This window comes from Melanotaenia boesemani, chromosome 21 (genome assembly GCF_017639745.1).
Source record: "Melanotaenia boesemani isolate fMelBoe1 chromosome 21, fMelBoe1.pri, whole genome shotgun sequence".
Taxonomy (NCBI): domain Eukaryota; kingdom Metazoa; phylum Chordata; class Actinopteri; order Atheriniformes; family Melanotaeniidae; genus Melanotaenia; species Melanotaenia boesemani.
The window spans coordinates 10,888,263-10,959,770 of NC_055702.1; the positions used below are offsets into that span (position 1 = coordinate 10,888,263).

General features: G+C 39.1%; 4 protein-coding genes across 7 annotated transcripts; 3 read left to right on the forward strand and 1 right to left on the reverse strand.

Annotated features, from left to right (window-relative positions):
* Positions 1 to 2,472: 2,472 nt before the first annotated feature.
* fam53b (family with sequence similarity 53 member B) lies at positions 2,473 to 17,308 on the forward strand. Of its 3 annotated transcripts, none has more exons than XM_041974157.1 (5): positions 2,473 to 2,550; positions 9,205 to 9,436; positions 10,146 to 10,200; positions 11,898 to 12,655; positions 16,165 to 17,308. In XM_041974157.1, exons 2-5 carry the CDS (start codon positions 9,359 to 9,361, stop codon positions 16,522 to 16,524), a joined length of 1,251 nt encoding a protein of 416 aa, XP_041830091.1. In that variant the 5' UTR covers positions 2,473 to 2,550; positions 9,205 to 9,358; the 3' UTR covers positions 16,525 to 17,308. The 3 variants fall into 3 exon arrangements, with proteins under 3 accessions (XP_041830091.1, XP_041830090.1, XP_041830092.1); XM_041974156.1 differs by having other exon boundaries at positions 2,511 to 2,675; XM_041974158.1 differs by lacking the exon at positions 2,473 to 2,550 and adding an exon at positions 8,723 to 9,062.
* Positions 17,309 to 21,656: 4,348 nt separating this feature from the next.
* LOC121632123 (phospholysine phosphohistidine inorganic pyrophosphate phosphatase) lies at positions 21,657 to 45,796 on the reverse strand. Its single transcript, XM_041973312.1, has 7 exons — positions 45,641 to 45,796; positions 45,227 to 45,414; positions 44,851 to 45,004; positions 44,689 to 44,752; positions 44,500 to 44,592; positions 41,425 to 41,516; positions 21,657 to 22,731 (listed from the first exon to the last, which is right to left on the reverse strand). Exons 1-7 carry the CDS (start codon positions 45,769 to 45,771, stop codon positions 22,635 to 22,637), a joined length of 819 nt encoding a protein of 272 aa, XP_041829246.1. The 5' UTR covers positions 45,772 to 45,796; the 3' UTR covers positions 21,657 to 22,634.
* On the forward strand, positions 45,350 to 54,111 carry oat (ornithine aminotransferase). Of its 2 annotated transcripts, none has more exons than XM_041973311.1 (10): positions 45,350 to 45,360; positions 49,029 to 49,260; positions 49,356 to 49,580; positions 49,672 to 49,767; positions 49,959 to 50,086; positions 50,302 to 50,424; positions 51,954 to 52,082; positions 52,184 to 52,297; positions 52,546 to 52,690; positions 53,021 to 54,111. In XM_041973311.1, the coding sequence occupies exons 2-10, from the start codon at positions 49,050 to 49,052 to the stop codon at positions 53,179 to 53,181; spliced, it is 1,332 nt and encodes a 443-aa protein (XP_041829245.1). In that variant the 5' UTR covers positions 45,350 to 45,360; positions 49,029 to 49,049; the 3' UTR covers positions 53,182 to 54,111. The 2 variants fall into 2 exon arrangements, with proteins under 2 accessions (XP_041829245.1, XP_041829244.1); XM_041973310.1 differs by lacking the exon at positions 45,350 to 45,360 and adding an exon at positions 46,338 to 46,451.
* LOC121632991 (ornithine aminotransferase, mitochondrial-like) lies at positions 53,862 to 55,729 on the forward strand. The gene is made up of 3 exons (XM_041974836.1): positions 53,862 to 53,879; positions 55,276 to 55,404; positions 55,505 to 55,729. Exons 1-3 carry the CDS (start codon positions 53,862 to 53,864, stop codon positions 55,682 to 55,684), a joined length of 327 nt encoding a protein of 108 aa, XP_041830770.1. The 3' UTR covers positions 55,685 to 55,729.
* The last annotated feature ends 15,779 nt before the right edge of the window (positions 55,730 to 71,508 follow it).

The following is a 71,508-nucleotide window of genomic DNA, read 5'->3' on the forward strand; positions in this document are numbered from 1 at the left end:
AAACTAATGGTGTCACTTTCCAAGCCACAGTTTTTAAAAACCTTGAGACTTTTAACTTTTTATGCATTTAAAAAGAAAATATTTTATTACTTACATGACTAATTAGTTATAAATTATAGACTGCTGACCACTTAACTTGGAGCCTAGATTTTTCATCTAGCAGTGTTTAATTAGTAGATTTAAATTATTAGCTATTAGTTTATTCGATTGTTATCTTCTAAACATTGACACTGTGAGCTCAGAGGCCCAATTTTTTCCAGATAACTCACCCATGCCATCACCGTGAGCCGTTACTGGACGAACAGCTGCTGCTCTTTTCAGATGCTGAGGAGGTCTTTACGCACGCTTTGGCAAAAATTTGGTTCTAGAGCCTCTCAGAGGGGATCTTCAAACCCAGGGCGATGTGCCAGTTCAATTAAATTGGCAATAAACATTGCAGGCAGGGATTAGTGGGTTAGATGAGAGGCAATGAAATTTAGATGGGAGTTTCATGGAGAACATATGCGCTTTTTTTATGTGCTGACTGTAGTTACAGTATCCCACTGAGTAACACTAAGGACAAATTCAGCAACAAGCACTGAAACCTCGGTTGCTAAACGCATGTACTTCTGCATTTTGACAAATGGTGTCAGTGTTTTTCCTTTAAACAGTCACTCACTCAGCCAAACAGAATTTTAAACCAGTTGAGTAAGTATTGAGAATTTACTCGCTGCCACACTGACAGATTCAGATGGCAAAGACAGAACTTTTTTAAACTCTTGCTGAATCATTTTCTGAACTAATTTTGTGCTGCTGGTTGAACAGAGATGGATATTTGTCTACGATATTTTGTATTTGTTTAGAAATATGACTCAGAACAAACTTCTATAGCTGATGTAACAGGAAATGTTGTTAGTGATAGAGAGGATTAACTGTTCATTAAAGTCGAGAAGAGATGGCTCCTGTAACAGGAGTCCTTCAGCCATCTGTCTGCAGCCAGTGAACCACAGATGGCATGCAGCATACTGCAAGGGCTCTCTGGAAGATCACTTGCTACTTACTGTCAACCATATGAAAGCTACATTTGCATTCACAAAGTCAAACACTGAATACAGATAAATCAAGACCTATATTCCTCATATATGTGTAATCTATTATGCTTTAGGTTATTTTTTTAAAGGTTTTTGTTGTTAAATGATTGGTGGATACTGCCCCCTGTGGATTTGACAGTCATAACACACCCTGCCAAACTTTTTGAGCCACAAAACTCCCACTCCCTGTTACAATTCAAGCTGCTTTGATCCTCAAGAATCATCTGTGGCTTTCCAGAGGAAAAAAAACAAAAAAAACAAAAACAAACTGGAAATGCAAAGTTTGCTATATAAACTATTTTCCTCTGCTATCCATCTTTTTTTTTTTCTAACCCCCCCACATTGTAGCCTACATAGTCTAGGAGACAAATCCTGGGTGCCTTTAAACACAAAAGGCAGACAGTCTAAAACCGAAGAGGACAGTCTGACAGTCTGAGGCAGATTAGAAGCACACAACAGATGTTACTCCATGATTAACAATAGTGTCTGCCAGGGGTGAGCCTCAAGCTCCCCACCCTTGTGAGGCCCACTGTGGCAACTTCTGTCCACACAAAATATATTAACTAACTGTGTATGATGTTATCAGACATAGGACTTTTTGTATTACAGATTCCAATGGGACTTATCCAATAAAGTCCAGTTGCTTTCTGGTTTAATAGACCCAGAATTGCTGTGTAAGCACTCTTATATAGGCTCACAATGTTAACAATGCTTAAACATACAGAAAGCTAAGCAAACACACAGTTATTACTGTATACACTGGCTGTACTGAAAGAACATCCCTACTTTGGATGGTTGAGGGGTACAAATTACACTCGTTTTGTGGGTGAGTCAGCTATGCATATTATCACAGTATTTTTGTGTATATATGAACAACTAATCCTACGTGGTAAAATAATACCATTGTAAATGCTAATGCAAATTATTAGAAAGACTTTAATTCCTGGTTGAACATCTGTTTGTAATGTATGCATTTATTTAGAAGTAGCTTGAGTCATACAAGAGCTCATTTTGTGAAGGAGAATAGCTATGTCTAAATGACACACATATCTATTTTACAAAGCCACACACATTCATTATATGTTGTCATATATCACTCACTACTGTGTATTGTGAAAGTAGCTTGTCTATATGCTCAGCTCAAAACTGTGATTACTTTTCATTACTTCAGGGTGGATTCGACCACTTGTCACAAGCATGGGGGTGGAGTCTTTTACAAATTCTAACAAAAATGTAAATATTTTCCACTTTTTTCCACTTTAAGACTCAATTAAACGTCTATTATATTTTAAATAAGCCAAATAAAACAAAAAGTTGACGTTTAAAGAAAGATTTTTAGGTATAAATGACTCATTGTGAGCCCTTCTCCCCTGTCAAAAGTGGTATTGCTCGTGTATGTTGTCACAGGCTTATTAGCGTGTAGTCTTGCTGGACCCAGCAGTGCACTGGGGCAATGTTGTAGTCTGGAGGAGTGCTTGAAGTGAGTTGCTCGCCTTGCTTCCTGTCTTGTTTTGCATTTCAGCTACAACAATACTCATTATGCTCATCCTAAACTAACCAGCTACCCGCTGTCGTTGTTGATCCTAGGTGGTCACCGTGATGCCCGTGAGTGGTACTTTTTGGTCAAATAAGTTTCTGTTTTAGGTCAGTTCATTGTAGCATCTGTTATCTCTACTTCAGGAAGAGTTAAGACATATGTTTATTTTGGTTTTAAAAGTGTGTGTCGCACTTAAAGGGTATTTTTTATGATGACAAAGTCGATTAGAAGTGGCCAGTTGTAAACTAGTCTTCTCAGCTCATGTTCAGCATAGCTTCAGTTAGTTAGCTTAGCAACTTTTCCCCATGTGAACTGTGTCCCTTTTGTTTTGTCTGGCTTAATACTCATGTAAGTGCCTCTTGAACTGATTTCTGTCAACCCCTTCGTCATGTTATACTGTCTGTTTTAGGTCATTCAGTTTGCTACGAAGCACAATGTGATCAAATGTTGAAGAGAAGTTATTAGAAAAAAAGTTTTTCCACTTTTGATCGTGTGCTTGGCTTGCTGTGGAATTTACAATAAGTATAAATTAAATTAGATTAATCGCCCAAGTGTTGGATTAAATGCACTTCATTTGAATTGGCAGACTATAAAGGGCAGATACTCTGATCTCAATCTGGCTTCCTCTCATGTAAGGCATGCATGGCAGAATCTTAAGTGGCACATAAGTAAGCCCATTTAATTAGTTTTTAAGGCCAAATTAATTGTGGTAGTGTCATGTTTTTGACATTTTGTTACAGTCTGTGCTATTGCATTGGAATGTCTTCTTATCTCCATCAAGCCAACCTTCCATCTATCCATTTTCTATACCCACTTATTTCAATTCTTGTCAGGGGGTGCTGGATCCTGGCCCAGCTGCTATCAGGCAAGAAGCAGAGTGCACCCTGGACAGGCCGCCAGTTCACTCACAGTCTTACACATTCAGCAGTTTAAGTGCTCACTAGGATTATAAACACAATAACTTGTTAAACCTGAACTCCTCAAAGTGTCCCAAGTCTGTGATTATATCTGTGAAAGTTCATAAGTGGCTTGAACAGACATGTGGCCAAATTTTGAGACTTGCTGTTAAATGGCAGACATTTGCTGCATGTAGATCTAATATTTTATAATTAGCTGCTTATGCCCCCTTCATCAAGTTCAAAATCCTGTTTGCTCTGTGGCCTGCATGTGTAACATACTGCAAGCTGCAGTCACACTAGTTCTTTGCCAAACTCATTTCCCTTTCATGGGGGATTTTGGAAAAGGGGTTTAAGGGACTGTTTTTGCTGGTTACTTGGACAAGCTCAGTTTTCAGGGCCCTTTCTTCTGAAACTGAGAGGCATCCACCTGGAGGGCTTGAAGCTGCATATGAAAAACTGTTGCTCAAGTACAGGAGAAGCTCTCTATCGTCACTTGGAGATATTTAGATAAAATGTTGAGAACTTGTTGATTGCATTACCCACATTGCAAGATTGTTCATTCACTTGGAAGAAATGAACTCAGTTCTTATATTTTGGTGGTAATTCTATGTAATAATCTGTGAAAGAACCAGTTTCTGCATGTACAGTACAGTGCTCTCTTACCGTGTTTTTTTTATTTGACATAAATGGAGCCATATCAACTTGGTCAGACCTACACTTATTTGGTCCATTTGCATGCAGTGGTATTCCTCTGGGCTGTTGTATCTTCAGTCTTGTGCAATTAAGAGACTTTGTTAGATTTAGCATTCAAGTGGACAACATTTCTCTCCAACTTGGACAGGTTTGCTGAAAGCCTTGATTAGAGAGCTCAACAAAGCTCTTGTTCTAGACAAATGTATACAGTGCAAGTGATTATGTATGAGATAATTAAACAGCAGGCCTGCTTTAAAACGTAGGCCTCCCTGGCTGCCATGCATAGCCATGCTGAGCCTTTGTGTTTATGGTAAGTGGGCAGCTGCATGCCTGGGAGACCTTGGCTGTACCCCAGGCCCTCAACTGAGCCTGATAACTACTATTGAAGCCTTCCAGCCATGCTCATTTCTGACTATTCACTCACAGCTTAAAACACAGAGTGAGCCTCCTGCTTGACTTAGTCTAATTTCTGTGAACTTGTGGACAGCTGTGGGCTAGCCAGTACCCTGCAATGAGTTTCATAAATTTCTTTTCAGTCAGCCTCGACAGTACTTAGTACCACCTGCTCTTTGTGGGATCTAAGTAATGACACCAACAACAAAAAAAGTTTCAGGTTTCAGAAAACCTGGAGTTCTCACTGTGAAAAAGAAAAAGGCAGAACTGTTCGAATAGTTCAGATATTTAGTCTATGACATTTTGCTGAAGCTTATCCACCTTTATGACTTAAAAATAAATTAATAAGGCAATTCTTAAATTTGATATGGAACCTGCTTGCAACTCAGCAGCAACAGCTTGTAGTAACGAGAATATTAGGAACGTGGATATTTTCTCCCAGTGAATTTTTCCTCAGAACAGGATAGCCAAGCTTTTATCCAACATTCCTCTAACAAGTGGTGCAGTGATGAAGAGCAGCACAAATCCTGAGATGGCCAGATCAGAAAAATTCTAGTTTTTAAGCCTGGCCATCTCAGATGCTTAACAGATGCTGCTATTTTTGAGACGACCACAATCCTGGGATTGTTCAGAGCAGGACACAGGGCAGACTGCTATTCTTTCAGGAAGCTCAAAGGTGGATAGAAATTCAAATTAACATCTGAACTATTTTATTTTAAGCTTTTTTTTAGATGACAGCTTTTTAATGGGAAACATTAAGCAATGTGATAAATTTAAAAAAAAAAAGGATGAGATGCTAAATGTCTTATTTAGCCTATAAAGGATAGTAATCATATCATATAGTGTTGTTTCCACCAGCTGTCCAAATGCTATAACACGGATTAGTATTAGGTCTAATAGTCAGTCAGACAAAAAGCTGCCAAATCCTTATGTAATAGTGCCCTAACCCAAAGGATTACAGTCTGAGCAATGTATGGAAAAGCTGCTCAATCTGGGAAACTGCTCTTGGGGCAGTAATGGCAGGTTCAGTGTCAATTGTAATGGCTGAGGTGATGGTTTATTCTTCTGGACTTGACAACAGTTTATGTATGACTCAGAAAATGGCACTGCTGGAGCTTTTTGAGTAAGTACAGTAGGGTCTGTGCAGGTTTTCAAAAGCTGAGTTGACATTTAAGCAAGCTCTCGCTTTAACTTGACCCAATAGGTTCTGTGGTTTCCTCACTTGTTCTGTCATTTATGGTGCATGATCGCTTGATGTTTATGACAACCAGAAGTGGCAATGTTTGAAAGGCTTTCAGTGACCACAAAGGAAGCGTGAAGTCTCATCAGCTTATCCAAGACAGCATTGTTGTTGTCTTTTAGGAGGGCTGCTGGCTCTGCAGACATTGGTGCAGTCAGTCAGCAGCCTGGTTTGCATGTGATAGAATGCCACGTCTGAGGGGAAATGTCCTCCAATGTTCTTCCCCTTCTCAAAGATTAGACTTCTCATTAGTCATGGTGGCTCCTGCCTTAACTCAGATAAAGTGCTATCGGACTGCAGAACGTATAGACTCCCACTGATTCCAGATAATGACAGCATCGTTATGGAGGTGATTTGGCTTTTGACATCAGAAGGGGAGTGGCACCCCATGGGCAGAAATTCTAGCTCATACCTCATTTAGATCATAGTTGCGTCTTTGAACACAGCAGTGCATGCAGTATGAGGTGAATGGGTTGGGTGTTGGGCTTTTACATTTGCTTTCCAGGTTTGTCTGTACAAGAAAAAAGACAAGTTTTGCTTTGCCAGCAGCCCTCACCATATTTTTTTATTACTTACAAACTGACACAAGTTTGAATGGTTTTCTGAGGCTGTTGGGCTAGGATAGGCTCTTATAATTGCGTGTTCAAGTTGTGTCATTTATCCAAGGAATGTTTATAATTATGTTATAAACCTCACCCACTTAAAGCACTCATTCAGATTTATGGGGTAAAAAGCCAGTGCATGAGAAGGATGATGGAATTGTTGAAATTTTCTCCAACTGAATATAATGGGTGTTGTTTACAGTAGAAATATTAAGAATGCTAGACAACTGTCTTTTCCTCACGTTAGGGAAAGGAAGCATCATTTAGTAGCCTCTTTGTTTGAGCAAACTTAACCTTAAGAAGATTTTTTTTTTATTCCTCAGTGTCGGTGCCATCTGCATTCATCTCCAGGCCATTAAGGATAATAAATATACATCAGTTTTTTTTCCAGCCCCTTGCAGTTCCATAGTTATCTCACATTATAATCTGGCTTTACCTAGTCCAGCCTCAAGCTCTCTTCTTTTCAGCTTGCACAGGCACCGAGTTAAAGCTGCAGACGTCCCACGAACAGTGTTGGTGTCTTTGAAGAACACCCAAAAACACCCACTTGTTTAAGTTGTTTTCTTGATGTGATAAGTGCTAGTAATGGAAATCATATGCTGAATGCAAACACCACCTCCAGCATGTCTACTCCTGCAGGGTCTTGTGATGCCCCCCCCGACCCCGTTTGCAACTACACCCTCCACCCCACTACTACAACCTCTGATGTTGCCTCTTTTGTTTCCCGTGGTGTCTCATCTTCTGCACAGAACACTCTTTTGTTGCCCTGTCTCTTTCTGTTTCCCTTCTCCTCTGCCTGCAGTTGTTGTGTCATTTAAACAGACACCCGCTGACCTTGCAGGCAATCATACGACCATCTTGTGCCCACTTTGCTCTGTTCCTCTACCCTGACTTGGCCTCAAGTGTAACTGATCTAGTGGTAGTAGAAGTCTCTGTGTTGATTATTTAGATTTTCATCTGTAGCTAATCAGCAGTTTTACTGTAATGGTGGTGCAGCATTAATGTGAAGAGGGTTGTTTTGATAACCACAAGGTCAGCTATTCCCAGCCAGCCCCTGAGGAGTCAATTACACAACTCTGACTTTGCTCTATTCCTCTATGTACTCCATAGTGGAACACTTTTGAGGAAACTCACGCGCCCTTCGACATGAACAGGCAAGGATAAAACAAGGTATATAGTTCCATTTTTGGTGGCATGCTGAAAGAGGCCACATGGAAGTGAAAACACTGACATAAAACAGCACAGGTGACACCTTGACACCAGTCAGTGCTGGTACCATGTTTTCATTCACCTTAATTGTAAAAATGACTTTTCAAATTATAGACCTCATTTGAATTTCTTATTTTGTAGGTTTGTAAGTGTTAAACAAGATGTTCTTGTAGGAGCTTAGGGAGAGATTTTGTGTATCTGTGTTTGTGTTAGCTTGCTTTGTTCTGTATTAAATCATTTCTTTGCATGAGAGGCGACTCTGAAAGGTTATTCACAAAAGTTAAAGCCAATTCTATTTGCACAAAGTCTAAACCAGAAAAAAACTAAACAAAACTGTAAGCCCTGTGAGTTTGAGCAAATAGCTTATACCCAAGTACTGCTTTGAGTTTCAGGATGTTTGTTAGCTGTTTGCCAGACAGTTGGGTGGTCCAAACTGGATTATCTTTAGACTGCCATGTCTTTTTGAAGAATCCTTAATGCTTCTCAGAGGATAAATCGAGACAAAATGTAATTGCCCGTTTTTAGTATGCATACCTTTCTAGTTTGTTTTTGCAGAAAATATTTCTCCTGTAATAAATTCATGGTTCACTAAAAGCTGCAGATGCTGCTACCTTTGGATAGATCTGTTTTTGTCTCAGCTACACCTGCTAGATATAGAGAGAACATAGTGGTGTATATGTACACATTCACTGTAAAAAAAAAAGAGAAAAAACAAAGATAGGAACCATTTTAAATGTTCACACTCTTATCTTGCAACAAATTGTGACTTCATTAGTATGTTACCTTACCTGCTGTAGAGAAAACAAATAAATTCAGCCTCTCGCTAAAGAGACCTGCATCAGGAAGTATCTAGGAAAAGCCACACCTGTGTCTGATGTTGTTCTGTCCTCGCTTGGCCTATAATAACTTTGTCTTGTCATGTTTTGAAAAGGGTTGTATACATATATTTACACTATTTTCTATTTTTGCCTGAAACAATAAGTATTATCCTAATTAATCCTCCATTAATCACATCATTAACGTATACTTAAAAAAAATAATAATAAAAAGCATCCACAGCTGCTAATTCCTGTACTTCTGGTTCTTAATGAGCAACCCTCCTCTTCTGCAGGTTCTCTTATCTCATGTGTAGAAGGATCCAATGCCCAGATAGATATCTATGTTTCAGTCTAAGGTCATAAAATGTAATAATTTGTTAAGCAAAGCAGTTAAACCTGTTATTGTTACTCACTTTAACTTTAAAAGATTGATTCAGGATTTATGAAATGGTAAATGCTGTATTAACTGAATGTTGCATGCCAACATAAACGCTTAACTCAAGGTATGGCAGTGTCTAAGTGCCACTGCTAATGTGGCAAGCTACACATTTGTCTGTCGGACCTTTTGAGCCATCAGATGTTGGATGCTGCTGAATGTTGGGTATGCCTCTGCATTTAATGATGCATTTCAGAGCCTCTACTCAGGGGAAAATGTTCTCCCTTGTCATCTGCTTATATGGTCGACAGAATGTCAGATATGTACTGAATTCTAATCCTGTGCTCATCTTTGTGTGTCTGCTCAGAATCGGGCCAAGGAGTGAAACACATTCCTGGAGGAGTTGAGGGAGTCCGTCTTAAGCTTATAAGAAACCAGCCTGCTCACACCATGCCTGTCAAAATGACCTGCAGCTTAAATTGCCATTATTGGAACGGCTTGGGACATGGAAGTGTGTTGCCATGGTGATCATTTACAAGAAAACACTGGAAAAGAAGGGTGCCGATGATGTAACATCCAAACGTACGGATTTGGGCACGGTGAGAGGTTCTGTTTGTGTACCCCTGCCAAGAGGCCTCACCTGAGCTTGTCTAAAGACAGGACTGGTGCTGCTCTGAATTAGGAAACTTACTGACCACTTATTGGTCCACATCATTTATGTCTTCACATCTTTTTGCTGTTCAGTCAAATTGAATAAGATTCATTTTTACTTTTAGCTAAAGGGAATGAGTAATGCCTGACAAACTCACAGGATGTGATGTCAGAGCAATGTGGATGTTTGTGAGAATGTTTAATTTGCATTTACTGGTAATTACATTATAATAGCTCCCAACAATAAGTTTCAGTTCTCCATTTTCATTTCTCGCCCCTCAAAATGACAATGACATTTTTTTTTAGTTCCACTATGCTGACCAACTAAGTAATTTCCTAGTCTGCATCCATGCAGTAGTAATGTGTTTCCTGTCAGCAGAGTGAGAAAATTCCCCCACTAATCTGGACTGAGTGTGCTGTCTTAGTCTCGTGAAATGAAGTCATTGCACGGTCAATCGGTAGCATCACGGCGTTTCTCTCTGTTGAGTCACACTACAATAAATTATGCCCACACAAAGGCTTCCTTTTTCATAGCTTGTGTTAGTTTTGCTTTTTCATTTCTTGATATATTAAAACTGGTCAATAGAGTCTCTTATTAATTTTATTTCAGTGGCTTTTTAATGAGCTTATGGTGAATCTTCTTCTGTATTACTGCAGTTCCAGGCGCAGACCATGAGCCAAGGGGCGGCACTTTTCACTTGTGGACTCATGGGTAAGCATTTGCAGTTTGGTGTAATCAATGTTAATAAAAATGTGTGTAAAAGTGATACAGAGTGCTTTATATCTCATCCCAAATGACAAGATGGAATTATATCCTCAGAATGATTCTCTGCAGCTTGTAGAGGTCTGAAAGTGTCAGGTTTTGCTGCTGATTTGGAAGCAGCCATTATAAATGTTACACTGCAAAGGAATTACTGGCAGATTGGCTTCAAGCAGGCTTTGCTGCATGTGGTGGAAGGCTACATAGGTTCATCTGAAACATGTTTGACAGGTGGTTTTGCCTCTATAAATGTACTCAAGTGTCTGCATGTTTGCACTTTATCATTGCAGGAATCTCATAGCACTAAAGGCTGTGGACACGCTGACTCCATATTACTAATCTAGTTATGATTACCAAAGCCCATGTCGTTAACTTTCCCATGCAGTAACAGTAATGGCCTTTAGGGATTTTTCTATTATAAGATTAAATATATCATTTACTTGCAGCAACTTTGCACTGAGTGTGTATGACACGGGCAAAGTCGGAGAACACAGCAGTACCCGCAGGCCTTTTGTTCTTTGTTCTGCCCGTGTATTGTAGATGGTATTTTGGGGATTTTTATCTCCAGGGAAGAATAGACCTTCTGCATACCAGGAGTGGGCAGTTGCCTCAATGTTTAGCAACTGAGTCAGAGTTGAGTGGCCTGTTAAGTTGGCTGATCTACTCAGAAATTGAAGATTTTCTGGTGCTTTTCTGACTGGAAGCTATGGTACTGAGGCAGAGATGATGAGTGACGGCAGACAACAGAGCCACATCTGGTCAGGTGGAGAACTCTTAACAAGCTTTAATAAGAATGAGGGCTGCACCACATTAAAGAAAACATGCACTCTGCAGTGTTATAGTGAATATTGTCATTATGACAACTTGTATTATATAAGAAAATACCTAAATATGTTGTGCTTATCTCAGGTGGATTAATGAAAGCTGCACTATGTTTCTATACGGGTTGTAGAGCATGCACATAAGTTAAACTTCTGCTAAGTGGAATTGATCCTTTATTGGCTTGCCCTATTTCATGTCAAATTATCTTTGCAACACTATTAAAAGTTACCGTTGCAGTAATGGTAAGCTTAATATACATTTTGGAGCCCTAGTGATAATGCTTATGATTATTGACATTTGATGCAACATAAAGACTATGGACATTGTATTATATCTTACAGTCAGCTGTGCATGCAGACCTGTGACACCAAAGCAATGCCCAGTGAATAGGTTTTTTTTTTGGGCCAATTACACAAACCAGTGGGTGGTGTCAGTTACCAGATTGGATGTTGCTAAACTCTCACAACTGTAGAAGCTTCCACTGAAAACTTTTTTTTTGTTTCCAGTTTCTAAACTTCAAGCCAAAAATAATTCTCATATTGCTTATTGTTCCTTTGAGAGGCTTTGCTATTTGAATCAGTGAGATGATTTTTATTTTGTTGAAAATCCTTTTCAAAAAAATTTGACCCTATAGAGTTAGTAAAAATTGGTTTTAACAGCTGTGATGATCACTTCTGTTAAAAAGCTTGTATTTAGATCATTTTACTAAATTAAACAGACAGATGGATTCAAATTATATGCATTTATTACTTCATTTTATGTTATATTTTAGGTTTTAATCTTTTAATGGATTATCTTTGGAAATGAATCCGGTCTTTTTGTTGCAGAAACAAGCCGATGGCGTGAGGTGGGACACAGCTGTGCCATACAGCAGAGGCCAGTTGGGACCAGCCTGGAGAACCTGTGGTACACCGAGGTACACAGAAGTTCTGCCAACTGGGACTGGGATGTTGGCTCTACTTCAAACACAATCACCAAATTGTTGCAGGACCTCAGCCTGACTGAGACGGCATCCTCGCACTCCACGGCTCCGCCCAGCAAGCGCCAGTGTCGATCCCTGTCTTGCTCAGACGACTTTGGTGGTTGCCGCTCCACCTGGCGCCCTCAGAGCTCTCGCGTGTGGACGGCTGTGGAGAAAAGGAGGTGCCATAGCGGAGGCAGCGTCCAGCGGAGCGGCGTTGGAAATGTGCAGCTTGGCTTCCCGGCCATGCAACGCAGCTCTAGCTTCAGCCTGCCCGCCCGCTCCAACATTTTGGAGCCACCCTGCCTCACCCAGCGCATACAATGGCCTTCTGCCTTCAGCGGCTTTACACCCTCCACCTCAATGCCCCTGCCCTCCGAGCCGTCAGTCCAGCCCTTCTACCTCTCTCATGAACAAATTTGCCTCCCAGAGCCTCGAGCATCCTCGCCACACAGCTCTCCAGACTCCACTCCGGAGCTGGAGCGCCGCGGTGGACAGGGTGGTCTTGCCCGTAGTCGCTCGCAACCGTGCGTCCTAAATGACAAAAAGATTGGAGTGAAGCGCAGGAGACCAGATGACACACATAAACAGAGGCCTTCACTGGATCTGGCAAAAATGACCCAGGTCAGTGTTTTAATGTGTCAATTATCATCTGCAGAACTATTGAAAGTCAAACCAATGAAATGATTAAGTTTTTGCTTTCAAATGAGTCCAGAATGCAGAATTTTAAGGATTTAAGGATAAATTATGCATTGTGCATCTTTAAGTTGTAGTTAAGTTATATTGAATCAGAATAATGGAATTATTTGGTAGATTTTCTTCCCTGTAAGGGGTCCCTGGCTTCAAAAGGTTTGAGAACCCCTGCTCTAAACAATTACTGTCTAGGATATGGTCATTACAGCTGGAGGCTCTGCTACCTCCATCATTCTCTGTAACATTTACTTGTTACAGTCTGTTGTTGGAGCAATATTTACCTTTTTATGTTGGGTAAACAAACACTTCCAGTAAAGGTCACCCCATTGTGTCCATTCTGCCTCAGCACACCTTAGTGTTTCTGCAGGCATTGTCATGAAAAGCAATCGTTCGTGCAAACTCACAGGGCCACATTCCATTATGTGTGTGTATGTGCATTCGTAGAGACCGAAGAGAGTTAAACGATTGCAGAACTTCCAAAGATAGCCAGCGTTATGAGACAAATTTGTTTGCGTAATTTAAACTATCTGCAGAGGGCCAAGTTTTCAGCAGACAGTCGGTTTTATCTTCACATCCTGGCAGGCGTTTTCTCTCTTTGCACCACACACATGCCCTGCCTGGATCATAAACTCAAGAGCTGGACTTGGCCCCTCTGAGAAAGTCACTCAGAGTTCAGCAGTGTCTCAACAACAGCACCGCTGTGACAGGACAAGCAGACGCCACACAAGCTTCAAACAGAGTCGAGGTCAGCGTGGAGAAAAAACAGCCTTAGGCAAGGCAACCAACAATATTTTCACAGAGTAGTGTCAGGGTGCGGGGTTCGTTAGCAGTGGATCTTTCCTGCTGTTTGTGTATTGTTCTATGTCTTTCTGCCAGGAAGGATGTTTGCTGTCAGCACAGGTAGAAAGAATAAAGACTGTATTTATTCATTTTTCAAACAAAGATCTTTTTGAATCCCTTCATTATTATCCTGCAGTGTAGGGGAAAACATGATAGTTGGGGACATTTATTACTAATTAACGGTTGAATTGAATTAAGAAATCTAATAATGATGGAGTAAGCTCACTTGCCACTTGCTGGTGTTTCGTGTGTGCCACCTTTTCAGGATTCAAAGTCACCTTACAGTGCTGAGTGTGTCTCTCAAAGTGCCCTCTCACCCACGCAGCATGCCACAGTGGTGTAATTTACTTGGAGAAACTGTGATCCTCTGCGTGGTACACTGTACTGGTGTGAATGTCAGGAAGTAAAGCAGTTGTGGCAGAGGTTATAGATTGTCGCAAAGAAAGGAAGAGAGGGAAGGTTCATGTCATCTAAAGAGATATCGATTTCTGTAAATTCAGCTCAGTGGGTGGATCGCTGCCACAATTGGACCTCGTGAGCTATTGATCAGATTTTATGGATTGAGAGTCAAGGTCAGTATGGATGAGGAGTCCTTCTGCGCGGTCACGGGAATGGCAAGCAGCACCATTATGTTGTGTTAGACACACTGTCATAGGGTTTTCTCAGCCCATAATTCTTTCTCTGCAGAGCAACTCCTCTCCTGTGAGTTGGAGCTAAAGTGTGCTTTGTTTATATTGCTATAGTCCAGACTACTTATGCCCATATTAGTTTGGTCCCGTGGTCGGGTCCAAAAGTCTGGCTGCAGAGGCTGAAGTGCTAATGCTGAGGGCAGCAATGGGACACTTGCCTGGTGTTGACAAATGTCCTTGCTTGACCAGAGCCAAGAAAAACAGCAGGGTTCCCTTTGATCTACCGTTACCCAACGCTAAGACCTTTCTCACCGCTGTTTGAGACTCGGATCATAACTTCACAGTTATCACCTTCCTTTAACTTCACCAATGACCACTTTGGCCTATATAGTTAACATTTTTTATAGGACGATAAATCTTGTTTAAAATGGGAGCTAAAATCTTTAGCGAACCAACAAGGAATCAGTCAAAAGTGAAGATTTGAAGCCTGAGTCTCAATGGTATAGGCTGAATTCCTAGTTTTGCACTGTTGTTTGAGGTTTTATGGCGTTTTTGTTTTTATTTTAAAAATCTCTCCAGTCTTTTATTAGCCCATTATAACCTAAATTATTAAAAAGAGTCTCCTAATAATGACATGACAGAATAGCCATGCTTCTCTAAATACATTGGTTATAAACATATAAAGAAGATGGATACACTGATTAAAAACCTCCATTAAAAAAGGTCTGTACCCCCATGTTTATCAGCATCTTTTTAAAAATGCATATCAACTATGCATCTTAAATGCACATCAGATTTGATTCAGAGCTGTTGCATCATGGCTTAAAAATTTTAATTATATGAAAAAAAAAAAAACATCAAAATGACAAATTTTATGGATATGCACTATCCTCAACTCCTTTACTCACCTGGTTGCAGCTGCTCACCCTGGGCTCATTCATGTGTCTTTTCCCAGGGGCTACATATAATTTAGTCTTTTGACAAATTTATTGATTATTAACTATTAATTACTGTAATAAATCATTCCAACAGAAATGGCAAATATGTTCTCTAAAGCAAAGCTTTCCCACCTTCAGCGTACCTCATGGTTATAAACTGATCACAAGTGCCCAAAAGCAGTTATGATCTTGAAACTTGAGATGTGCTTTGAGTTCTTCTTTTGAACAATTTTAGAAATATAAACTCCACTTTAATATATTGATGAGTAGCAGCCACAGTTATTAAACTTGGCTGTGAGCTGCATCCCCAACAGTCCCATGCCTGTTATGTATTACATAAACTCACAAATGACGGGAGGTTTCACAGAGGTCCTATTCTCTCTGCAGCGGTGAAGCATGAGGCAGCTGTCCTGACTTCTCCACATTAGCTATACAGATTGGATAAGCCCAGTCGTAAAGCTCCTCATTCCAGCTCGCACAGCTGTCACAGGACTCGCCTAGAGCAGCATTGGCGTATGTGTATTTGCCTAAAGGAGTTTCTAGGTTTCCCAGATGTATGTGTGCATTGTGCAGGGCCAGCAAAAGGCCAGCAGTGTCAAAAGGCCAACGTGAGTGATGTTCACCCGCTGGGTATCTAGCCACTTGCTGCCTGGGTTCCTGTTGGACCTCAGATCAGAGCATTGCGGTCTCACTCTGTCTCCGGTATGAAATACAGGCTTAATGTATACGCTTGAATTCTTGTTACATATTTATATTATTGTGGTTGTGCTCAGTGTCCGACGCTGACCTCACTCACTCACCCACTGACTGTATGAGCACAGAAGAGGGATTGTTTTCATCCCATGGTTGTATGATTTTAAATATTTTTGTGTCGTAATTGGAGCTTGGGTCACAGTCCAAGATGAAGGGAATATTTTTGATTTCTTCACTAAATATGCTGTCACAACGGAGACTCTAAACTTAACATTTGACATGGTTTCCTGGAGTACATGCATTTTCTACTTCTAAACAAACTAATCTGGTCTCTCTGCAGAAACTTCGGAATTTCCACAGCCTTAGCTGCCCTGGAATCACAGGCGATGACATATGCGAGTCGAGCCAGACCCTCGCCGCTCTCAGGTGCACTTATCGCTGCGATTCCGACGACTCGTCTGCAAACGAGCACAGCTTGGAGGACGCTCAGCATCAGTCCAAAGACAGCGAGATCACCAGGAACCAGCCGTCTGGGACGACAGAGGACGCAGACTGGAACTCCACAGACCATGGTGACACAACACCAGGAACCACCAACAGAAAGGACAGTGAGCCTCTGTGGGCGGGGCTGTGTAGCACAAGGAAGGATGTGTATCAGCTGGGAGGCGAGCTCGATATCGAGCAAATCGAGAGAAACTGATTTAAGATGCGATCCTCCTGTGGAAACTCATTCTAACCAAGAGGTGTTGGAAGTTCATCAGGTGGTACAATCAATCGTACTGATAGTCTTAAGGAGGAAGCACATGAAATGCTAATGCAGCAAGCGTATCAGCACTTGTCTTTTGTTTTTTCTTGAGGAGAGACTGAACAGGAGCTTTGTGTATGAGGACTCCATCTAGTCAAAAGTGACTCACCCCACTGTGTGGTTTCTCAACTGTGTCTCAGGAGAAAAAGGAAGTCAGGGAGGACAGATTTGAGTGGAAATGCAACTTAAAAGTGTAAAAAAAAAAAAAAAAAAAGAAGAAAAAGAAATTATATATTAATGTTGGCTCAGAGCTTGGGGTCACTAACATTTCTCTTTGACCCTGATTAGCCTAATTGTGCTTTTTTTTGGAGAGAATTCACAGCAGGTTTGTATAAATTCTCTACACTAGAAAGAGTGCCTCTTAATCCGACTATTTTTAATAGCACATAGGTACATGATGGAGAGAAATGGACACTGCTTCAAGAGAAACTGTTAGTAAACCCCTTTTCAATCTTACTGAGAAACAAGCTGCACGCACACAACACCAATAAAGTATACTGAAGAGCTTAACATTTCCCTCAGTAATTCAGGCCTAACTCTGACATTTATGCCCCTGAATGTCTAAAAGAAACTATGAGATGCTACTAGGGTTAATATTCTTTCTTTTTACGATTTGTAACTACAAAGTTATGTAAACATGAGCATAATTTCTATACAAATAAACACAGTTTTAAATGTGTAACTTGTAATCACATTATTTAAGTGTTCTCACTTGTAAAATCTGAGTTGTTGTCTCTAGTCTGTGTCCTCTTGTGCATTCAGGCAGAACATAGTTAATTTTAAATGCAGTTCAATTGTTTGGTAATTTAAATAGAAGATGCAAGTGGGAGACAATGGCATTTGGTTTGACATTCTGTCTGAAAACTTATACTCTTAACTCAACAGGTAGTTTTATTATGTAATCTATTATAGGCTCATAGATTAGATCATTCAACACAAGAGGCATGTTTTAATGCAGGACTTTTCTTTACTGATGCCTATATGTAGAGAGAATAATTTCACAATTATTAACAGCGCATGCAGTAACAGCAAGGTCATTGTTGGCGATGTCTTTAATGCAACAATGCAGACTGACCCAATTAAGTTGCAGAAGAAGACAATCACAGCAGTAGTAGTGGTACTACTGATGGGCCTGTCTTTGTGTGCTGAAGCGGGGAGTGAGTAAGGGGAGGACGCCAAGCAGGGGTGGGAAGTCCGGTCCTTTTTTCTTTCTTTCTTTCCTTTTTTTTTTTTTTATTATTTGATGGCGGGTGGAGCAGAGCGATGGTTCACTCCAGAGATCTCCCTCCCACTCCGCTTTGGGAAACAAAAGGGGCTTTTTCTCTGAGGAGCACAGTGACGTGGGAGGCGGCTGTAAATGTGGGCCATGTGTCAGGGCTGCTGCTGCCGCTCCATTTGTCTGCTTCCCCTCCCCAGCTCTGGTGCCTGTGCAAACCTCCAGAGTTTATACTGCTGTCATTTTTAAAGATTTTTTTTTATTCACTGCTTTGTGCTGATCGCACCACCGTCCTGCATGTTTGCACTCACAATGATGCTTGGCATTCTTTGAAAGTGTGAGATCCTGTCGAGAGAGCAAAGTCACCCGATTGGCTGAGTAATTTGAGGAGTTACTTGTCATGCTATTCTACAGGCTCAAAAACCTCATAAAGCATATCTGTGGGGACTTCAGTTGCCTGCAAGGCCAGTGCATACTCTTGAAATTGATTATGTTGTTGCATGAGAATCTTTTATGCTTGCACAGTCAGTCAGCCGCTTGCTGGTTAATACTTCTGCATGCACCGAGTCACGAAGGAAATGGGTAAAAGCAGCCCTTGTTAAACGTGCTGTGCAGCAGACTGACACACTGTGGGCCCCCAGCCTTTAATCAGTGGAGTGACAGAAGTGAAAGGAGGCTGTGTTCGGAGAGAAGATAGGCATACAACAGGAGGGGTGTACCATGCCAATGTTATGCACATCACTCGTTCACAACCCCCATCAGCACTGTCACAACAGGGTGGTGGTCACTTTTGAACTGTCACTAAAGGTTAAGCACGGTCCGCTATAACAATGATTCACACCATATAACACCCTTCAGCTTCTAGGCGACAGATGTCCTGCAGTTTTCCAACAGGTGTATTTGAGCATTTTGGGGAAAAAAAGATACACGAACTTAAGTTTGAGAGCTTAAACCACGTTTTTTCCTCCCAGATTATATGATCTTATCAAGTTTTAAACATTTATTCAGACTTGAACTACTCGGCATGTTTAAATTGCACAAGTTCAGTCATCGGATGTGAAACGTATGTAAATGTCATGGAAGCTTTCTTGATTTCTCAGCTCAAACCAAGAAATGCCCCTTCAATAAAATAATTGAAGGAACTAAGGTACAAACTAAATTGCTTTCCTTTCACTTTTATATATATATATATATATATATATATATATATATATATATAAACTGCTGCACACCCATCACAGAAAGGAGCCCCAGAAGACAGATTGTTTTAAAACTGAGGTCAGCTGTAGGCCTTCAGACCTTTTAAATACCAAGACAGATAGTTTACACAGCGGGGTGACATACGACCACCATTTCGCCTGGATTATACGCACACGGTCGGGAATGGCATCATGGGGACATGCTTTGTGTCTGCAGAGCCAATCCTCAATAAGACTTTAGTGGGCAGTTGAGAAGGGGTCATATCCCTTGAGGAGGCTGTGACGACTAGAGCCACATTAGCAGAGTACAGACTGCTCTGTGTTTGAACTGAGGCACCTCTCAGATTGCTTGTAAAGACTGTCAGGGGGGAAATGGGGTTGGGTGGGGTTTGGGGAAAGCAGGCTTTGGCCCCAAACCTGTCAACTTATGAAGCTTTAAAGCCTTCCTCGCACCACCGAGAGCCATTGGTAGGGCTTGCCCATGTGGGAAGGAAAGTGATGAAATGTAGGGGAAAACTTTGTGGCTTGGCGAGCGAGAGGCCTCTCCGCATGGACCAGCGTTCCAAAAGGAAGAGGGGAGGGGACAAATAGCAGGCTGCTGTAAAAACAAATGCATGTTTTCACGGATAACGGTGCATTTAGTGTTGCAGGTGTGCAGTTTTGCCTGGTCAGCTGACCTGTCGTTTCCTGTCAAACAGGAAGACCCAAATGAGCGGAGATGAAAGTTCAAGGTAGAGCACAGCTGGCGGTTGTTAGGTGGGTAAATGCAGGTGTGTTACAAGAGCAGCAGTGTGCGTGCTGTGTAAGAGAAGCTTAACCCAAACAGATGACATACACACGTGCATGAATGTCACCTCAGAGACACTGCAGCAGAAAGCACTTTGCAAAGATGATTGCATGTTATGATCTCAGGGGCCTCATTTCTGGGGAAAAAAAACAAACAAACTCGGATTTAATTTCACAGTCATTCTAAGAAACGGGATAATAAAAATCAACTTGTTGCAGCCGTTACAAAAAGAGTCTTAGAAACCATAAATCTTGTCCTTTAAGTACTGGAGACTGGACTTTAAACATAATTTTTTGGTCCAAACAGACTTTTTCTTCCCTGAGGTGTCAATCTACATAAGACCAAAATGACATCAGCTTAATGATTGAGAGAGAAGAGAAGGGTGGGGATACTCTTGTGGACAGTCACAACTATTCTCATGTATGACTACAGAAGCAGATACAAATCTAGCTAAAGCATGCTATAAATCAAGTAGAATAAATGGGAAGGACTTTGCGAAAAAAAAAAAAAAAATCTTGGGAAAATGATGAGTTCATAGTTTTCTTCGAAGCATCTGGAAAATAAGAGTGAATGAAAAATTCAGGATCCACGATTTAAGTATGCTATGTTTGATTTTTTTTCTTTTCCCCTGAGTTTGGCAGGTTTTTTTGTTATCTGTAACTAGTATTGCCAGATTCTGTTGCTAAACAAGCATCAAGTATACTACAGTGCACTTTTTATGCTCATCAATAGTGAGAATTGCAGTCAAATCATACTACATAATAAAAAGCTGAACACATTTCAGAGTACAAAGGTGACATGTTGATCTACTAATCACGTTCAACAGCAGTTTTAGTTGCTCAAGGATCTGACAGTCTGTCAATATGTCCTGTGGCAGTGAGATCATACATGTCCAGACATGTCTCCTGGAAATGAGGTCATCCCTATTATTTGAATGGTAATCTCTTTCTGCAGCCTGCAGTGACTGTGAATGAATCAATGTGTTGCACTTTAGTAGAAACATCAACATTTACCTATTGCAGCCTGCAACGGTAAAATGTTTCTAATTTGTAACTCGCGTGAAATGGGTGGATAGCTTAAAACAGGCCTGAAAGGTGTGGTTAATAACTAGCCAGATTTGGTAATGTATGTGTTTGCATTTAAGGCCGAATGGTTATGAATCTGCTAAGAGGAGGTGTTGAAAAACTGTGTCCTAGATCCCACAGATACTCCACTTCCATAAAATGGAAAAAAAATCCTAACTAAAGCCAAGTAAATTCATTCGAGAGCAGTCAAATACATGTTTAATACCCTATACGAGGCCAACAGGCAGTAACATAATGGACAAAACACTAAGTCGAACAATGTGTATGCTGTTGGAAAATTGAGTACCAGCTGCTAGCACTTTGCTGTGTACATTAATATTTATTTCTGCATCAGACATTGGAGGGGTACAAACACTCAGACACTGTTTCATAATACTTTGTAACATTTCATTACCTTTAATTGCCCAATAACATTCAAACTTGTGTGTCAGCTAATGGTGAAATGAACCAGAAAGAATTCAATGAATCACTTGGCAGTGGGCTTTTGTTCTTGTTGAATGTATTTGGTACACTGAAACCTTGGGGGCAGCAGTTGAGAATCATTTGTTTTACGCCCCACTTCCAAAGGCCTCAATGATCCAGCTGGCACACTAAGGCCCAATAACCAATTTTTTTCCCTCATCATTTAACCCAGCCTTGCTATACAGACTGAGACCGATGAAAGGAGCTTTGACAACACAACTATAGGCATTTCCCCAGCAGAGGCGGCTTGAAGTCAAGTAAATAAAGATAAGCAGTCATAGATTTGTGATTCTTTATTCTGATGATGGAGAGTCTGCTTCATTTTTATTTACAGAGGGTGAAAAACAAGCTCAAACAAAAGCATAATTCATCACATTTGGCTGAGTTCTGCATTTATCATCTCTCAGACCAGCTCACTTCCCATTTCCAGAGATCTGTTATTGTAAAACAAAAGCTGCTCTGATGTAAATTCCAGTTTAAACCAGTGTCAAGGCCAAACTTTCCCCAGTGCTTTAAGACCTTGAGCCCTTCAGTGACAATGACTCAGACAAACTCAAACACTTTCACAGCAATAAAGTGGCATTACCTAAAATATGTCAAATATGTTAGTCACTAATCTGTGCAATGCATGCTTTGCATTCACCAACATAAAACAGCTGACTTACAGTCTTAATCAGTACATGTTAAACTACAGCATACCTACAAATTTGTGCACAAGTGTGCCGATGCAGTGTGACTGTAATCTGCAGTATGCTGCAGGACCGCAGCTTGTCAAAGAATCCCCCCGTGTAACACTAGCACAGAGTCTGAACACACAGCGTTACTTTCCCCATCTAACTGTCAATCAGCAGCTGGTTACAGGCACATTCATGTCAGTTTGAGGTATCTTATCTATGCCAATCATGTACCGACAAATGCACAGTGCAGCTCCAAAGCATTCACAATTCTCTCTCTCAGACTTGGATAGTAGTTGTGGAAATTTCAGTCGAGTTAGTAGAGCTGCAGAAGGCTGAATATTTCTCATGTTTGACAGCACAGTGAGTTGTGATGGTTTATACAGGATACACAGTAGATGGATAGCTCTGCTAATTCTTGTACTGTTTTGACATTTTTGTTAAATTACCTTAACATGGAGCACCTTCCCCATCTGAAACAACACTTTTACAAGCTATATGTCAACACTACTGAGTTACACAGAGACTGTATCGCTCTGGGTTGCATTAAGTGAAAAGTCCTCAGAGTCCACTGTCTTGTCTTCAGTGCTTTCTCTGACTGAGGATCATGTCCACAGCCTGAGCCAGGTTGTCCACGACACCATCAGCTTTCACCGTTGGGTGCCTCTCATCACTGGGCCTGCATGAGGAATAGCAAAAACATAATAATAATAATAGCTGTAACACAAGACATGGTAAACAAGAAGAAAGGAATCAGCCACTTTAAACAACAACACAAATTGTTAGAAAAGAAGCATACGATTTCAGTAAATAAAATTTACAAAGCCTGAACACAACCAAACTGAGCAACAATTCAGCCTTGCTTCATAAGCTTTTAGGCAGTAAATATATCCATATAATATTCTATCAGAATGAACAGCAATGAAATAAAAATCCTGGGTTTTAGTGATTTTTTGCTGAGTTGTTATCTCTTAAATTAAAGGTATCCATGCAGCAGCTTGCCAAAAGCCCATGCAGGGTAGTGCATGCTTCCCATCTTTATCACCAGCTGTCATACTGTGTTCAAGTATGGAATATCTGCAGGCAACTAGAACAGAGCAGCTGGGGAATTTCATGAGAACGGTTAATGCCAAAAATACCTAAATTCTAAAAATAGTTGCAACAAAATAATTTTGCAGTGGTTTTAACACGATGTTGGAACCCAGCGAAAATTGACCATGAACCTGAGAGGCTATAATATGATTAAAAAGAAAAAAAACAACAACAAAGACTTAAAAACAAAACAATAATTCCCATCACTCATTATAAACTAGTTTGTTCAAATGTGTTAGTCAGCAGTAAGCTGACTCTATGCACACTCAGCATCAACTGATGTAGGAGGAATTGCCCGTAGAATTTTGTAGAAACAGTCAGGGTCATTAGATGATGAGTCCTAGTGACTCGTGGTGTTTCCCTGACATTCCCATCTGTCACAACCACACTTTGTGTTTAGTGCAAATTAGCAAGGGCAAGTATGTTAAAGCAACACTACTCAATTTTCCCACCTTAAAACTTTTGCTTCTATCTAGTTTTGATGGCACACTGATATTCATTATGTACATTCCAGGAGCTGTCTTTGCCTGAGGCTGAGAAACTGCACTTCACTACGTGTTTTTCCCCATCTCAGAGAATCACTTTACAGCATAATTTTACTTTATAGCACCCCATCACACGGCAGCAACTGGATATCAACATACTGGTCACTTTGCACACAAACCACAACCTATTATTCAAAGAAACACAAGAGGGCATTATCAGAGGAAATGAAGAAAAGAAAAAGAAAGGTACAGAACAACAAGAATCTACATTAGCCTGACTTCTGCTTGCTGAAAAGAGCTTGGAGAAGAGACAGGATGCATAGCTGATGCTGAATTAGCCTTTGTTATTTGGTGTCAAAGTGCGAAACTGCCAAAGTTCAGTAGTGCTACTTTAAAGCAACACTACATAACTTTCCAACCTTAAAACTTGAAACTGATGTTACACTGACATTTTCAATGTATATTCCTGGAGCTGTCTATTTTCTGCTACTTCCTGAGGTTGAGAAACCACACCTAACAGTTTTTTTCCCCATCCTGAAGCATCACTTTACAGCAGCTTTTTGATTTACGGCACCATGTTACACACTACGAACTGGCTACCAACACTAGCCATTTTGAACATGCACCAGGGCTAGTTTATATATATAAAAAAGCTTAAGGATATTATCGGTGGAAGGGAGAAAAAGAAAGGGACAGAGCAAGATATAAGACAAGAGTCCACATTGGACTGACTTTTACTGGTCGGAAAAAGCTCAGAGAAGAGACAGGATGCAAAATGGGTGCTTAATTAGCTGCTGTTAGAGATCACCACAGCATAGTGGTTATTTAAGAAGATTCCAACACTCCTAAAAGGTTTTCAGTGGAATTTAGGTCAGAACTAGTCCTTGCCAGTTTAAACAACCTAAACTATTTTAAACATTGTTTTGTAGTTCAAGTTGCTGATTGGTTTAAAGACCAGAGACCTTTTGCTACAGTCCTGACTATCTGACAAGTGAGTTACACATCTCATTCCGCAATGCGATGGCAATCTTCTATATTGCTGATACATAAATCCTATACAAGAGGTACAAGAGGGAGCAAAAAAGACCCACTGCATGGCATAGCCTCCTCCATGTTTTAATGTAGGAAGTGCATTTTTGTCTTTATTAGTTTTAGTTTTTGATGCAGGGTGAAGCCACTACTCTAAACTGGTCAATGCCACCATGTCTCCATCCTCCATTATGACTTTTGAGGCTTTTAAAGTTCTACTATGTTCACACTAAGTGACTGATCTGGTGCTGGGGAGTCACATATTACAAGATTTTTCACTAGACTTAACCCCTCACTCATCTGACTAATTTACATCAAGCAGCTCCAACTATTATGAAGACAAGAATTTCTCTTGTGATGAACATTACACTGATGCAACATTATTGGTATTTAGTCAAGGTCTGGGATGGCTATGCTGGGACAGGTTTTGTCTGCATTATAAGAACTGGGCTGTTTTGAATGGCGCTTTTAAATAAAATGTATATTATTATTATTATTATTATTATTATTATTATTGTTAAAAATCTTGTAGTGTAAGACTTTAAGCACCAAATTCAGGAAGGATGTTCTCAGCTGAATGACTGTGAAACTGTTTTATTTCTCATGTATTTATGACGATATTATTGTGTTGAGCTTGCAATTTAGAGCCAATAATTCTGACAGAACAATATCTGTATCTACAAATCATAATGTACAGTTACAGTCAAATGCATAATATCAAATTAATTTCTCTGTTTACCTTTGTAAATACTGTTTAGGTTTCAAAATGAAAAAGTGAGGCCACAAACTGGCCATGGCTAGAATCATAATTTTATTTCTACCTGGGTTCCCAAATTGTGGGAAAACAGCACAAAAATTGGACCAATCTTGCCCAGCTCCTCACTGACTGCTGCCTTTGTTTGGCTCAGGGCCCAGTGATGGATGCAGATATGGCTGTTTAATCAGCTGGTAGGGGAAATGTAATCCATTTGGTGTGGCACAAGGCCCAAGCCAGCATGCAGGGCCCTTTTCCTCCCCATCACATCAAAAGACACTGACGGCCCCTTCATTCATCGACAGGACTACCCAGGAGTTTTGTTCATTTATGAAGTAGAGCCCATAGATCCCCCTCCCTAGGCTGCCTAGACCAGGCTCTGTGTGCTGCCTCTGTTTTCCAGTCACGGGTTGGAGCTCCAGATGGGGACTCTTTGTCTGGCCCTGGACGTGCAGCACACACCACCATTAATCCTGCCTTCTGAGAGCTTGCAGAGGACCATGGCAAATATTTGTGAGCTGCCCAAGTGTAGCGACAGAAAGAAGAGGCCTGGGGGTGGCGGGGGAGAGAGGTGTTGAATACTGAAGCCACGCTGAATACGGGAAAGCGGTGCCATGTGTTTACGCATGTCTGTCAGCTGCCAGCGCTTGGGTTATGTGATCTGGTCCACTAATGGTTGGGGTGTTATGTCTCCTGTGCTAGATTACTCCTGCACCCTTTTCTGCTTGAGGACTGATTGAGTTCACACACGCACACAGTGACATGAACACACAAGCAAGTTAGTCACATGGTTCTTATGTTTCAAGCAGTGAAGCCAGCAGCATCAACCACAGTCTCTCTTACCTGGTGCTCTTTTAAATCTCCCTTTGCCTTTGTATTTTAAATATGCATGCATGCATGCATATATGTGTGTGTGTATTCATTTTGCTGCTTTCCAACAACTGCCATGAATAATGAAGGAGTAACCAGGTCAATGTGACCATGCAAAATTCAGCACAATGCATCTTGTGTTACCAGTGAGGTAATCTGCGGCTCGCTGTGTGTCCTTCAGGTCAATGCAATATCAATACACATGAATAGATAGGTTTGGTCCCCAAAGCTTGACTGACACTGCACAGCCTTTACATGGGGATGAGGTCAGATATGAAATAGAAAGTGGGCAACAGCCAAGAATTTTGTTCAACACAGCTGCCACCACATTGAAAGAGCAAAATGCTTTACCAGGAAGTTAGTAAATGATCAGAAGGTTTGAGTAGTGGGTGGGCAAAGAACAATGGTAGCAGTTTGAATTTTTGATGCACTTGGCTAATGGTGAAGAACAAGAGTAGATGGTTAGACTGAAATTGATTAAAACCTGTTCTGGTACCTGATTAACATTATGGTGATTGCTTAACATGATGCCAAACATTAACTGGTCGCAGATTGTGTAACATAGCACAACGTTGCATAAAGAGGAAACAGGTTTTTTTCCTTTAAGCCTACCAACACACCCCAAAATTGTTAACATAGCAACCTATATGGTTTAAACTGTGCACTTGGAAGGAGAGGATGACATGGGGGCTAGAACATGACACAGGGCAAAGATCTTTGAAGTTTTTTCAAAGGCCCAGCTGGGTGGCACAGTGGTGTGGCAGTTGGAACTGTCACCACACACTAAACAGATTCTTGGCATTAAAACTTTCTGTGTGAAGTTTCACAGATTCTCCCTGTGCCAGTGTGGGGTTTTCTCAGGTTTTCTCCAGGTACTCTAACTTCCTCACACAGTCCAAAATCATGATTGTTAGAATTAATGATTGCCAATTTACCCATCATCACTACCTGTACTATGACTTTTCTGATAAAGTTTACACACACTGGATGTTTCATTTTCCTTTTGCAGCATTTGTAAGAGGAGACTGTGACTGACATTCAAATAGTCACATACTAAATCTAGCTTGGATTATGCCTTAAATGTGGGATTTTAGGGATGTGGACAGACTTCTCCTTCAGAAGAGGAATGTGAAAACTCCCCTTTAGTGATAGTCAGTACACAGTTTCAAGCGAGTATAATTTTGGGGCCATAAACAAAAGAAAAACAAATTCTTTGAATGGAAGGGAACTTTAAATTATGAATGCTGCATATGTGTTTTGAATGATCATTTGGTTCAACGGCAATCAATCAATACATGTCAAATAATCATCTGAACCTTTACTCTATGTACTTTAAAACCAAGTACATAAACCTGTAGTACAGTAGTTATGACATGCCAGTAGATAAACAGTTATGCAAGCTAAACACAATATTGGTATCATGCAAATACTGCTCAGGTAACTTAAAAATATGGTAGCTTAGTGTGTCATATGTTTAGATATATGACATGAACCTTATCTCTATAAACAAGGATGTACTGCTATAAGTTCTGTTCCTCCATTAAATGAAAGCAGACAGGTGACTCATAACATGAGTATACTTTTGTGAGAAAGTCAGCTGTGCAACTGAGACAAACAGATATGAGGTATGACACAAAAGAATATGCGGTTGTTTCACATTATGGTGTGAGGAAAAACTTAAACTTTGTTTTGTGCAGTTATTCTGTCAAGGCAACTGACTGCAGGGTGAAAGGCATGGCCACCTTCCCATCCGTTAATGTTTAACACACAGGAAAATACACAAAAAACACACTCAGAGGGAAGCAAAACTGTCACATATTGTATACCCAGTTTCGAGTTATACTTCTTGCTTAACCTCATCACATTTTTTTGCTGGGTTGGCTTTTTGCTTTTCAGAGTGCAGATGGAGCAGGCAAGGTGTGCATGATGGTCGAGATGAAAAGTTCAACCTGTGCCAACAGTGCATGACTAAGTGATGTGTTATGGTTTGAAGGCAGAACATGCAGAGAAAGTTTTAATATCCTAATCTTTTTACCCAGCCTGAGGTGGGGGAATTTAAAAATGTCAAGATGCCAGTTATACAGCAGGCATCTTGCTACTTTCCCCACAAAAAGCCCATCATTCACTGAATCTAAACACATATCTAGCCAACTGGGTTGCATCACTGATCTGAGCACACATTTATCAGTTTTGGTCACACCATAGCACTCTGAATTGTAGCATAAATTGATTTGTTGTTAAGATGCTTTGTACATGTGTAATATAAAGATAGCCAACTAATCTCCCTGCTCCAACAACCATATAGATTGCTTGTTCCTATCATCAGATACAACCCATATAAGTATGTCTAAAACAAAATTACAAACCATAACTGTGTAAAGAAGTTGGAAGGCCACTACTGGACATTTCTGAGTCACTATGTTGTATTTTGAATGTTCTCCTTCCAATTATGAACTCATGGATCAATTGCTAATGCAGACCAAAATGACCTAGTTATGTTTGAAGAATATGCGACCTCTGTTGGCAATGAGAGGAACTGCATGTTATTTGATTTCAAAATGTCACGTTATTACCTGAATGAAACTCAGAAGTGAAAAGACAGCTGTCATATGTTAATCTTAAGCAAACCCTACAGTTAAAAACACATTGAAAGTACTGCACAAAACTGCACCATTCAGCCGCTCCCCTCCTACCTCTTTGTGAGGATTGTGGGGGTTTGCAAAATGAAAGACTTGAGAATGATATCAGTCAAACTATCAAACTCAAATAATTTTTATATGCTCATCTCATTTGTAAAATTTGGTGATGAATCCACCTGAGATTTTGCATGTATTTTATTTTCCACCTTGCTGCTAGAAGTTGCTAAGAGTCTTTACAACTAACACGACTTATGTTGCCAATTTTAAAGGGAGAATAATTTCAGTATAATAAAGCTTGACAAACCCTATTTTAGTAAAAAGCTAGATGGCTTTCAGATTTGTTTGGTGAGTCAATAAAAGCAGATCTAAAGTCTCGTGACCAATGAAAAAACAATTATGGTTCCGTCATCATTGAGTCTGCTTACCCCAAAATACTTCCCATGAGGCATTGCCAAGATTGTAGCAGACTGGTTACAATTATCTTTACAAATAATGTTACTGAGTGTACATACAGTAAAATCATAAAAATGACCTAAACTCTAAAGTACCATAAAATCACATAAACAGTAACAAAGATGGTTCAAATGAGACTAATACTGAAACTAGTAAGCAATAAAAGAAGTCAGGCTCTCAGCGAAGGCTTTAAATTAGTAATGTGCTAGTATTAAACTCTGAGATGGGTGGCTTACTCACACATTTTTCACATTTAGCTATTACAGCACATATAAGACGAACATACGCGTAAAATAAAAAAAAAGAGGAAACAGGATTTACAAGTAGAAGCTATGCAACAGGGACAAAGCACAAACACCTACACATAAAAATAAACATGGAGGCTACCAGTATTACTCTGATGTAAAAAAAAAAAAACAAAAAACAAAAAAAAAAACACCACTAAGTATTTTGCAACGTGAGCTGTCACCTAGTTACATGGAGAAGAATCATATTTACGAGAGCTACGGTAACCCTGAATAGAGACGAGTTATTCAAGCCAGTTGATTGTGTAGTTTTACATACCAGACTAGTAAATACACTGTCAGCCAACAAAAAACTTTTCCCACAATAAAGCAAACTATGCAACCATAACCTGAAGCGGGACATGACTTGATGATATCTATAGCCTTTATGTTCAGCAAAGCCTTGTGGGTGACATCAGATGCTAACATAGGACAAAGCTTTCCGCCCTCACCCCAGGTCTGAGAGGTGAAGGTGTGTAGCTGCTTGCGTTCTTCAGCTCTGAGTTGCTGTAGGAGCTTTGGCCCTGAGGGTGAGAATGTGATCAGTTTGGCTGGTACTGGTACAAATAAAAAGGACCTGAAAGTGACTGATTTCACTTTAAGATCCTCAAAAAGACTCAAAGAAAATATGAAGACAAAACCCAGCAAGCTGTAAAAATATAGTGTGGGTCTATCCTTATCAACTCGAGCCTCATTTTTAATATCTCTTTACTTTTATCTGATATCATTAAGGTACATAACACAGCTGCAGTTTATAAAAAAACAGCCCAACTGAATAAGGGGAAACCACCATGTTACATTCATGCTATGGCAACAGAAATGGCTGATATTAAATTGGAGCCCTCACATCTTCTGTTGTTTGTGGCTACGCAGCAACTATTATCACATTACACTAAAAGGCTGTGTGATGTTGACTCATAATCAGCAAACAGCTGCAGTATGGTTTTCTCACTTAACACAGATCAACCGTTCTCTGCCAATAGAGTGGGATAAAAGGGGATTCCCTGGTTGCAGCACTAAGAGACTTTTCTTTTCCAATCCTGTAGCTGTATGAAAACCTCCTGAGAGTGTAAATGTTGTTTGTGTGTAACAGGAAACAGAAAAAAAAACACCCACTGGAAACTTTTTGCTCTTCCCAACCACAAACACATCCGTGGCTAAACAAATAGGACATGAACTTTTAGTCTCAGTATTGCATGTTGCTATCCCCATCATTAAACTTTAAAAAAGCCATTACAAAGACTTAAACTTGACAAGAATTTATCTTATTTATTGTACCAGATTTGTAAAATAAAAAAAAAAGTTGACTTAACCATTTCACAGCCATGCAAACCATGCAAAGCTTCATGTGACCCAGATCTAACCACAGTTTTTCTGTCTGCCCGGTATTATTAACATGGCTGCTGATGACTTGCTAAGCGTCTGTTTGTGTGTATGCATCTTAATGTGTTTGAGTGTTATGACAGCAGTACAACCCTGCTGAGTCACCTGCTCCTCATACAGAAAATGCAGTAATATGTGCAACCACAGACACAAACAAATGCACACACAAACCATGAAAGAAACGATGGTTCCAGCAAAAACCGGGCAAAGGCCCAGGTCCCCTCAGCCAACCAGCTTGACAACTGGTAATTACTAGTGGGGTTACTTCCTCATTGAAACTGCTAACGGTCTGTGTTCATGTATTTAAGAGGCAGCGCCATGTTTCAGTGTGCCATCTGTGGACTTTAGTTCTACAGTTCTCTCCCACTCTCACTCATTTTCTTTCTTTCTCTCTCTCATGGGTGGAAAAGTACTGTTGAGAGGCTCAGCAGCAGTGTCCTAGTCAGCTTCTTTGTCTTGCTGTGGGAGTCTGGTCTCACCATAAAAGAAAGCTCAGGTTAATTATTAATATCCCATTGACTTCTAACGCACAGCAGGCTTTAGATAAGCCTGGAGGCAGGGGAAACTGTCACCCCAGGGTGGTGAGGAATGGTAGGCCAGGCACCCAGTGCAGTCTCAAGCTTTTTATCCTCCTTGTTTAGCTAATGAGGTATCCATCTATGGTGTAAACAAATAATTATGTCTTGATCTCACATATGTCCAATCCAAACACAAAATTAAAGTAACCTGAATGAAAGGACTGGGATAGACAAGTTTCACTTACCCAATTTCTTTGCTTTTGTTGTCACGTTAGAAAATTACAGAAGTGTAGAGCTGTCGTCCAAATCAAAAAGGACCCTATCATGATATAACATGATAGTTTTAACAAGTTTTTTTTTAAAGTAAATGTATCAAGTAAAAACACAGGTCCTTTTTTTTTTGTTTTTAACAAAATATGATTAAATTGTACTTTATACTGGGCTGAGACAGAGGTTGTGCTGTTACACCTTAGATCAGTGGTTCCCAGCCTATTATCCTTGGGGACCCCCTTCATGCAAATACTTAAAAGCCATGGACCCCCTGCCCCACACAGTGCTGAAACCATGGTTGGTTTTATGCTTTCAAAAGTCAGATTCCCGCCATAAACAATGTATTCTGGATGAGCCCTGTCCTTCCATAAAGCCAAAGTTAAATTAACAACATATACCCTTACTTGTTTTCTTAAAATAGGGACAATGTGTGGATATTAATCACAATAGCTCTGAATGTTCAAAGCCTCTGGGACCCCTGTGCTCTTCAGGGGATGATATTGTTGACGTACCTTTAAACTAGACAGAATAATGTCTGTTGGCAATTTTATTCTCCCTGTGGTGCATATACTGTATATAACTGTCATTTTAGTTTTCACAACACAGCCAAGACACAGGTGTAAACCACCGATACACGGTACTGTCTCACTGCGTGCAGGCAGGTGACGTGCCGTGTTGCTCATAACTGTCCCACATTCCTTCTGTGAAAACAACAATAAATAAAGTAGAGCAATTAATCCTTGACTAAAACAGCTGAAATGTTTCTGCTTGATAAGAATATTCTACATATATTCAACATCTGCATACTATGTGATTCATGTTTTAACATTTTCTAATATCTTCTTTTAAAAATGGTTTGTTGTTGTTTTATTATTTAGCAATTTGGTCAACATTGTTGTGTTTAAAGTACTCTTTAAATGAATTAGATTGAAAACGTGATAGAATAGAACTTCATATTATTATGTTATACATACATCACAGTATAATGTCATATGGTCCAATTTTCTTTTTTATTTGGATGACAGCTCTATGCTTTTACAGAAAATGTCTTAAATATTATCTGTGTGATATTTAGAATTTAAAATATTAGCATTATGATAACCACAGAATGCTGATCCAAGTTTTCTTCTGACATTGGTCACATTTTCATATGACCCGATTGGGTCCCTAAGAGAGAAAAAAACAAACAAACAAACAAACAAAAAAAAGAGTACTAAAGCTTTTCCATTGCCCATTTGAATTTTAGCTATATTTTAAATGCATATATTTTACCCAATTGGCTACTTAATCAGGCAAATACAAGACCGGATCTACAAAACAGGTCTATTTTTTTTCTTTACATTTAAACCTATTAAATCACAGCGGACGGGATAAAACATTTAACAGGTAATGCCAGCTTGCAGACTGCAGCCAGCTATAATCACTTTATGTGCACAGCATAAAATGGACAATGAATAGAAGAGAGAAGCTGAAAGTGAGACTGTGAGACTCTAATATGTTTCTACTGATAATTTTGGGACGTTTTTATCCCACAGACTTTAGGTGCTGTTCTCTCTGAAATAAATGGACTCAAACAGGCAATAGATGGTCAAAACTCAAACAAAACAGTAATATTCTATTATAAGCATGAAATATAAAATATAAAATGCTTTGAACAAAGACACAATGAAAGGAAAGATCAAGTGGTGTATCAAGAGCAGCTTTCAAATGACAAAAAGAGCTTTGGCTAGAATCAATTGCATGTGCATTCCTTACAAAGCTGCCAATTTCAATCAGTGGTCACGGGATGAAAACAGGGATTTAATTCTAAATCAATTAGGGAAACTGAATGGAACTGTGGTTTTTGCTGCCAGTTACCACAGCCACCCTACCTATGTGTTTCTTGTTAAGAGAATGTAAGAAACTTTAATTTAAAATAACTAAAATTCCTATGCACTCTCAAGGTTTATTCATTTTAACATTTTAACTCAGGTCATCCTGAGGTAATGATGCTAAACTGAACCACACACCTTCTTTGGGAAAAAAATGAAGTTGGAGCACACAGCCAGGAAAGAAATCCAAGCAGCAAAAACAAGCTTTAATGTGTTATCAATTAAAAAAAAAAAAAAAAAAAAAAAAGAGTGAACCTCTAGCAGTGGAAATAAAAACCTTACGCAACATGTATTTTACTATTTACAATGCAAATATCCTGCCAAGACCCAGTTGCTGACAAAGGAGATGCAGAGCACTGTTAAAAGGCTGCAAGAAATAAGTCGTAATGCACACTTACAGTCAGCATTTTTCTAGATATATGTGTATGCACATACATTAAATAATCATGTCTACATGTTCACAGATAAATTGTGTTTATTCTATCCATTTGCAACACAATTAAAAATAGGTCAGAATGCTCTTGATTTCAGCTCTTCTGTTCTTCCCAGGGGTTCGAAATATGAAACTGGGTCACTGTGGATTCTGCTTCAGTTCAGAAGGCCATACTGTGCACTTAGTAAAATTTTCACCACAGTGGCAAAAGGACCCAAGCGATACATTCAGAAACACTAGCTGTTGAGAAGACAAGCTTTTGATGAGTTCACAGCCTCAGCAGAGACGAGTGCTCTGAGATAATTTCACTTCCTTCCCACACAGAAAAAACTAATGTGCTAACAGTGGTTAAGAGAACAGGGTGTGGAACATTGTCGATGTACTAGACACTATAAAATGCCTGCACTCTAGCCCACAGAGGAAAAGCCTCTACAAAGATCAAGACTGCGCAAAACTGCAGAGACAGTGTGAGTCAGAGCGAACCTCCGAAGGCATGACTGAACACTGAGTCCAGTTCTATGCAAACTCCTGAAAATTAAAGGCATTGTGGGCAAGAGAGAGGTTTGAGAATTGTTCAGGTGAAACATATAAACTTCTTGTTAAAGTATAGCATGCAACAATGTGTCTACACAGACAATCACTCACTGATTGATGGGTACGCACTTGAAACCATGTACATTATCATAGTCACTGATGCTACAGGACACCAGTGGAGGAGTGAAAGATAAGCTAGACTGAAATACAGTATGCACCGGAGAGCCAACCCAGGGACATTTCTCAGCTAAGCTGCAACCACAGCCTTGCACAGAAGACATGGTCACCTTGATGAGGTTCAGTGTCACAGATCTGCAAAGGACAAAGCCTGTCTATAATCACTGCTGTCTTGTGATCTGTCTCATGTCTACCTGATTCACTAGAGTGGAGATCTGATAGGTTGTTTATGTCAAATGGCAAGAGCATCAGTTTTCTTTACAGACACATAACTAAGTCTTTTGTGAAGTCTATCATTCAGTTTGCATGAACGGAAAAAAAGAAGATAAATTACATGCTTCAGACTGAAAGATTCTACAGTCAAGATGAGAACTGTTTAGAATTTTTTATAAGACAAAAACTATCATCCATAAAAATCTATTTTGAAATCACGAATAAAATTACCTAAATTAAGAATATCCAATAATATTCCAGAGATATTAACAGCTTGTGTCACCATATGGTGTAACTTTCAGAACAAACTTAGCTTTGATTCCGTTAAGTACATTGTATTAAAGAAAAGATGCAAATCTTCTACATTAGTCTGACATATGTAGAGACTTTCCATCAGCTGACACTGCGAGAGCCATGTCTCATACCTACAGTTGCTCTGATGCAGCTTACAAGCCATTTCCTTTACTAATGAGTGTTCTTTCCTCCCCATGACTTTATTTACATGAAGCCCAGAAATCAGCTCTTGACATCCCTACCAGTTGTGGGACTCTCACAGGGCTCATGAAACGTTTGGTTCAGGCTGGACATTGGCAAATATTATCTCTGCATTTAACTTAAACTGGTCAGGTGGGGCAAAAAGAACAGATTATATAAAGTTTGTTTTAAGTTGTTTAAATATTTTGGTGTCCTCTTTTACCAAAATGAACTGCATCCCCAAAAAAGAACTCCCTGATGTCTATAAAAACACTGAATAGGTCATATTACAGGACCTTACAGTGGCATTGAGCCACATCCTTCACACTGTCATTCCACATCCATCTCAGACCCCCTGGTTCTGATGACTCTGATTATAGGAGCAAGCAGTTACGGTGATAGCTTTGAATATTTGCATAGCGACCATCTGGTGGGAACTAAAAGTTCTAACTGATGTTATTCTTTCTACAAAACTCCACGGGAGCATGTGTGTGTTTTTGCATAGGCATAACAGCTTCATTGATAAGGCGTGTTAACCTCTGTACTTTATACTAGACAGTTCACAGCATTCATTAAATGAAAAGAAGGGCAGTTAGTTGTTGCTATATATCATATAATTCAGTAGTTAGAGTTCTTATTAAGGTGATTGTTTATTGTCAGTGAGATAGTTCCCTTTTAGCAACATGAGCTTTTTTGTTGACACATATGGTAGCATGAACAGCCCAGTCACAGCACAATAAAACTAATCTGCATGGTCATCACATGACCGCTGACCCCTCACTGCAGAACTTGTTTCCTGTTGCGTCCCTCAGTGACGGCCGTAGACAGCGAGGCCACGAACAAGGGTGCGGTTTTGGTAAACCGGTCCGTGGTTTGTATCACCAGGGACTAACTCTGTTTCTCTCTTGAGAGCTTTAATCTGGCTCAGCCTGCTTGTTTCCCAACATTGACATTAGCAGTCAAGCGCTGGCCACATGGGGTGGTTTACAGTGTAAACCATTTTAAAGATGGTTGCTGCTGTGTGAAAATGTTTGCTGTGTACTCTGCCAGATTCCTACAGGAATCAAGTGTGGACCTCCTCTAACTCACTAAGCCTTATTCAAAATATCTATCAATACTGTGTTTGACTTTCACTCGTCAGTATCATACACCAGGACTGAACGTGCATGTCTAAATCTGAATTTCTCCATTTTTGGTTACAATAGAAAGAAGGAACAGTAGCAATGAAACTGCTTTACAAATACATGAAGGAGCAGTATGGTGTGAAATTGCTTTTATTAAGCTTCAAAGCTACTCAGTTCTGTGCTGATGCAGTTCCTTGAAGATAAGAGAACAGAAACAAAGAATACAAGACTGACTGAGGTCACAGACAGTGGGAGATCCCTATTCAAAACAAAAAGCCTCCAACAGGCCACAGGACAAAGAGAGCAAGGACGACATATAAACCCTGAGTGCCCCAGCAGAAGGAAACATACAAGGCTGTTGGGATGTATTGTTTGATAATGTAGCCAAGCTGGAATCAGCCATCTTTGCAATGCTTCTTAGCAGTTCCTGCAGGCATGATGGCATCTCTTATTTTCCCTCACCGCTTCAGTTTTGTGCCTCCACCTTCTTTGTTTTGGTTCGGCCTTACTGTTTATATCAAGCTTTGCTGCAGCAACAGCAGACAAATCATTGTTTGCAACCCGGACTGGACCAAATGGCAGACAAGTTAAAAGTGACTAGCTGCTGAGTGGAATATTTTGCAGCATAGATACACACTGCCTGGCCAAAAGTCACCACCTGGATTTAACTAAGCAAATGATCTATTGCAGCTTTGGTTGGGAAAGTCTAGGTTCAACAATGTTATGTGCCCAAAAATAAGCTCAGCTGACTGCCTAAATACACTAAATGTTCAGGTTTTCCAATAATATATGTGCTATAATGCAATAATAATACAAAAATCATGGCATTCAATCAAAGCTAATGGCTATCTCACTAAATATTAGTGTGTGATGCAGCTATAACAGACTTAATCTGCTCTTACTTTCTTTGTATTTGTTCTGCCTAAACTCATCATTTAGATAGATTTATATTTATTTAGCACTCAGTGTAATTATTACCCAAGAAATTGAAAAAATGAAGGAGTTAATAAAGAGGACATAATATTACTATGCAGCTTGATTTGGACTTTCCTGTGACAACACTGATTTTAGAAACCTTTTTTTCACACTGGTTTGGATGCTCTGCTGCTGGAATAAATTCTGCTGTTTATTCTGGCATTTTTCAACATTGGCTATGGTGAATAATCATACCAACAGGAAAGTACTTTACACGAGGGAGCTCCTAAAACATTCTTCCCGTGTTATTTCTCAGGAGGGTTCACCTGTGTTACCAGACAACACTGCATGCGACATCATCAGCTTAGTTGTTGCCAAGCTACAAGCACAATACCCCAATGCATTCATTCAAGTGGAAAGTGCAACCACACCTATCTGTCTGCTACACTTCCAACTATCCAACAGTTTGACAGCTCGTTTCTTAAGAAAACTTTTGTTTGACAAAATGACCAATAATACAGTGAAGGTGTTGAGATCAATGTAAAGATCAATGGTAAACAAAGAGCTTTTGCTACAGACAGTACTTAGACAATACATGACAAACATTTAGTATTTACTAAGTGTTAAGATTTTATGAAGCTTTAATGTTCTGACAGCCACTCAACACATAAATGCTGAAAGATTTAATGAGGGCTGGACCAGAAAAGTGTCAGCATGTTGTTCCCATGCAGCTGATTGACTTAAGAAGTCATACACACAGTCCATTTTCTAGCCAATTTTCACTGGTAGGCCCCACTTTAAAATCTGTTCTGCATTATAGAGCAAAGGGTTCTTTTGCTCTGCTGATTTGCTATGACTTTGGCTTATTATCTAAGTAGAAGGGAAAGCTGGGTGTTAGCAGGAAAATTACTCAGTTATGCTACGCTATTTAATATAATTTTGCTTGATTCTTTCTCAATTTACACTAAAAGTTTGGCTTTCTTAATTATCTTTTAGGACTTGTGTGACAATTCTTCTAACAAAGAGTTAGGTTATATGAATCTGAGCACACACTCCTCCTATACAGAAACCCACAGAAAGATGGAAAACAGACTTGTGAACTCACTGTCAAGACACTCATCTGTCTTAAGATGACTTCACTGCAAATATCCTAAGAGAGTAGACAGGGGAAGTTCCTCAATCTGACAGATCAGGTTTTATGAAGTCCCTGCAGTGTAACACCTTGTTAAATGTAAAGCATTTTAATAAAAGCTGGTATGAATTGTCTGAGTTTTGTATCTTTTCCCGTTCCTGTCTTGCCACTGGGTCAGGGGGGTATTTAAATCTGTCTTTTTCCAAGCCTAATGGGAACTGGAGGCCTGCACAGCATCTGGTTGACTTGGAAACAGCTGTGTTTTCACAGCTCTGACTGTGGGTTTATAGCAGCTCAAAGCAGGACTAGGTTCACTGGGCCTATTCTGGTAAACAATGTTAAATCTCATGTCTCCCCTACAACTTAAAGTCCCACTGAAACACTATTAATGTCAGAATTTTCTTCCTATTTGTAAACATTGTGTAGAGTCAGTAGGTCTCGTGAGGGATTTGAAATATTATGTGCTGGTTCTGTTAAAGAAGTGAATCACTTTAGATTTACAGTTTCTAACTGAAGTATGTTTTTTTTTCTGTTTTCATTTGTGTTGTGGAGAAAAAAAAACAAAATACAAGTCTTTTCTGTTACCACTCCCACACGATGAACATGATGAATCAGCTACACAGGAGGTGATGTGAGAATAAATCCAAAACACAAACAGCTTCTTTGTCATTTATTTCCTTCATTCAACTCCAACACCTTGAATGCAGCACACAAAATGATGTTCTTTAACGTTTTTTTCTGTTCTGTTCTATCCAGCTGCTCTCTACTCAAAATGAAATCAGTTTAAGTAAGCAGTTATATAATTGAAACTGCTTTAACCTGCATTTCATTAAGAACATCAGATATTGCTCAGAGCATCAGGACATGGATTAAGGGAACTCCACTGAGAACTTACATAAAGAAAAGTAGGTCTGTCTGCCACCTTTGTGCTAAAGCACTATATAACACGGGCGCTGGCACAGATACAAAAGAAGGAACCCACACATGCAGCTACATGTTACCCAAGTACACAAGAAGAGTAAACACACACCCATGTATTCCTGTCATGCACAAGAATAACTGCACAAAGACAGGAAAGGTTTAATAATGACTAGCTGTGCTATGAGTACATGATTAAGCATGACTGATGCTCAAGGAGATTACTCAGCGCTGTCTAGGTCATGTGACCAAAACCTGCATGACAGTTTGGGACTGCGAAGCAGGTCACGCTTTGCTACAACCTTCTTGTTCCCTGCCAAAGAAAAGTGACTTTGCTGATGCAGGATGATCTTGGTCGGGTATCTATATACTTAGCTGTTCCCATTCGGTGAGCTGGTGTTGCCCCAGTACTGGCTGCCACATTTAGTAAGGTTATGAGTATGTGAATTTAGGTCAGTTTATGGTGAAAATGAACAGGTTCAGTGTACTTTGGTAGATTCTGGTGCATGTGCCAGCTTTAGGCTCAAACTAGTCTGGCTTCCCAGGAATGTTTGACATAAGGAAGTGGGTTTAGTGTGAATTAGAGGCAGTATGTTTTTACTGCTCCATGATAAGTATAATTTTAGCTTCATGGGAGTATTTCCATTTTGAGCAATATTGGCTCTACCCTAATTCCACTCCTTTTCCCTAACCCACTGTTTTGCAGAGTTAGGTTGCCCTTTTCTTTTATTAGGACCTATGATTGGGCATTAAATTCCTTCTGTACAACATTTTGGAAGGAAACATTACAACTTCAGCTCCATTATATGCATTCAACTGCTGTAACCAGTACAAAAACAAACAAATCAATACCAGCTGCCAGACTAGTACTGAGTGCGTCCCAGATGAGTAGGTAAAAATAGCCCTACCACACAAATCTAAAACATTAATATGCCACTTAAAACTTTAAAATAAAGATCAACAAAGTTTTTATGAAGGAACATTTTTGCATGAACATATTTATCTTTGGACTTTCATATTTCATTGACAATTTTGTGCCTAATCTGGCACATTTTTTATGTCATAATGTTATTTTTGTACAAGTAAGAGATCAAAATATACATTCCCCTGTGTGGTCCAAGTAATCTGTGCTGTGATGAGGCTTTCTGACCAGCACCACAAGTGCAAAATAAGGGAAACATTTAAGATTTTTCTTTCATGCTTATGTATATTACAGACCCATAAAACTTAAAGGACAGGCAGAAAAACAAATTAAAAGCATCATGTTATATGACTCTGAACACATATTATATTGTACAGTATATGAGATAATGTGCAATTCCATAAAGGAATCGCCTCCTTCCACGGTCGCTTTTCTGTTTTCCTCAAGCCATAAGTACAGCATCTATTCTCAAAAATAATCAACCATATGTTTCTGTAATTACACAGTAAGAAGGGCTCCTCAGTAATCTCCAGATTTGGCCCCATAAATCCTTTCAGCGACAACGGCCTTGAGGTCAACGTGTGGAGAACCTCAAGCTATTTTTAGTCGATTCTTAATCAAATAAACAAATCTTGAAGAGTTAAGAATGAGGTGGCCTCATGGAGGGACTTTTGATTTATATGTGGTAAGTGCACCCTCTTGTGGAAAAATAACATGATTCACAGAGATGATGTGGCCTCTAAATAAATAAAAAATGTTGAGAAACACAGATAAAACCTGATAAGTAATGTTTGCATTTGCAATTTCAGGAAAGTTTGACCATCTTTCATAACTAAGGAGTGATAAGGGTTGTTTTTTATGTGGATTCAGGAAATCACTGACCTGTATTTACCCGTCCTAACTTGCACACCCTTCATCCCACATTGTTGGGCGCCTCCAACATCATTTACAAGATCATCCCCGATCATCAGTACCTACAAATGAGAACAAAGAAAAAGAATATTAGTTTATCAGCCTGCACTGCGACAGTACTACCCCATTAGTTGCACTGTGCTGTATCAATGTGTTATTTTCTATCTGTATTTAAAACAAAACTAAACAAACAAAAGCAAAAGCCACTGCTCTTGTAAATCTTCTGTCTTTCTTCTTTTCTTTCTTCAGTAACAAGTGGTCATCTTCCCTTCCACTTGTGTTTCTTTAATAACTTTTTATCCAACTGTTTATATTACACAAAAACAGTTTTAGAGATTTGCAGGTGTCTGGGATTGCAAAAATAGGGAGTTTTGGGACATAACAAGCTGACTGTAGGTCTGTTATGAACAAATGTTACTAACCAGGGAGATCTAAATGTCCTTTTTTTCATATCAATGCAGCAGGCACATAAAGCAGGGATGAGATCAGGTTGGAGGTTTTGAAGCATCAGCAGTATTAAGAAAATGAGACGTACTGTGACAAAGACACCTGATTAGAGAATGTATTGCCATGTTTTTTCTAAAAGGAATGAAATAAATAATAACAGTCTTCAATTGAAGGTTTTGGGAGAGTGACTCAACAAACAGGGAAACTTCCAATAAAAAAAAAAACCAAAAAACAAACAAACAAACAAACAAATAATTCCCGAGTTAGTGAATGCTCTGAAGAGGGTAGCACATTTAATCTGTGGATATCTCCGTCCATATCTCAGTGAACATGAGGAAATCTACAGAACAGGGTGAGGCTTAGACTGAGATGAACCTTTTATTTTCTTTTTTTTTTTGAGTGCAAACTGCCAGGTTAAAAAACAGACAGGCTTAGATACTGCTGGGATGGCGTTTATTCCTAAACTTAGGACACACTGAGATGGCCAGACACAGACGTCAAACACCTGTTGAATGAAAACAAAGTCTTTGCTTTAGATCTCTTTAAACATATAATGCTGAAAACTAAGCAGCATGTTTAGAATAAATGATTAGCTCAAAGAACTACAGTATGTGTCTGGTAATACAATCTAGTTAATACTGTTCAAGAAGGCTTTCAGACCTAAAAGCAGCACTAGGTTTTACTGGGCCTATTTGGGTAACTATTCTCCTTATTTCCAAAGAACAATGACCATGAGGTTTAAATCCTACAGATCTGTTGCCATGCTTTAAAGCCACCACACAAAATGTCTGGATCCTGTGGTATTAGTATATAGAGCCAACAGGTTCGTTTTAGAGCGGCTCAATTAAGGGGGAAAAAAATCCTAAGTATGATTATTTGTGGTCAATATTGATATCACAATTATTTAACATAATTACTTAATGTGCTGAGGCAGGACATTGGCCCAGGGAATAAGTCAGTCAAGAAACTGCCTGTTTAGCTGTGAATATCCAGTTTTTGCTTCAGTGATAAATGGCCAGCTCCTCTAGTTAATTGGTTAACCCTGAAGATTAACCCTGCAGCTTCAGCCCAGAAGGTGTCACCTCGCCTCCACCACCCGACCATGGTTTGGAGGCAGAAGCAGGAAAGTTTAACAGCTATTCTTGGCAGATATTTTATACACTTAAGGAACAAATAGACCAGACGGAAAAAAATAGGAAAAATAACTGGTTTTGTTGTAGGTGAACGCTCCTGTGGGTGTGATGTTTAGTTCACCTGGCATAGCAGGCGCCACATAAAGAGGCTACAGCCTCTGGATGCGGCCAGCCCAGGTTCAATCTACCATCTATACACACTACAGCCCACAGAATGTTATAAAACAAAACAAACTACATCAAATACACTTATGTGGTGCACAAAATCATATATTTCATGTTCATTTTACAGTTTCCCTATAGGAGTAATTAACTGACCTACTAGTCGCCTCTGTATACTATATGTACTGTATGTGTTTTTATACAGCACTTTTCACACAAAAAAGCATCACAAATGCTTTACATAATAAAAACATTTTTGGAAAGAAAAAAAAAAAACAAGCCTTCACAAACCCAAATGTATAACCTATAACCTAATAAATAATGATAAACCCAGGACTGTCCTCCTGTCAGGCATCCTGTGTCTGCTTTGTGACTGGGGAGGGACCTGCAGCTGCACTGCTGCTCACTAAGAAGTAAAGATGATGCTGCTTTCACACCACTCTCCACAAGTTTCCAATAACACCCGAAAAAGTCACTAGATTTGTCGCTAGTCCTAATTTTTGAAAGACAGTTGCCAGAGGGGACTGAAGACTTGCTAAATATGACAACAAAGTTGGAAACAGTGTCCGCAGCACTGGCAGAGTTCCACTTCCGGGATTTGCTCGGATTTGCTTTCAGAAGCAGCAGAAGTGCATTTGTCATCCAGAACACATGGAAAAATAGCAGAATGATTTTTTTTGTCGATATTACTGTTTTTGTGATAGTTTGGAGCCAAAATTGAAATCAAAATTCAATATATTGCACAGTCCTAGTCCATATCTGCAGTATATGGCATCACTCATGGTTCTCTGCTTAACTTACATGCATCTTGGGCAGTAAAAGAATAAATATTTCAATTCTAAACACTTCCCTTGACTTTGATGGAAACTCTGTATTGAAGGAAAATGTGTGAAAGAGAATTAATAAAAATCCATGCTGGGCTGTTTATATTAGATAAGAATCTAGAAACGAGGAAAAAGAAAACTATTAAAACTCAACCCTGGACTCCCTGCACACATGGAAAAAAAAGAAGAGTGATCTACCCTAAACATAAACTTTTTAAACTGCTCCTCTTTGGGAGAGGACCAAAACCTCATGCTACATGTTTTTATTCCATTTGCAGATGGGCTCATAGTGCCCCACAGAGACAAAACATTATTTATCAATATTTTTAAAAGACGTATTTATTAACATATCTATCCAAGAAAAACAGGAGATCCCACACGATGAAGATGAGTGTTATTTTATTTAGCTTAGACCAAAAAACTGAGAACTAAACATGTCCTAACTTGTGCTGTTTACATTTAGTGTGTTTCTTTTTTACCTCATGTGGTTGAAGCCCCATGTCATTGAGAACACTCTGGAAGAATGTTGGAGATGGCTTTCCAATTACTTCAGCCTTCACATCACAAGCATACTGGAGGAAACAAATAGTTTACTTTAACCATTAGTTTGTATATAACTGGTGTTATTGATTCTTAATAATTCAGTGTATATTATACACCTAACATACCTCAAGAGCCTTCATATAAACCCCAACGTCTAATTTCAAACCATCTGTCTCCTTGTAGTATCTCCTAAGAAGAGAGGAATAACATAAACATTTCTTGTTCTGTAAAAAAAATAATTCAGATTGCCTACTTAATGAGTTACTTGGAATAAGTAATACTCATACCCTTGGCCCAGAGAGAATAACACTGGCTTCTCCAGTCCTACGAGGACCCTAAATGCTTCATTTAAGTTCTGGTAAGAAAAGTTTTCAGCTGCATCTCCGATGATCACACAGTTTGGGTTGGTCTTGTCAACACCATCAAATTCTGGGAGAAGTCCTGCAGAAGAGTAATTTAACACTCATTAAATCGGACAGCTCCACTTTTAAGTGTATAAGCGGTTTGTCACAGATTTTGCTGATTTTTTTTATGTGCTACACTTAAACAGAAGGTTTGAAGATCCCAACAAATGTTTGATTGGTTTAATGTACCTTTAAGGAGTATTTAGTGGATTTATGACAAATGCTCTAAGAAAAAAATGGTGGAAGAGAGAGGCATTACCATCATGCACCAGCAGGTGAGGCTGTAAACCTCTTTCTTTAAGGACCGCTATGGCTGCAGGAGCAGGAGGGAAAACTTCAGGTACTAAAATGTCAAAGCCCAGTCTTTGAAGTTTGCCTACAAACTTCTCTCTGGTTGCCTGCGTCTCATTGGTGCAAAAACGCAGGTGCAGGTCAGAAGCTTTGAGCCTGGAAATAAGTGAGGACGTCAGATTGAACTTCAGTAGCACATAAACACGAACAGTTCTTACACTTGTTACATAAACTGTTAAAACTACTGTTCACATACATACACGAAGTAACAGTTATCATTCATGCATTGATAAAAGACTGCACAAAAGCATGCACCTTGCTCCAGATCAGCCCTGCAAAACCTAAATAAAAAAATCCTCAAACGTTGCGATCATTCACTCACTTTTTCACAGCTTCGATCGATCCAGGAATCGCAACTCCGTCACCCTCCCCGCTGTCATACAAAACTCCACACAAGTCCAAAATTACACCCCTCAAACTGGTTGCACAGCTCGGCCAGTTCATGTCAGCCATTGCGAAGTCCAAAGCGCATGCGCATTATAAAATACAGCTGACAGCCTGCGAATGGAGCCAGGAAATTTTAATATGGGAATCAGTTTGGAAGACAGACAGAGGGAGAGAGAGAGAGAGAGAGAGAGAGAGAGAGAGAGAGAGAGAGAGAGAGAGATGGCGAGAAGTAAAATCTATGATGAATAATAAATAAATAAACTTTCATTATTAGTTTACATATTTGATATATGTTCATATAGTCACGCTTCCCTTTTATCAAAATTTTAATGTTATTTGTCTGATTTTAAATATTCCCCCTTTTTGTTTTCCACATTAGATTAGATTAGATTATTCGTGCCTCTTTTTTTTTTTTGGTTGGATTCTTTTTCATCATTTTTTTTCATTTTTGAACCCTTCCAATTCAACTTTAGTGTAGTTATGTAATATTTGTAAAAACTTAATCATTTACTTGCTCGCTTTATCTCAATAGATCAACAACTGTTTGTTTTTGATAAGGGCTCCTGGAACGATTTTGATCTTTGGAAAGTATTGCAACTAGAGGCGTGTTCTATGACGCAAGCACGTACGACAGCACCCCGAGACGCCAGACAGTCAAATAATCCCCATCGGATCAACACGCATCAAATTACAGACCGGGATAAGCATCAGCCGAAAGGACATTTACCACTCTCCATTTCTCTCTGGTACCGTTTGAATAATCTAAATTTGTTTCGGGTTTTCCTTTGAAAAGTTAAAATTGACAATATAGCGAGGTTAACGAAAATATAGACTGCATGATGTTAGCTAGCTGATGTTAGCTATCTAGTTAGCGATCCGGCTATTACTGATAGACGATGCGCATGTGTATGGTTACATTGTACTCTGGGCGACAAGAATAATGCATTTTTTTATACCGACTGGCGGGTGTAGGTCCTATTTAATTTTTCACTTGCATTTTTCAGTTTATTATTTTACATAAGCTTCTAGTTATGTTCTGAGATATTATGTGACATAATAGCAGGTGACATTGATGAGCAGCACAGTTCTATCAACTGTTTGAAACCCATACTGTAGGTCTTAATTTAGCCTCTGGCTGTAATGACGGTGGGTGTGTAGTGGAGGCAGCTCCTCAATAGCCTATCATCTCTCAAGGACTGAGGGAGTTACTGGCAAAGGTTCATTCTCCTCATATGGTTTGGCATGTTTACCTCAAGTATTTCCTAACTGTACAGGTTACTCATTACACTGACTATATTTGGCTTCAATTTACCAGGTGTATTTAAAAAATTATAATTTTGGCAATGATACCACCTTAAGATGAAAATAAGTCTTTTTCATTCAGAATATTGTAATAGCTGATAAACAGGTACCATAATTCATCCCTGGATCACCTCAGAGTAAGGACAACTTTATTGTTTATCTAAATGTCAAACACACTGATATGAGATCCTCTCAAAACCAGTATATAATCTGTTTTTAAAAAAGCGCCAAAAAACTATGTTTTTATTTGTAATTACTCATGAATATAAATTTGATGATCAAGGAAGCCTAGTTGATGTTACAGCTTTGTGTAGACTGTGTCCAAATGGAAAAGACTGGAAACATCACAGTTGAGAGTTGCCATGCTGCTGTTGGGTTATCTTTTGTTAACGCATATCCAGTGATGGTCTTTTCTTCCATTGTGTTCAGCGTGAAAGAAAAGCCTGGTTCAGCAGACCTGTAAAGCCGATACGGTCTGTGGAATCTCAGGCGGCAGTTTAAATGTTTATTAGACTCAACCTCTGAAGAAAAACCTCTTAATAAAATATGACATTTGGCTGCTTGATTCCCAGAATACAGATATACTTTTCAAACATGTTTCTGTAACTTTATATCATGCTACTGCACTCTTTGTTTAAATACTTCGTGTGTTGCACCTAGTATCGTCCTCTTATTAAATTTTTAAAGAGCTTCAAATCAACCCATCTCACCATTCATAAAGTGATTTTGCTATGTATATGAAAAAGAAATCTCAGAGTCCCTCAGAAGTAAAGCTAAAGAGGTGCCTCTTACTCTGTTTGAGATTGAATGCACAGATAGTTCAGTGATTAGAAAATAAAATTTCTCAAACTAAATTGGTAAAAAAAAAAAAAAAAGGTCAACTTTATCCTTAAAAATAAATAATATTGTGAAAAGATTTTATATGCGTATATGTTGTTGTTGTCTACTCTTGGACGGGTTGTACTGGAAAAAAAACTTTGTTGCACCTCTTGCAATGATAATAAAGTTTCATTCATTTTGTAAAATCTTTCTGCCAAAATTAAAGGACTTTCAAGTTGAATGACCGATCTTTGAATATTCACGCGGTAACATTAAAAAAAGTCACGATTTTTTAAGTGGAAACCACTGAATATGCTCAATGATGTTGCTAAAATACACTGACACTGAATTTGTTGCTGCACCCACAAATGGAAGTTAAAAAAAAAAAAAAAACACCAAGATGTCATTGTCTTCTTTGTGCTTCAACAAACTTATGATAAACTTGGCTGAAGTGAAACTCTTACCAGGGAACTAATTTTGTCCCTGGAACTCATTGTTTGTTTTTAGCTGCAAACACTTCAAAATCCAGCATCCATGATGATAGGCAGGTGGATGACTACTTTTGGGTTCTTGTAAAGTTATGAAGGCACCCTTGATGTCATATTCTGGTTTTGGAGCAACATTTTCCTGCCATGTGGATAATGTTTTGTCCAAAGTGGCCTTGCATCTTTAATGAATGCCAAACCACATTCTGCAGTTATAAAAAAAAAAAAAAAAAAGACGTCTTTCAAAAAATGCTCCTTGCATTAAATTGAAAATGAACATGCTGCTGTTATTTTTCCAAAAAGCAATAAAAATTTCTCAGTTGAGAAATTGTTGCAGTTTTGTTTTTTCAGGTAGAGCCGAATTATAAAGCTTTGTCAAGGCACAACACATGGACAGAAACTCAAAATATTTTCTTTTGTATTAATTAATTAATTGATGCATTTTGTTTAATTTGCAGTTCCAATATCATCCCATTTTTTAAAAATGTGGTTGTATACACAAATGAAAAACTCTGACTTAGCTTAGACTTGGAGCAATTTTATAGTAAAAAAAAGCTTCTTTTGAATGATATAAATTTGTTATTAAAAAAAAGTAAAATTAGGTGGGTTTCCCATGTACTTAGGCTGAAAAGAAGAGTTTAATGAAGGTTTTTTTTTTTTTTATGACATTTGACACTAATGACACTTGACTTTTTTTGTTTGCACTCAACTATGCAGACGTAGCATACAACGTACAACATGAAGGGAATTTTTCAACTCAGCCGCAGCCTTAGCCGTGCTGCACCTATTTTCCATCGGAGCCTCCACTCTGGTACGCGTCCCGCCTCCACGGCTGCTTCCAAACTGAGGTCAGAGCGCCTGCTTACTTCAGAGGAAATCTACTCCCGAGAGGAAAAATATGGAGCACACAACTATCATCCCCTCCCTGTGGCCTTAGAGCGAGGAGAGGGTGAGTTCTGGTATATTGCTGTTAATAACCATCACATGCTTAAACTGTTAAATCAGCAGCACTTTACATGAGCTTTGTTTTCTTTCTAACTCCAGGCATCTATGTGTGGGATGTTGACGGCAACCGGTATTATGACTTCCTCAGTGCTTACAGTGCAGTAAACCAGGGACACTGCCACCCAAAGATCATCGCTGCACTCCATGCGCAGGCGTCTAAACTCACCCTGACTTCCAGAGCATTCTACAATGATGTGCTGGGAGCCTACGAGGAGTTCATCACCAACATGTTTGGCTATGACAAAGTTTTACCCATGAATACAGGTAATACCTGATGCTGACCATGTGAAATGTCTCTGGAGGTTGACATGAGTAGATTTGGAGACACTTCTCTTTTTCTTCTGTTAAATATTAGGAGTTGAAGGTGGAGAGACCGCCTGCAAGCTTGCACGAAAGTGGGCTTACAGTGTGAAGGGGGTTCCCAAAAATAAGGCCAAAATCATCTTTGCAAGTAAGTAATCATGCATTGTTGACAAGCTACAACCTATTTGTCCAAACATAACTTTAAGTTGTTTCCTAAAACAAAACATTTAGTTAGGCCAAGTTTTAACATTTGCATAATACAACAAATTTGTGCTTAATTTGTTGAAGCATGAACTGAAGACCTGGTTAGCTCATGTTCTTCCTTTCTCTTTTACTTAGATGGAAACTTCTGGGGCCGCACCATGGCAGCCATCTCCAGCTCCACTGACCCCAGCAGTTATGAGGGTTTTGGTCCCTACATGCCCGGTTTCGAACTCGTCCCATTTAACGACATTCCTGCACTGGAGGTACAGCTATTGTCCAATCTAGAGAGGTTATTTATATTTCAATCACTACCAAACCCATATTCATCTGCTTACATAGATTAGATGGAGGGATCATATCTCATATGCAGGGTTTATTGTTAGCTATACTGTTAACAGGAGTAATGAATGGATGAGCAAATGAAATAGAAGATGTTTATTCATTTAGTCTTTTTTCTTCCCTCTTTGGGGATCTTTAGAAAGCGCTTCAAGATCAAAATGTTGCAGCCTTCATGGTGGAGCCCATTCAGGGGGAAGCTGGTGTGATGGTGCCTGATCTGGGCTACCTGACTAAAGTCAGAGAACTTTGCACAAAATATAATGTAAGTATTAACAGAAATACGGCAGTATAGATCAAATATTTGAGTGATTCTGCTATTTTCAGCACAGAACAAATACACCAATGCCAACTTTGTGAAACTGGCAGTTCTTAATGTTTTTCAAAGTATTTTAGACGCAGGAGGCACCTAATAGTTTTATCTGGAATGGGAACATAAATTGCAGCATAAGGTTGCAAAAAACACTTGTGGAAAATTAGTTGCATTTATAGGAAAGTGTGAAAGTCTGTTTTTATCACTCATTTGTTTTTATTTTGTGTCCAAGCTGCCAGACACAATTTTCCAGCAGTCTTGGAAGAATAGTTCTACAGGCTCTCTGAAGGTCTTTCAGAGTTTTTCTTTGGTTGATTTTTCCACTTATTTTCAGTCTAGTCCCCTTACCCAACAGTTTTTAAAGGGGTATGGGTTTATTTTTTGTTTGTTAAGCCACTTAAAACTGACCTATGAATCCTTCATGCATAAAAAATGCACTAAACACATGGGATGAAACAGTTGTCTACAAATACAACTAAACAAAGAACAAACCTTAAATGGTATCTAATGGCACTTTGTTTAGTAGTACTGTAGCTACAAAAAAACTCCATATGATAACAGCCATGAAACTCAGATGATTCCCAAAGTGACTGACATTTTGGTACATTGGCTAATAAAGATAGTCATACCAAATATTGATTTTTAGTTTGATTAGAGCTGCACCAACTCTGTTTTTACCTTTTTATATGCTGTATTTATACAGCACTGAGAATCATTATGGATATGTGATTTGCAAAAATCCCTGCGCATTTTTAAAAGCTTTGTGGAATAAAACTTCAGCTCTGCATAGGAAAGTTAAACACTGGTAACCTTCCAGTACTTCAAGCTGATCAGGTTTCAGTTGTTGCATAACGTTCTTACCTTTTGTGGGATTGTTAACATTGCTGGTGGGAAGTGTGACAGCTGCTTTTGTTGCAGCAGTACCACAGTCTTTACCAAGCTAACAAAATGACTAATAATGTTAGCTTGCCACTCCCAACTCAACACAGTTGGCCAAAGTGCTTTACACAAACATAAGAGCAATTAAATAATGAAACCATTGCAGCTGCAATATTACTGTTAAAATAGAAGGATGTGTAGTTGTGTTAAAACACAAAACTTCACATGTATGTTGACAAACAAATGATAGAAACTTAATCTTTTTAGTTAGTTTTTAAAATCTTGTAATTTCTTATGAATTTAAAATCTACAATCTTTTAAAAGATGTCAGTTTACATAGAATAAAAGTAGCTTTATGCAGCGTTGCAGAATCTCTGGATGTGTAAAAACTCAGTAAATGGTTTAAGGAATTATATTGGAACATCAGATGATTTTTAACAGAAAGTCCATAAAACCTTTATTCAACTAGTCAGTTTACTCATTTACAGGGAGTTGTTTCTTCTCTGTCTGTCTCAAGTGTACTAAGTGTTCTTTTAGTCCTTTTGGCACTACATAATTACTACTGTTACACCACAATTACTATTAAATATTTGTTTGTTCAGGTGTTGTGGATTGCGGATGAGGTGCAGACGGGGTTGGCTCGGACCGGCCTGCGACTGGCTGTAGACCACGAGGGCGTTCGTCCAGATTTGGTGATTCTGGGCAAAGCTCTCTCTGGGGGAGTTTACCCTGTGAGCATTTACGCTGTCATTCACACGTTTTGCTTGTTTTTAACGAGAAACTGCCCAGCATGTTATCTTTTCTTTAACTGGTCTGTGTTTGTTCCCTTCAGGTGTCTGCAGTGCTGTGTGATGATGAGATTATGCTGACCATCAAGCCCGGGGAACACGGGTCCACATATGGAGGAAACCCTGTGGCCTGTCGTGTTGCTATTGCAGCGCTGGAGGCCAGTGTTAAAGTTTATTCATTCTTATTTGTGCTAGTATTTAGTAAACTGACAACTAACCACTAAGCTAAAAATGCAATAAGGTGCAAATATCATAGCACTTATTCAAATTGTGACATTATACATCCATATTTCCCCACCAGATAATTCCTGTTTTTTTTTTTTTAACCTAAACATCTGTTGTAAGTCACTTTGATAAAATAATTGTTAAATCTTCTTACTAAAAACAATATTAAATCTTACTTTAGGTGATGGAGGAGGAGAAACTCGCAGAAAATGCTCAAAGGATGGGAGAGGTGTTGCGGGCTGAGCTGAACAAACTACCCAAAGACATTGTGACAACAGTCAGAGGGAAAGGCCTCCTCAATGCAATCGTCATCAAAGAGACCAAAGGTAAAGTACCTGATAGTTTCTGAAAGAACAGAGCGATTTTCAGCCTGGTAGATTATGATGTGGTCTGAACATCCCTACTAACAAATACAGAAACACGGCTGTAATGTGACATTTTTTATTCAGACAGTTGAATCAGTAGGTGAAAAGAAAGTGAGCAAATTAAACGATATAATCTCTAAACACACATTTTGATTTGAAAAAAAGATGTGATTTTAATTTTGTTTGTGAAAGACATCTTTATTAATTCATCTTTAAAAGTGACAAACCCAAGCAGCCGTTACGGTTGAACCTGGAACCCACTTTTCTTACTTTAAATCAATCCCCCCTCAGACTACGATGCCTGGAAGGTGTGCTTGCGTCTTCGGGACAGTGGACTGCTGGCCAAGCCCACCCATGGCGACATCATCCGGCTGGCCCCTCCACTCACCATCAAGGAGGACGAGCTGCAGGAATGCATCGATATAATCCAGAGAACCATCATGTCCTTCTAAGTAATCATTATTGCACCAACAAAATCAGCATTAGTGACTTTTTGATGAGCTAAAGTTTGTTAGGAAGTCACTCTAAATATATTTTAGATGTTTGTATTATTCTTTTTTTTTTCTTTGAAAGGCATTTCTGTGAGGAGAATTACTGTAGGAGTACAGTATACAAATGGTGTGTATGTAGTGTGCTTCTATGAGGATACACTGACACTGTTGTTCAGAAAACTTCTGTAAAGAAAGGATGTTTATAGACTGCTGTTGGACAGACTTTTATCTTTTTTGCTTGTAACAACTAGTGTGTTTAAAGAAATCTTCCATTTTAAAAAGGAAAATTAGTTTTACTAATGAGGCATGCATACTATTTAAACTTTATCAGAAACATGCAAATAAACCTCTAGAGGACTGAAGGAAAAGACAATGAAGAAAAGAGTTCAGACTACCACAGTTAGCTAATATGTAAATAATTTACATGTCAAGCTGACTGAAGTATTCAGCTAAGCTGCTGACATGCTGTAAAACCACCTTGTTACATAATACGTTAAACAGTATTATTAAGTTGTGAGAGCTTTAAATTATATATTCTTTGAGATTATTTAAAAAATTGCTTAATTGCACTTAAAGGTTATCACCTCTAATTTATTGTCCAGCTGACCACATAGCACCGGTCTCATACTTCTACAAGAGGTATGCAACAGCTGAATAACGTAGACTTAAAATGCTGTAACGGAACAGACTTTTGGGCCGTAAAGAGAATAATTTCTTATTTTTATTAATAAAACAAAAATCTACACAATGTGTTGAAATGAATGAATGTTTAAAGGGAACATAGTGCTAGTTATGACTAGCTGGTTTTAAGTATTTGCTGTATGTAAGTTTGAATGTAAACAGCTCAAGTTGTTACAAAGACCATTGTTCAAATAAATTATTCCAGTCCCATTTCTTGTCTTTTTTTGTGTGTCTGAAGCAAAATCAAATGTAATATATTATTTCAAGGTGTAGATACAGTGTCTTTCTGGTTTGTTATTTCCTTTTACCTACTCAGTACATCTGCTGTTAAAAGGGTCATGGAATGTGTTCATAATGAAATACACACAATCTTTATACAACGACCCCCTTCATTTCCAGATATGATTGTCTTGTAGTGATAAACTTAGTTTGAAGCTGCAAGAGATGAAACACTAGATGGTGCTGTGCACTCTGAAATGACTCAGTGGGCACCAGAAAGATGTTGCATAAATAAGCATATAAGTGCTATTTAATGCAAAACTGGTGAATTGTGGGTGTAACAGACTTTACTGCATATATAACAAGTTCTCTAAGCAAATCTAAAAATACAACCTTTTAAATAAATGCAACAAGTTAGTCCATATCCGAACCGGCAGTACCATGTGGCTAAATTAGATCGAAATTGCTGTACCTACAAGATGAGCTATATCAAACAGATTGTCTAAACAATCTGATGCTTGCTCCCCAAGTTAAACTACACCTGATTGCTGAATACAGTCTCTGCTTCAAAGATTACATCCACCCCTAAATTACAAACAGAAATAATCCAGATGTGACTCGTGGTGTCAAAGATTTATTCTTTGAAACTACCATTTATCGTCCAGGGTTAGTTCTTTTTTGAAGTGTATGTTTGAAATGTATGTATCCATGCCATATTAAGATATGGATTAACGTGAAGGCTGATTTGCAAATTTAATCTGAAATTCTTTTGTTTACATTTTCTGTTGCAACCGTATGTTCAAATAAAGCTTTCCACACTTCATTGTGGATTGTTTACCAAGGATACATAGATGTACTGGAAACACCCTTGAAAGCATGATGCTGCCACCTTTGTGCTTTTTATTAGAATGACATTGTGCAGGTGATGGATGGTGCCTGCTCTGAAGATTCTGGTCTCAGGAAAGAAGAGATAAATGTTATTTTTGCAGTCAGAGGGTTTTTAAATGTTTTGTAATTATTAACAAAAGGTCCATACAACCTTTGTTAAACTAGTCAATTTACTCATTTATAGGGAGTTGTTTCTTCTCTGTCTGTCTCAAGTGTACTAATTGTCCTTTTGGCACTGCATAATTACTGCTGCACCTGTTTGTCCAGGTGTTGTGGATTGCGGATGAGGTGCAGACGGGGTTGGCTCGGACTGGCCGGCGACTGGCTGTAGACCACGGGGGCGTTCGTCCAGATTTGGTGATTCTGGGCAAAGCTCTCTCTGGGGGAGTTTACCCTGTGAGCATTTACGCTGTCATTCACACGTCTTGCTTGTTTTTACAAGAAACTGCCCAGCATGTTATCTTTTCTTTAACTGGTCTGTGTTTGTTCCCTTCAGGTGTCTGCAGTGCTGTGTGATGATGAGATTATGCTGACCATCAAGCCCGGGGAACACGGGTCCACATATGGAGGAAACCCTGTGGCCTGTCGTGTTGCTATTGCAGCGCTGGAGGCCAGTGTTAAAGTTTATTCATACTTATTTGTGCTAGTATTTAGTAAACTGACAACTAACCACTAAGCTAAAAATGCAATAAGGTGCAAATATCATAGCACATATTCAAATTGTGACATTATACATCCATTTTTATCCACCAGATTTTAATTTTGCCTAAACATCTCTTAAGACACTTTGATAAATTCATTGCTAATTCTTTTAACTTCTTACTTGAAATGTCTGAGGGTATTTGAATGCTACTTTAAAACTTCATAGTGGGCTTTCATGTGCTTTAGCGGGCCAAATTAGCGAGTGCTACAATGATGGTTGTCTGGAAATTTCTCTCATCTCCATACAGAAACTGTAGAGTTATATACTGAATCTCTTAAGCTCTCCCTCAGGTTCTCAGGTTTGTCAGACACCAGCCTTTAGGAAGAGTCCTGGCTGCTCTACATTTAATATATTCAAGCATTAAAAAATGTGGTCGACTTTAGAATATCTGTACTTTCAAATGATCTTGCAGACAGTTTCCTTGACCTCATGGCTTAGCTTATGCTTTGTCAGCTGTAAAATCTTACCTACAGGGTATAGCTTTCCAAATTTTACAGAATCAGTTGAATTTAACATAGAAAGAGTCCAATTAAGGTGTATAGATATCCCAAAGAAAATTCAGAGCAATGGGAGGTGGCAGAACAAAACTGTACAAAGAAAGAGTCTATTTATCATCTTGTTTCTAATACAGCTGCAAGTTACAAGATTTAGAGAGTGCATAGTAAAAAAGAGAAATGGTCTTTACTCTCTAAATGTGCCGCATAAAAGCAACATAATGTGTGCTACAACAAATCAATAAATCCCCACCCCAAATTAGTTTAAAGCTTTGCTGCTTTCATGCAGTACTCTTCATTAAATGCTTTGAATTTAAGCATTTTTGGGAACAGTTATCTGGGAAATGGTTGACTTATCTCATACATGAATGCATTGCTTGACATACTGCTGCTCATTATATTCTCAACTGGAAACTGTCCATCATTCACATTATATTATCTCTCTTGACACGGGGCAGCCATGTCAGCTGCAAATACGCCTGTCTGGGAGTCGAACCTAATACAGCATCTATCTTTTTCTGGAGCTTGTAGCCTTGTGCAAGCTCATTATTTTTCTCAGCAACACACAAAACAAACAGGTAAAGACACAAAACTTATTTTTGTTGTTTCAGTTCTAATCACCAAACTTCTGTTTTTATCATTTACACTGTATGAACAACTATTCGACTATAGTTCAGGGCAAAAGGGACTGCAGCACTACAACTTAGGACCAGTCATATCATATGAAGCAAGGTTCAGAGATGAGCAAGGTCCAGAGTTTGCTTGTGAAATATGAGTGGAATCCTGCTTGGCAGTAGAAATGTGGGTTATCACTAGGTGACACTGAGAAATGAATGACTTTGATCCTACACTCTGCTGAGACCTGAATCCTTCTCCTCTACAGTTGGAAAACATACCGTATTCCACAAATGAGCTCCAGTTTTGGCAGAGGAGTGACAGGCAGTGGGCTCTGTGAGGATATGGAAGCACAGAGGTCCAGGCTCCAGCATGACTTCAGCTGCCTCAGCCAAACCTAAAGATGCTCCTCTAAAGCTTCTTGCTACTTATCCCAGCCACAGACTCAGTGCCAACTGTTGGCTTGGTCTGTTTGAGCATGTGGTGCATGATTTGGTTCAAAGCCTGTTGTGTACTTCATCACACTTCCTCACACCAAGAGGGTCAAGAGATGCTCATTCGGACTAAATGGCTGCTCCTGTTCTGCTATCTCAGCTTTCTGTTCTTCACCTCTTTAGCTCCTCTCTGTTTCTCTCTCTCTCCATCTGACCTTCCTGTAATTCGTTATTTCTGGCTTTAACTCTGTTCTCTCCTTGCTCCTTTGTCTCTAACCTGCCAAGCCTGTCAGATTGTGGTACTTAGCAAGGATGTTTTGAAAGTACACTGCCAGAAATTTAATTCAGGTAAAGTCACAATGAAGGCCACAATAAGTTAAATAGTTCTGTAACCATTAAATGTGAAGAGAGTAAGGTGCCAGCTTGAGAATTATGACTGATGTAGTGTTGGAGTATGATAAGCTATTAATTTTTTTCTTTTTTTTCTTTTGCTTTTCCATCACAGATAAATCACAGAAATATGTGCAGCCTGGCTGCCAGTGTTCAAATTAATGGGCCTTTTGCATTAAGTTTATGACATCCAAGTGGGTTGATAAAATATATGTACATCTTAAAGGGCAAAGGACACGTGACCCCCTAGGAGTGAAATGGACTATGCATTTTTTTCTGCTGTATCACACCTCTTGTAGTACTCACTTAAGGGCATATATATATATTGATCAAGCAAGCACTGCAAGGTTCTCTGAAGGACATGTTCATCCTGCAAACCCGAGGCACATATTGCAAGTGTGACTCTGAGAACAATCTTTATAGTTGTCACATCCTCACCTGATTTATTTCTGGATCATACACAAGTGTAAGGTCCCTACATATCTTTAAAAACCCTAAATAGTTGGAGAGGTCTCACAACAGACCAGATTTTTTCCTCCTATATAGAGTAATGGAACAAAACCCTAACAGCAGCATGAGCCCTTTTGGAACAACATGACTGTATTGATTCACAATGAGAGGAATCTTCTATGTTGTCAGTGAGTGGTTGAACACATAAAAGCCTGTAAACAAAGGTAAAATGTCCTCCTAAGCAACAGTTCTTGAGTCTTGTCTTTAAAAAACTAACGAAAACAGACGTTGGGTGAATTTGGGTTGGGTGAAAAAGGCACTGGAGGTATGTTGTCTCATGGAAAGCTGCCAGGTTCTTCTAACTCACGGAGAGCCCCTTGAACTGTTTGGTCTGAAATTGCTTGATAACTCTTAATAGGACGAAACGGGACCTGACACCAGTGGAGATTTGAAATTATGTAAAATAATTTCCCCCACTTTCATACCTACTGCGCTGCAAGTCTTTTTTTTATTCATCAAAAGTAGGTCACATGTTCTCATATAAATATTAATCAGCTTAAGAAGCAAATGTCAGGAATAACCGATGTATTGGGTTTCTGTGTGCATCTCTGGGCCCTGCAGGCAGTAACTCTAGAGGAGAATGACTTATGTACCTGTTCACTTCTCTGGGCATCCTTCCTTCACTTCCCATTACAGCATAAACATAATTTAATTTCATTATTCACAGCCAGGAACATTGTTGTTGCCGCTTTTGATTGGAAAAACATAATTAGAATCAACAGACTACCACTTGTTGAGCTTTGCCTCAGTGCAAAGACTCACAGCAGAGGTAAGAGGCTGCTAAAGCCAAAGCTTTGAGTTGTAAGCCTGAGGCCAGGTTTGTTCTCTTGACATGGATTTATGGTGTTCATGTTCAAACAACAACAATGTTCATAGAAATGCCTGAATAAAAGTTAATAAACAGTTTATTTAGGAAACGACTGTCCAAATTTTGTTTTTCCAAGGCCATGGTCCTGCAGGTTTTTGGCGTTTCCCTGCTTCAACACAGATTTAAATGAATGAATCATGAACAGGCTTATGCAGAACTTGATAAGCTGTCAAGAGATCCATTTAATAGGAATCTGGTGAATCAGGTGACAGCAACTGGACAACCCTAATCTAAAACATTAGTAGATATTTGCGACATAGGAGTGCAACGATATTTAGTGTTATAAAGTAACCTGGGATTTAAACAGGGATCCAACACAAGCTATTTTAGTTACCTTCTTTGGAACAAAAAATTTGACAGTAACTCCAATGACTATGTTTCAGTTGCTCGAAATTGCATCTTTATACCAACCAGACGGGACCCAGCATCAAATTACACAATTCAACACTGCTGAAGCAGCAAACAAAAATAAATAAATAAAAGCTTGAGAAAAAATAGAGGCACACAACTATACACAGCTATACAAAGGCTTATTTAAACAAAAAATGTCTGCAGTGAGGAAACATCAGGTTTACATTTTGCTGCTGCAAATAACTCTATTGTACACTTCTGCACTGTAGGTGAACCTTATACTGAGGTAAATTAAATGCCTGCAGCACAAATCCGTTAGCGTCTTCAATGGATGGATGCACTCTGCCTGGTACAGATGAAGAACTTTTGGGCAAGCAGATGTCAAGTCATTGCAAAAGTTAAAAGAAAAAGATGGAAACTAAATGTTCAGAGCTGTCTGAGGCCTCAGCTTTACATGACAGAAAATAGTAAACTGTATTAGGGTCTGTTATGATTTTGGTTATGAAAGCCGCTGGTCAAGAATGACAAAACAAAACTGAGATATCTCCCTGCTACATAAATTAAGTCATTCCAGGTACTTTATTAAAAGAACTGTTGGACTTTTCCCTTCATAAAGTTTCTGGATATAACTTTTTACTGTTGTTGTGAGTGGTGATTCTAAACCTGGAGGTTGGGTCCTCCTCCACAGAGGTTGTAATATAATTTAAGGGGGTTACTTGAAGATGGTTGTAAAGAAAAAAAAGATAAAAAAAACACATATTTTAGAATGGGTATGTGTTCATGCATTACATCACCAGTAACAATAATTCAGTTTGTGTTAGAACAGATTTTGTGCCCGCATCTTTGTAATGGATGGATGCAGCATATCTGAGTTGATATGTTGCATTCTAAAATAATTTTAGGTTTAATTTAATTTAATTAATCTTAATCTCTTGAGGAACCTACCTCTGTTGTTTCAGTTAAAATGAGTATTTATACCATTCCAGCAGGTGGTACTCATGATTTACTTGAACCAATCATATTGGTACCACAGAAAAAACAAGCACACGCCTCCAGATGAGGCTATAAAATATGCTTAGTATTTGAAGGACAGCATAAGCCGCAGACAGCGTTACTCCCTGCCACCCTTGTGTCTCGTAAGGTCAACCAAAGTAGCTGTCCACTGACTCAGTCGACAGTGCGGATGATTCAAAAGGACTTTATAATGCAAGACTGACCACAACAGTTGTAGACAAAGCCTCCCTGTTTACAGAGTTTGGAACTGCGAAGAGGGAAGACGAGAGCACACCAGGAAACAGGGGTAGGGAGGAGGGGTGATGTAGGTCTCAGCTTCCAAAGAAAAACAAATGACCAGGGGAAATGGGGACCGTAATGGTGCCCACAGGAATTCAAGTCTCAAGCCTAAAAACATGGAAAGGTCATTGTTCATGTCCTACGAGAGGTTTCAGACAGCTTTTACATAAGAAGACACATTGAGGAAGAGAAGAGAGGTGGGCAGAGGTGAAGGATGAATTAGCTCTGTGCATATGGCGTTTGTTTATTCAGCACTGGGATGGGATGTAGTGGGGTCTGTTTAGCTCAGTGGTAAAAGAAAAAGGTGTTGGTGTGTACGGAGGCAGAGGCAGGAGGACTGTTTCTGGAAGGACTGGCAACCTTAAGTATCACAGAGACACTAGCAGTGACAAGGACACTACAAGCTTGGCCTGGGAAAGCTGCCACAGAAGCTTTCAGTGTCATAAAGGATACATCAGAACTTAAAGTATCTCTGTGGCACTCTGTCTGATGCACACCCACTTCTCTATGAACAGCTGAGCTCTGCAAACATAAACTGTCACTTTTTGACTTTAGCCATTTCTATATCTTTCATCATGGAAGCCATCAAAGGTGCATTAACGTGGTGTGATAATTCACAGTGTAGCTTTTATTAAAGCTAACATGCTGCAACACTGTGTTAAAAAAAGGCTGTCCTTGGCCCAAGGGTGAAGAAGCTCTCCACTTATCATCAGTCCGAGGTGAATCAGTAATGTTGTTCCTGTTCCTTGTCTCAGCAAATTAACTACTAATGAGGGATGTCAAATTTCATTTTAAAAACCTGGTCATCTACATTAAGTACAGTGGGGTAAATGGATGTTTTGGTCAGAACATAAACTGAAGATTGCTGCTCAATTATTTCTACAGCACAGGCTGTAGCCGGAAAAACAAAAGGCTGGTGCAAAATAACCCACAGCACTAAACTGCTTTAAATGTTTTGAAAGATCTTGTTATTTAGGTACTTGTTTTAAACATTTATACACAGAAACTGTACTGCTGTTTGAGAAAGTAAACTTAGCACATAAAGGAAGTATTTGGTGGGTTATATCTTTGTTGTAAGAATGCTTCTTTCTTGTTGGTCAGGCACAGACAGCCTGACCAAGCTGATCCAACAAGTGTCCAGTGGGGTTGAAGTCAGGACTGCAGGCAGATCGATCTATCCCCTTCACTCCCCAATTCTGGAGGTCTATGATGAACCCCATTATGTGAGGGAAGCATTGTCAAAAGCTGTACCCCTGTTGGTGCAGCAATCAGCAGTGTTTTCCCAGTCTTTTCCACATTTTTTGACACCACAATCCCAACTAACTGGTGTAGCAAGGTCCATGCTTACAGGCACTGCTAGTCAGATGCTAATCAAGCATCTGATTGTCAGCAGTTGGGGTACCAGAAGCTCAGAACAAATGTCAATAGCAGACTAAGCTATTTGACATTGGCAGAGAAGATTTGGTGAGATTTTCATGGATGCAAGTAACACACTTAACTCTGCTGCTCATCCCACAGATACATTGTCCTTACAAATATGGATCCATTTAAAAGAGAAATAAAGAGGCTCTCCAAATACAATTCCTTCCTTTTGGTGCTAAGTTATATTTTGAGTTTTTTATTTGAGGCCAGCAACACATCTTCAAAGAGAAAAGTAGTGTAGTTATTGAAATGTAAAAAAAACAAAAACAAAAACAAAACAAAACTCACATTGCATGGTTTTAATTTTTAGGCTTTGATACATGGCAGTAATAAATATTATTGATTAATTAATCATTTTAGAATGGTGCAGCAATAATGGCAGCCTTATTTAGTAGGTCTGGCATTGTTATATCTTTCTTTGTCTTCTTCAAATTTTCCACTCAGCTCATTTAGTTTAAATATTAATTTTTAAAACTTCACTGATTCGGATGCTGTGCTGCCTAGCTGTTAATTCTGGCTCTTTACAATATCTGTGGTTACCATGCCAACATGAAAGGCATTGACATGATGAAGCAGCTGACTGAGCTTTCCAAAACCCAGCTTGTCACAGTTGTGTGTGTGTGTGTGTGTGTGTGTGTGTGTGTGTGTGTGTGCGTGTGTGTGTGTGTGTATGGAGAAGAGGAATCAAATGCAGGCAAAGCTCTAGAGGAAGGCAGGTGGAAGAATAAATGAACTGCTGAGGCAGGTGTCCAAGAAAGAAGGAAAATTCCACAACACGGCAAGCAAACCTGATAGGAAAAAACTAAACATGGAGATACAACCATACCACAGGAGAAACAACGACAAGGGTCTGGCATGGAATAAAGGAAAACCTTGTATAAAATACACTGAGGTAAGTGATGACTAAAGCACTGCAGGTAAGATAATACTGTAGGAAAATTAGTGTGTGTTGGGAGGAAGGTGGGCGGTAAACTATAAAACCAGAAACAGACTCACAACGTTAGGATTTTAAAGCAAGGAGGTTGAAGATTAAACCATTTCTTCCTTGATCATCATGAGGAATGTGAGTTTATTGGCAAATAAAATAAATGATTCTGGAGCACACACAATAACACAGTGTAAATATCAGTTTTATGAAACTGTGCAGGAGCTTTCTGCTTTCTACAGGAAGTTGTGGTTAAGCAGGTTCTACAGGAACTGTGACTTTCTATGTGGCAGTCAGACTAAAGGAGGAGACAAAGGCTGCAGACAAAGTGGTAAAAGTAAAAGAGGAGGGACAGTTGTGCTTGTTAACAAAGGATGGTGCAATCCTAACTGTGTGTTTCATGTGTTGTTATGGTAGTGTAGAGGGTCAAACAGACAAAGGGATAAAAACAGACACCCCTTTTTAAGTCTGTTTTCATTAAGTTTTCTTTCTTATTACTTGTCATGCATATTATTACAGCAATCTCAGTTGCTGTAGCGCTATTCTACATCTAGCCGCTAGGGGGCGCTTATGGCGCTGGTGGCAAAGAGTAACGCGAGGTCTCACAGAAGGAATAAACCTTCCTGTTGGAAACTAACGCCAGCTCAACGTGTGTGTCTCTTCTATTCTTCACCACAGCTTGACACGTTGAGAGGACAAAAACTCTGTTGGCTTCTGACTGTAATATCAGAGGGGCAACAGAAGCTGTACTTATTAAAGATCTTGTGACAGTCCTTCTACTGTCCCAAAATTCTTGTAACCATGTGGCCCACACGTTTGTGAAGATATATTCCGATAACTATATAGCATGATATAGTTTCTCAGTTTTTCAGTATACTGTAGCTCCGCAAACCTACAACAGTGGACTGTTTTGTGAAGGTATTACGAAACTGTTAATAGATAATAGATAATTATATTACTGATACTACTACTCATCATCATGAAGTAATCTTATCCCAGCAGACTACCGTTGTCAGGGGTTAATATCTTCGCTGGCTGTAAAGTAGGCAGTGATGTCTTTGTCTAACAGAAACACAACAGAGAGTGATGTTTTAATTAAAAGTTAGATGTTGTTTTCTCAAAGGTAGTCCCTCTTGACACATGGAAGGTGGGAGTGAGCTCACACACACATACCTATAAACATACACAGATACACACTGGAAATGATTACAAGAGCAGTTGACATGACATCAGATTCTCCCCCTCAGTTTGACAGAACAAGACAAGTATGTGAAATTCCTTACACATTCGAGTGAATGTGTGGGATTTGAATGCTGCTGCCGCAGAAGATGTTGCCAGTTATTGTTCAGCTGGAGCACAATCACATAATTTCTTATTCTCTGTTCCTTTCCTTTATGTATATCAAATCCCTCAGAGGGAAACGTTGATGAATACAATCACACAGGCTGTGGTAAAATTGTGTCATTACAGCTTCCCCATACTTTTAACTTAAAATTCTTGCTCATGCATCTCCAGAATTCAAAGACACTCTGCAGAGCTTTGATCCTTTTTGTGTCCTCCTCAGTCCTGCTGAGGCGACACATTCAGAACTCATGATATGTTTGCAAGACATGACTGTAGGAAATTCTAAAGCATCCCCACTGTTTTGTCCTGCTCTGTGCCTGGAGTTATCAGCACTCTGGCTGTGACTGTCCAGCACAAGCTTTTCTGATGCTACACACTAAAAGAATATCCAGCTTTCTTTGCAGGGGGATTGCAAGGCACCTACTCTATGCCACTCAGATTACTTGACAATGTTTCAATGCTCCAACTTGAGTTTTTATTAGGTTAACCTTAATCTATGATGTGCATGTAACTCTCTTCTTTTTGCAAGCGGATTGTCAAATTGATTGTTGTTGATTAATTTGTTTTTTTTTTCATTTAGAATTATTCCCTATGTTGGAATTTGTAGTAATACTGTTTAAGACTCACTAATTACATACACACCAGCCACTTTATTAGGTACACCTGTCCAGTTGTTTGTGGATACAAACAGCCAATTACAAGACAGCAAATGAGTGCATTTAGGCATGTATACATGGTCAATACAACTTGCTGAAGTTCAAGCTGAGCATCTGAAAGGATAAGAAAGGGGATTTAAGTGACTTTAAGTGACATGGTTGTTGCCAGATAGAATGGTCTTAGTATTCCCAGCACATGGGATTTTCACACATACTTATCTCTATGCTTTACAGAGATTGTTTGAACAAGGGAACTGAACAAGGAAAGATTAGAAAATGTTGCTTGGCTTGATGAGTCTGATAGAGCCAATCAAGCATCTTTGGGTGTGGTGGAACAGGAAATTCTTATCATTGTAAATAACAAAGAAATTGAACATGAGTTTGTAATACTCCAACGGCCTCCACAGTCATCAGATCTCAATCCAATATCATTCCTTGAGGTTGCGGTAGAATGGGGGATTTTCATTATTGATTTGCATCATGAGATAGATGTGACGAAGTTTACTGAGAATGTTTCCAACACCTTGTTGAATCTACGCCATTAAAAATTAAGGCAGTTCTAAAAGCAAACGGTGGCCCAACCTGGCATAATATACTGTACCTACAAAAGTGGCTGGTGAGTCTAAATTCTTTTTATGTTACCTAACATATTTCAGTATGTTTCTGCTAGCTGTGCATTGAATCCATCATTCTAAAAGAACTGACAATTCAATAACCCTCCATTTTCACAGATTCCTCACATCTGTTTGTTTTCTGCTGGAGCTACAGACAAGTACACTATTGACATTTTTACCATGTTATGAAATCTATCAAATTCTTTGTATAATTACTGTAACTGATGCCCATCTCAAGACCTGCGAAAGACTTGTCTGCTGACTAAATACTAGTTATTCAAGAAATTATGTCACTCTGAGGTATCACTCAGATTGTAATGAGACCACCCATGTCAGATGACTGTCAGCCCTCAATGTTTATATAAGCACGTAAAGCACAATTAATCTACAGTTTCTATATTAACAGGCTGAATGTCTACCTGTAATGTTTAAGGTCTCTAAGGTTTCATTTAGCAGTATTTAAACATTTGGTGTTTCTGTGTAAGTCAATAGAAAGTATGATTTGTACACAGCAATCGTTACTATGGTTTCCTTTACATAAGACATCAGGGTTTCTGCAGGATTATCCAAAAAGTTTTTAGTCTTTGGTTTGCGTAATTTAAATGACCATAACCAGGATGTGCAGTCATTTGCTTTAGAAGCTATGTGTCAACCAGATCATTTAGGAACATGTTGAAGAAAAAAAAAAAAAACATGTGATGATGGCTTGATAGTTGTTGCAGAAATATTTTTTCTTTTTTTAAACAGCCCCTATTCCATCTTTCCTGGTCTAAATGGCTATAACCCACAATTGGGAAACAGCTGCAGTGTAATCTAGGAGGCAATTGTCCGTGTCAAAATGACATTGATTGTTTTTCACGTCAACACATTGACATTGTTATTAATTTGGGTTATGTTGGCATTTATCGTGTTTAGTAAGCTGTGTGGGGGTTGTGTACATCTGGCAAAAACATTTTTCATCTGAGGCTTTATTCATCTAAGTTTGAATAATAATGGATTAAAATGGGACTCTTATGACACCCAACATGTTTGTACATTTAATTCATATTTGATTCAGTCCACAGTCACACACTGGTGGCACAATACATTTCTAATAATGTATTTGGCGTTTGTTGTTGACCAGCCTATGTTTACTTTCACCGAGTAGATAAATACATGCACTAACTAATCTGAGGTAAATGAAAATTGTACCCTTTCCAGCTGTATACAAAATTTTTATTCATTTCTTTAATTTAACCTTTAATTATACAGGTAAATCTCATTGAAACATTATGTCTTAATTTCAAGAGCAACCTGTTTTCAAATTTAGGTGATTGTGTGAGTTGGTGGGCTTGTTTTTGTCCTGCAGGAAAGGAAGGAAGGCATATCATGTAACAAAAATCTTTCCTAAGAGCTGTTATTGCAGGAAGGCAATTTGACCAACTTATTGATTTCTTTCTTTTAGTAATTGAGCTTAACCATAAAAACAAGCACTTTACACTCTTTAATGATTGTTGTGCATAGTGTTACCACTCAATATTAGAATGATTCCCAACATTTTTGTCTTTTATCAATTATTTTGACAATTAAAGATAGGAAATTGTGGAATGATTTTACAAATACCACAATTTTCCTTGAAGGAATTTGTTTGTTTACTATTTCATGCAAAGGCAATGAGAAACAAAAAACAAGAGTGGAGAGAAATCAGGACAACCATTTTTGGATCAACCATTTTGTAATTGTCACATGACATAAATGCACACACTGGCCACTTTATTAGGTACATCCATTCAATTGCTTGTTAACACAAACAGCCCATCAGCCGATCACATGGCAGCAGCTGAATACAGTTAGGGCATGCAGATGTGGTCAAGAGAACTTACTGAAGTTAAAAACGAGTATCAGAATAGGAAGACTGGACTGAGTATCTCAGAAACTACCGATCTACTAGGGTTTTCAGACAGCCATCTCTAGGGTTTACAGAGAATGGCCTGAGAGAAAGAAAATATCCTGTGAGCAGCATTTGCCTGGACAAAAATGCCTTATTAATATCAGAGGTCGGAGGATAATTAGCGGACTGGTTGGAGATGATAAAAAGGCAACACAATCTATCACAACCTACCTAATTATTGTTGCTCACCATGTTCATCCCTTTATGACTACAATGTACCCATCTTCTGTTGGTTTTTTTCCATTTATAATGCACCATGTCATAAAGCTCAAATGTTCTCAAACTGTTTTTATTTAACATAATAATGAGTACACTGTACTCCAACGGCCTCCAGAGACACAACTCAATCCAGTGCACCTCTAGGACGGAGTAAAACGGGGGATTTTCATTTTGGATGTGCATGAAATAGATGTGATGCTATCATGTCAATATCCACCACAGTCACCGAGGAATATATCCAACACCTTGTTGAATCTGAGTCACAAAGAATTGAGGCAGTTCTGCAGGCAACTTGGTACTAGCAAGGTGTACCTATTTAAGTGGCTGGTGCCTTTTGTTTGCTTTACAACAGGTAAAGCAAATGCCAATTCAGTGACAGCAAAAACCAAATAAAGCACAATTTCACTACAAAGGTACTTTTTTCTAGCATCTAATCAGCAATAAGACACAGAGAAGGCTGACTGGTGTTCTGTGTCAACTGGCTAGTCACTTCTCTGCACTGTGGTCAGTCTTCTCACACCCAGTTAAACAGGCAGACAAGGAGGCTCCGTAATATTCATAATCTTATCCATCCAAGCGTGTAGAGATGTTGGACTGAGCTGATATTAGTATGCCCCTGGTGTGACTGTGACAGAAGCTGAAGCTCACTCTTGCCTCCTCTCTCACTCTCATTGCCATGAAGAATTTTATGTGACAGATGGTGGAATGAAAAGCGCTGGCGCTCCCCAACAAACATAGATTAACTTGGTAGCTTTCACTATTTTTAGATACCCTATGGAGAAATCACCCATCAATGTAAGCTGGGGAATACTCACCCACACAACTTGTTTGAAGGTGCAAATGTTCTGTGATTTGCAAGAAGCCAAACACAAAATTGGGCCACAAGCTTGACTATAGAAGTCAAATAAAAATTTGTGTTAGACTTCCAGATCCTGTGTTAGTGAGATTGTGAAAGCAGGTTGGAATACTGGTGTGAGGTCTTGGGGTAATCTGAGAGTCTGTGAAGAAATAGGGTTGGGCATTTAGGCTGTTGTAACTGAAAACAACCCTCCCTCCTCACACTCCTTCTTCCGTGACAGATGCTGCATGAGAGCGATGACTGTCAACTGCTGACACAGCTTTGAATCACCAACATATCTTCACTCTGTTTGTAGTTATATTCGATGGAATCATTAACTTACCCTGATACCGTGTTTCCAACAGGGAACAGAAATCGCAGGCGCAGCTCTGGCTCAGGCAGGCAATCTCACTCAGAGGGAAATGGCTTGACACTGGTCGATTTATTTATTTATTTACAATTGAACTATTTTCAAGCCCAGAATTCCTCCATGTGCAGGCACTACCACAATAATTTATAACTCCTTGCAATTGAGTGACAGGTCTCCACAAAAACTTTTGAAGGATTCTTAGATATTTCAAAGAATTTTAAAACAAAAGCAGCAGCTGTATTCATACTGTAGTTTTCAGTCATCTCAATACAGGTGGAGTCTTTGGACTAATTAATTTGGATAAATTAGGTGAAAATGTGGGTCATGAGCCACCCCTAAAATCCCCTAGGTGGCCCCCTCTAAGAATAGATAATCTAGATCAAACATATATCTAGTGTAACTGACCTTTACCTGGGTAAACCTCAGATGCCAAAGTGCAAGTAAATGCAGCATCTTGTCAGTAATAATAATTACATCCAAGTTATTCACATTTTATGAAGAGGTTAATCACTGATGAAGTGATAAAACTGAGAACACTTGTGATTTAGGGCGTCATCAGTGAAATGTGTTTGTGCAGCAGTGATTTAAACCATACAATGCAGGCTCATGCTAAGTAAACAATTTGTTGTGATAATCAGTTCATTATTTCCTAAAATCTAGCACTGTTTTTTTTAAACAAACAAACAAAAAAACAGTCTCATTTACATGTGCCACCCTTGGATCCCTCTTATCAAAAATGTTTCAGACCCGCCCTGGTTATAATCTTTGTTTATATGCAAGTAGGTATTTTTTTCAAAGTTTTTATGGAATATAATTGTCTAAAGTGAAAAATGTCAGGCTCTGCTTTTAAGACAGATGACATTTTCAACATTTAACTGCAGTTGTTGGCGAAACATTTCCCAAATTTTGCAAACACGTATTCCTTGTCAAGCCCATTACCACTAATGGGCTAATTATGCTCAACACACTGGTTATTGTGCAAACAAATTATGATGTTAACGTGAATGTTTATACCATGATACTAGAAATGACTGGTTAAATTAAAATGATGGAATCTCAATTCTATTAGAATTTTTTTCCCCCCAAGTATTGACATAGATGGGGCCAAAGAAAGGACCCCTAAGCCCCAGGTTCCTGGAAAAGATACCTGTGGTGGAAATTCTGCTCAAATAGTCATTTGTGTGTTTTTTTTATTCAGTTTATCCCACAAAATTGATTTATTTGGGTAGTATTGGTCATAAAACGACAATTTCTCAGTTGAGAAACCATCTTTTTCACTGCTGTGTGAGAACCAATCGTTATCCAAGCAGCGCCATGGCTGGGACTGAAGCCGTAGTCAAGTTTTTGTCATGCTGAGCACCACAACTGGGATATTTTAAAAAGGCAGAGCTCATTTTTTGGCACTCCTGAGGCACGACAGCTGAAGGACAAATGGAAGAGCATATTTGAACTGCACACTGACTGTGGAGTGACTGTCAGACTGAGGCAGGACACATTGCATCTGGTTGACAGTTCTGTCTGTTAACTACCACTAAATATAAGCTGAGAAGTAAACAACATTCAAACCAGTTACATTCCTTTTCCGACCTGACACCAGTAATTTACAGAGATTCAGTGTCTGAGAAAGATGAGCAAGTCAAACCAATGACCATTACATTGTCCACAAAAACGTTGACCTTTTTCCAACCGTTTAGTGGTTGAATTTGATTTCAGATCTGCTCTCAGAGACCTCCCAATTTTAGGACTGTTGTTTGCCTTGACAAATTCAAGAATTTGGTTAAGAGCCAAAAGCTAACATCTTTCTTTATAAAAATATGTGAAACATTATATTGTTTTTAGTACCTGAATCAGACTTTTGTCTTTCAACAGCAATGGCAAAAAAAAAAAAAAACAACAACAAAAAAAAAACAATCTTACTATTGTGTCTCATGAAGGTCACTTTCCTGTTAGTGCTCTAAACTGGAACAAATTCCAAGAAGTCAGGGACAAAACAACACAGCATCAAAGTGGTGCTACACTGGAAAGCCTCTCCTTCACATCTCTTCTTGTCCATCCATTAGCAGTGAATTCATGGGTTGCCAAGTTTGGGACTGAACCCTTGATAGATAACAGGTAATGTTATCCACCTTGACATTTTCCCAGTAAAATGTAATCGCGGGAATTTAAGCTACATTTCTTTTGAGACACACACTCTGTTGTTTTTCCTGTTATTTTGTATTGATTTAACACAGACAGGAGCAGTAAAGACCAGGAGAGAGAAGGACGAATGGCTTTCTAAAACATGCTTTCACCATGTTAGATAAGGATTTGTGGTGACAGAACGTAAATGGGGTGTATTTACTGAGGCTTTCCAACTCATGTTTTACAGTGTATATTTAATATAAATACAGTGTATATATAAATTCAGTGAAGGACAGTTTGAGTGGCAGAGACTAGATGGGGAAAATGGCTGAATGAACATCACTGTCAGCCATGAAAAGAGTAGAAATGGACAGGCAACCATGGACAGAGCTCTTGACAATGA

What these genes read in the sequence shown, in the direction of transcription:
- oat (XM_041973311.1), top strand. Translation starts at nt 49,050, where the DNA reads ATGAAGGGAATTTTTCAACTCAGCCGCAGCCTTAGCCGTGCTGCACCT. An exon ending in AGTTTTACCCATGAATACAG is followed by an intron (nt 49,581 to 49,671) that starts GTAATACCTGAT and finishes GTTAAATATTAG; the next exon opens with GAGTTGAAGGTGGAGAGACC. An exon ending in GGCCAAAATCATCTTTGCAA is followed by an intron (nt 49,768 to 49,958) that starts GTAAGTAATCAT and finishes TCTTTTACTTAG; the next exon opens with ATGGAAACTTCTGGGGCCGC.
- LOC121632991 (XM_041974836.1), top strand. An exon ending in TCTCTGGGGGAGTTTACCCT is followed by an intron (nt 55,405 to 55,504) that starts GTGAGCATTTAC and finishes TGTTCCCTTCAG; the next exon opens with GTGTCTGCAGTGCTGTGTGA.
- fam53b (XM_041974157.1), top strand. Translation starts at nt 9,359, where the DNA reads ATGGTGATCATTTACAAGAAAACACTGGAAAAGAAGGGTGCCGATGAT. An exon ending in TTTCACTTGTGGACTCATGG is followed by an intron (nt 10,201 to 11,897) that starts GTAAGCATTTGC and finishes TTTTTGTTGCAG; the next exon opens with AAACAAGCCGATGGCGTGAG. An exon ending in ATCTGGCAAAAATGACCCAG is followed by an intron (nt 12,656 to 16,164) that starts GTCAGTGTTTTA and finishes GTCTCTCTGCAG; the next exon opens with AAACTTCGGAATTTCCACAG.
- LOC121632123 (XM_041973312.1), bottom strand. Translation starts at nt 45,771, where the DNA reads ATGGCTGACATGAACTGGCCGAGCTGTGCAACCAGTTTGAGGGGTGTA. An exon ending in TCGATCGAAGCTGTGAAAAA is followed by an intron (nt 45,415 to 45,640) that starts GTGAGTGAATGA and finishes ACTTATTTCCAG; the next exon opens with GCTCAAAGCTTCTGACCTGC. An exon ending in TCACCTGCTGGTGCATGATG is followed by an intron (nt 45,005 to 45,226) that starts GTAATGCCTCTC and finishes ACTCTTCTGCAG; the next exon opens with GACTTCTCCCAGAATTTGAT.